The following is a 71,773-nucleotide window of genomic DNA, read 5'->3' as shown; positions in this document are numbered from 1 at the left end:
CACTTTCCACCTTTATTTTGTCTTGATTCAAGATTAGCGTTTGCGTCCGCTGATCATCTCGATGGTCAATACTTCTCGCGACATGGATCGACAAACAGGATGGGATTCACGGATCCTGAGCCATCAGATCTTCATTTGAAAACTGGAAGGATGTTGGCATGCTTGAGATGCTCAACTTGGTCATTACAAAACATGAAGCAAAGAAACCATTCTCGTGGCGGCTGATGATCCTATGATACGAAAACCTTCGCATGTTCATGTCCAAAATGGGATTCGTGGTGCAATCTTCTTGAGATGCTTGTCGAACAGTTTCACCCCAGCTCGATCCTTTCAGGAATGCGTGCGGAACTTGTAATGCCCATTGCAATATCCGTCGTCCTATATATAATATGATTTTGATGATCACTGAGAAAGGTGACATTAATGTAAGGAACTGCTAAGTATTTGTCGCTTTGTGTTGACTTTGATTTAAGATCGATATCTAACTTGCAGTAATACAGTCATTTTTTATGTACTTTATAAACAATTTCATTTTTATATGAATACACTATGCTGATCAAAAGCAATTCTTTCATTCCGTTTGTCCACTTAACTTATCTACTAACGGCTCCTAACATTATTGCACCTTGAAAGACCATCACCACATTAAAAAAAGAGGCAATAATATGGGGAGTACTTAAACTTCCATCATTTTTTATTTTTATTATATCAAATATCTCGACTTTTCAAACGTCGGTTGATAGGAGGCCTTTGTTAAATTTACGCATAAAAATGCCAACTTGAATACTAATGTCAATAAATAGTCATTAATTATTCACTTAAGACATTCGATTTTTTTAAGATGATACTACATCAGCAGAGACGATTCAACACGACACTTTTTCTTTTCTCATCATATATCACCTAAATAGACACCGTTTTTGCCAAGTAAGCAAGTTATGTAAAACAAAAGAAAGGGGTAAATTTTTCAAAGATAGATCTGAAATATTTAATGGTTGACTTGTAATTATGAAAATAAAATAAAATCAAGTAGCACCAAAATTATGCTTTGAAGAAGCAACTGGACGTAATGCACGCTATAGATCAGTCTGAAAAAATGAAGCAACTCCTATCAATTTGGGTTACTTGTAATTGCTGGATCATTGAAATCTAACCAATCTTGACAAGGAAGAATAGGCTTCAACATTTTATCAAATACATCACTAAGACTTGTCGAATTTACAGTCAGTTCCTCGCTAAAACTGAGGACAAGAAAATTACTGAACAAAAGACAATTTTTATGTGGTTGCCTCAAAGGCTCAAGGATGACTCATCAGATATCGTGTCACCATTTTTGTTTTGCTGCTGAAGATCTCACATCAAACACAAGCTTCCTGCAGAGAGGGCAGGTAAACTGCGACCTCTCCAGCCACCTCTCAATGCAGTCCATGTGGAAAACATGGCCGCATCTATGGAGCTTGCTCACCAAGTGCTCTCCCTCGTAATCCACCAAGCAGATGGAGCAAGTCTTTTCATGGTCACCATCTTCTTTCTCCTCTTCTCCACCAGATTTCTGCAAATCTTGAAACCTACCCACTGGGAGCTGGAAACTGCAGGACCTCTCCTGCGGTTGATACTTGCAAAAGACGAAGGCGAGGACTCTTGAGACGGCTATCCTCAGCTGCATAAGGGGAAGCCACATGCAGGTGTAGAAGATCAACATAGCTGTGGAGACACCAGATTGTGCATACACTAGGCAATACATTTTCTTGGGGTCTCTTTCTCTCTCTCTCTGAGGATTTCAAGAGGGTTTCTGGTTTCTTTATTTATCTTTCGTTTTCTGGGTGTTCGTGATTGATGAAGTAATCACCAAAGCAAAGGTTGATGTGAGCAAGGTAGGGAGGAATATAGTCCTATATAGCCAGATGGGCAGCATGTCAAGAATGCATTCCTTTGTATTTTAATGTATTTTAGGCTCTCGGGATAGATCATACAATATTCTTTGGTAGATAGGCTCTGACTTTGCAGAGATTATTTTATGCTCTAACATAATTTAATTGAGGGTTTGAAAATATGGGGGTGTGCTACATCACATGAAGTAAATTAATCGAGGGTGTTTAGTATTTTAAGGTGGTCATCGAACATCGAACGCGGCGGAGATGCAGGGACGGCGCCGACCCCACATTCTTCGATTCCTATGTTTAAAAAATTAAATCCTGACAAACAACATATGATCTAATTCGCTTGTAAAGCACCCTGGCCCAATAAGAAAAAAGAAGAAGAAGAAGAAAATGAAAGCATCATTGACAAAACAATGTTTAGGGTTTGCTTGATGCTTCGATATGCATTTTTTTTTTTTTAAATTTCCGCTTACTTCATTCCTAATATTTGCTTTATAAAGTACACCCGGTAAGTAATTATTACCAAACGAAATTGGGTCTTCAATCTTTTGGAAGGACCTTGAAGTTCTCACAGCATTTGAATGCTCTAGCTCTTTCATTAGTTGAGAAAAAACTCCTTTTATCGCCAAGCATCACCGATATCAGGATTCCAAGATTTAAGAGGTAACACAATCAACGGGGAAAAAGCTTATCGCCAAAGGAATCCACCTCAAGACACGTGGCATACGATCGGAGGATACTCGCCACCTAAGGAATTCGCGTTATGATACATGGCTTGTGATTCACCACTTAAAGGAATCCACTAAAAAGATACAGAGTTAACTTGAATATCCATTCCAAGAGCTCAATTGTAAAAACTTATCAAAACACTTGCTTACCTTCAAGAAAACCTTATAGGGTTTTATACAAGCCCCTAAAGTTTTAAATTGTTGTTCGCTCTTAAAATGTTCAACATATCTCTAAAGGTTATAAGCATTGATGTCTCTTTTCTTTATCATAACTACTCTATCCATCGATTGAGGAAATAAAATTTGCAATAACAGCAAAAGAAATAACTCGAAAAACTCCTTTTTCTTTCGCTACCAAGATGCGTGTCAAGTAAAGAGTTCTTCTCGCTGGAGATTCAAGATCGTTCTGCTGTCTTCAATATTAATTTCTGAAACAAAGTCAACCCCTTGAGAAAAATAAAGGTTGAGATCGAGACTTTATACTTGGAACTTGGAAGGGGCAAGCTCCATCAACGACCTGAACCTTGACTTCCACTCCATTTTTATTCTTTTCCGGAAATAATTTCTTCAAATGATTCTTAGTTCCATCAGTTCATCCGCCGCATGATCTATCAAATCTTCCATTCTGAGGATTTTAAAAAACAAGAAGGTCAACTCAATCTTAATCTATTCATCAATCAACCGTTAGAGGATTAAAGAAAACACAGGAAAAGAAAGGATGGAAGTCAAGTTCAAACGCCAACTCCTCTTCTGCGCATGACTGAGGCACGACCATTAGAAGCAACATGACATGCTTACCATATGAAAAATATTAATTGGTGTCCTTATGATAAAGATTATCAACGCTCATCAAACGATTTGATGTAGTTTAGGAGGTTTGTCTGCGCTCACGCAAGGGAGAGTGGCAACCAATGAAAATAAGGTGGAAACACCAGCAAGTACTTTGAAGAAAACCGCCACAACTTCTAAACCTTATGTGCAGAATGTGAGTTCAACCCTAAACGTTTCAATTGGTTCAATCAAATGGCACCGAACATTTAGCAAGTGCAATTGAGTCCTAACCGCTAAATTGGTTCAATTAAGTGCTCAACTTTTACTGGAAATGCTATTAAGCCCCAAAAGTATGTTGAAGAGTCCAAATGAAGTCACATAATCACTTTTGGAGTGTCATGTGGGTAATTTTTGTACTGTTTATAGAAAAGACTTGTTTACACTTTTCGAAAAAATCTATTGATAGGTTCAAGAGAGTATTCTATACATAAAGTTTAGAACCTTCATAGTAGTCTTCCGTCAAGTATACAATAGAAACAATATGAACAAAGATAAAGAGAGTGGTGATAAATAAATAAATTAATAAATTAAAAAGAAAAAAGAAAAAAAAGGCTGCTTGGTGATAGTGGTTCGACCTCTTGCCTACTCCGCTCCCGTCTAGCAATTTTCATTCCTGTCACTACGACCAAAAATTATTGCGGCGAAAAATAAAAATCCCAAAATTACCATCTACTTATTGATTGTTCCTGTAACTCATCTATCCAAAGGCTTTTACACTTCCCCACAAGTGTATCAATTAAAATATTATAACAAGGACTTTTACTGTTACCATAATAATAACAATAATAATACAAGTAACTAGAGGAATAGGGTAAGTCTAGCTGCCACAAGCAAGACTATCCTATAATTTAATACAATCTTTCTTTCCTTCATAATCTTTCTTGATTATGGGGAAAAAAAAATCTTGATTTCCCTTTTACCAATGCCCTATCCTTTAGGGCCAATTTAGGCCAAGATCTATAGCCCCACCCAACCTCACCTCAATGTAACAATCTCTCTCTCGCCAGGCAACAAAGCCGACCAAATCGCAGAAATCTTCTTGGGTGTTGGAAACCTGGTTCTTGGAGGGCGGGTCGTGGCCTCGGAGATAATTATATTAGTGAAGGTCGGAGATGTTTATGATTAGTTTAGTAGCGGGCGGTTGCTTTTTCTATGAAACAAAATGCACACGCCACGGTGACGGTGATGCGTCCTCCGAAACTTGAGCTCTCTCGCTTTTTCTCTCCTTTCTTCTGCGATTTAAACTATGGAAGGACCACGTGGAATCCACGACCGACGCAGCTAAAATGGAGAGCCCCGGTCCCATGAATTTGCTCCTGCCATGACCCCGGATGTGTTGGAGAGATGTGTCTTCGTTTATACTTCTGTTGTTGAACCACATGATTTTGAACCACATGATGCCACCAGCTGGTTTGACTTGGATCGCGTTCCATGTCGTCTTAGGAAGAACATGGAATTTCTATCTTCGTTGCCAGCCTATCCTCGGTTCCATACGAGGAGGGCAGAACATCCGATGAAGGCATGGACATGGACATGGCCATGCCATGGACATGAAGACACTTGTTTAGAAAGTTCACTCTTTGGCTGAGCGAGAAAGAAAGAATACAACATGAGCAAGAACAAACTCATGTTCGGCAAATGATACAGCAATCGGGCATAAACCAAATTTCACAACTCAAACGACACTTTACCATCGGCCTGCTTTTTAGTACCAAGATTACAATGTTGATAATGTGTAATGTGAGAAGGCACAATTGAAAGAAACCCATTTCCATAATAGGATTGAACAATTCAAAAACCTGCTATTCATGCATGGAACTGGCATAACATAGTCAAACGCCACTCTCGCGCCGGAAAATTACAAAGCTATCGTTTTGATTGTTCCTGAATTGGCAAGTGATGATTAAACTCCAGTTGATAAATAGGAAATGAGAGGCTTGTAAGGCCCTATTTTAAAATTCAGAAGATAAACACAATTAAAAGAAACCCATTTCTACTGGATAATTGAAGAATCCAGAAACCTTGTTAATACTGTTATCAACGACAATTAACCTCATAACCCATGAATTAAGTCACATGCCACTCTCGCACAGAGAGATTAGAAGTTCTTGCAGAGAACTGTTTCCGAACTGGCAAGGTCATGGTTAAACTCCCATTGAGAAGGAGAGAGAAACGGGTCGTCTTCTTAGTTTGTGACCCATATCTTGAACTCTATAAAATGACTATTTGTATTTGTCTTGTATTTGTCTTTTTATAATATATGGTAAACTTAGGATAAAATAATTACTCACATTCGAAATAGAATAGAAATTCAAAATCAGGAATAACTTTTCCTCAAATTTCCATATTCCATATGGCTGAACAAATATAATTTAAAATATTAATAATTATACACGAACGCATTTGCCTAGATCCTGTGAAATAACAAAGTAAAATATTATAACTTCAATAAATAACTAATGTCATATATATTGAACTCAATAATTTAATCATATTTGAATCTTAATTCATCATTATTAGGGGGTTAAAAGATGGAAATAATAGAGATACAAGACAGTTATGCTAATTATAGTTTAGGGCTTTGGCCTAATAAACTTTCCATGAGATCTATATAGAGTGGCTAGTGGGGAGTATACTTGTAAAGGGACCGACTTATCTTTGTCAGAGATTTTGAGGAGTGGAGAGAGAGAGAGAGTAAAGTATTTGAAATTCAAACTTTTTAGCCAACTCTTATTCAGAAAGACTTGTCTTATAGAGGAGGTTGGGGCCATTATAGACCTTTTACAAGCTAGTATGGCTTTCATTACTGGCCAACAAAATGTAAAAGGGAAAATAATGCAAACATTTCATGATTTTAGCTTAATATGCAATTTGGTCACTAAATTTGAAATTTATCAAATGTAGTTCATGAACTTTTAATTTGTTCAATATAGTTCTTGAACTTTTGATATATGTTTAATACAGTTCCTTAACTATATGAAGATGTACAATGTAGTCCATGGTCTTGAATTAATGGAAGGACTACATCGAATATTTTAATATAGTTTAGGGACTATATTGAACATATACTAAAAGTTCAAGAACCATATCAAATTAATACAAAGTTCAAGGACTACATTGCAAGTAGGCTTAAGTTTAAAGATCACATTGAACAAATTTAAAGTTCAAAGACTAAATTGTACATTAGCCAAAGTTCAGGGATTCTTTGTCATTATCCTGACGTACAAAACCTATTAGGGCTGGGTTTTTGTCACACCTCGAACCCTGAGCACGTGAACATCGCGCATTGGTCGATTAGCTTACGACGTCCTAGGACGCGGTGTCGACCAATTCTTTTTATCTTTCAATTAAACACAAACAGAAACATTTAACAAAAATAACACCTAGCCAAACAACAAACACCAGGGATAGTAAAATCACATCAAACAATTTCCAAAAGCATAACTTTTTTTCGCAAGAGTTCAATTATGTACCCTAAGTATAACATCAATAGAAAATTGGTTTATTATTGTTCGATGCAAGTATCGTAATTGTGCAAAACCATTGTGTACCGACTACGTACTTCTATCGAATTGACTTATATTCGTTCATTAATTAACTTATAACAGTGCATTATTGACCCTTATTGATCCTTATAGTCAAGTAGTCGATTCTTGATTAAATTCTCTGGTCTTTTGTGTTTTTAACCATTTCATATATTTCGAACATTACCAAATTTTGGGATATCACAACTCTTTCCCTTTTACAAAAACTTCTTTTTCAAAATTTGAACTATTACAACTCTTCAACAAAAAGGTAGGGTTGTTGCCCCTTAGTATCTCCAGCTTCCTCCGTTTTGTGGTGTTGCTTTGACCACCTTGACTAAGGGGATCATCTTGCTGCGCAACATTTGCTCCTTTCAATCCACTATCCAAACTAGTCTCTTCACATATCACATTCTGTCATCCACGTTTATTTCCTCGAAATTTAGCACCTGGGCTGGATTAGATTCATACTTCCTCAGCATTGATACGTACACTTGAGTAAGTCTTGATGGCAACGCTAGACGATAGGTTAGAGTCTCAATCCGCTTCAAAATCTCGAAAGGGCCAACGTTTCTCGAGCTCAACTTTCCCTTTTTGCCAAAATGCGAAGTGCCTTACGTCGCTAACATTTTGAGAAAAACGTTTTCATCCACTTGAAACTCCAAATACCTACGACATTTATTTATATAGCCATTATGACGGCTTGGGGTGGCGGGATGAGGGGTGAAAATGGTGGTGGCAAATGGTGTTGATGGTGAAAAATGAAAGAAAAAAGGAGAAGAATGAGAAGAACGAGAAGAAGAAGATGAATGAGCTTGAGGGAAAACGGAAGCAAGGGAGGAGGAGTAAGGATCGGCTAAGAGGGGTGAGGGGGGTGGTGAATGGCGTGAGAGAGAGAGAGAGGGGGAGGGAGAGGAGAAAGAAGGGGAGAGAGAGATATTTTCTTTAGATTTTCTCCAAAATCATTAAAAAAATCCAACAAATTCCCCAAAACCCTCCTGAATTTCCTCTCCACCCTTCTTTATTCCTTTTGTCTTCCGGTCCATAAATGTAAGGGCATTTTGGACATTTTCTACACTTTTGGCCTAATTTTTTAAATTTGCCCTTGGGCTCGTTTGTTTGGATTGGGTTTGGTGGGCTTGGCTTGGTCCACTTGGGCCTCCTTGGCTCATTCACATGGGCGTGAGGCCCAATGGCCCTCGCTTGGCCTGGCTTCTCTTTCCAATGTCCAATTCTTGATTGATTAATCCTTTTCCAAGAATTTTAAACTTGCCAGTAATTCGAAGGACAATGAGGCGACGTCCAAAGAGTTAGTTTTGAAACCCATGAAAATTCAATATCCGAAATTAAATTAAATTTTATGAAATGCAACTTTAGTATGACCTAAATTATTGGGTGGCTTTTTGGGATTTTCGTGCTGTTGACCCATGATCGATAAATTTCAATCCACGTTTGTACCTCTTCAAATCATGAATGACTCTCAATTATCATGTAATCACAAGAGTTTAATTACGTACCTTGAGTACGAGACCATCAGAAAATTGGTTTATCGTTGTTCGATTTGAGTATCGTAATTGTGCGAAACCATCCATGAACCAACTATGTACTTCAGTTCAATCGACTTATATCCGTTTGTTTTTTGGTCGAATATATATCCGTTCGCTAATTGACTTATAATAGTGCAGTATTAACTCATATCGATCCTTATGGTTCATGATTGATCTCTATTCTCTGATCTTTCGCATTTTTAACTTTTTACGACATTCTCCAATAGATTAGTTAACTCATGAAAGATCAGTTCAGAATAAATTAACTACTAGTGCATTGATGAGGTAATTATTTCATATATTTCGAATGGAGCCAAATTTCGGAGTATCACGGTTTCCTACCTTGATTGCTGCTGCTGGTGCCCAGGTTCTCGAAGGCTTACCATGTCCCATGGATTATTCTGAGATTCATCCATTGGCTCTAGTAGGCTTCGTTTGGGTTCGGCAAGTGCTTGTCGGATGGCAACCCTGATCGACCGATATGATTGAAAATATCCCATGGCATCTTTTCCTGGTATGGACTAGGCCATACGTTTTAGGCTCCGATGCAAAACGCCCCTTGAAATTTTTCTCTCTCTGTGGTAATTTGCTGGTAGTATTTTAGATAGAAACATGAAAATCACTCAGTTCAGATGTCCCTCGGAAGAAACAGTTCCTTTTGTTTGCTCTTGGACACCTTTCAAGTGTATCCGATTGCCTCTACGCTGAGAAAATAGGCAAACGAGTTCCACAAGTGACGATGGGAACCGACGTTGGAATAGGGGACTGATTGCAATAACTTAGGATTGGCTAAGATCGACTTAAGATCGATGCGCACAAGGTTGAAACACACGGAGTGGATCGATGATGATCATCACGTAAGACCCACAGCGATCGTCCTTCAATAGGTGGATACTGGTTAACGGTAGATAGCGCGTTAGGAATGACTGGTGATTGCAAATCACTGCACTTTAATACAAGACCAACCAATTGCAATTAGAGGCCTATTGCAATGGCCTAAGGGTGAGCTGCGACGACGATCCATGGCCAAACTCTATCGGGCTGTGCAGCAAGTACGCATCGAGGCGATCCAATACTCTTGAACACACTCTTAAGAAGCACGGCATTTTGAACTAGGGTCGCAGCCTTTGCATGGCCTGGGTCGAATGGTCTCTGCTAGGTAGGCGCCGCATGCCACAACCTAAAGTTGAGCTGCCGTGGGAGTGGCTGAGTTGCGGCGTCGGTGGCTGACTTGCAAAAGAGTGAGTTGAGCACAGCAATAGGATGAATGCAGCAACCTCAACTGTATCTTCATGCATTTTTTCCTTCTATTAAAATGACTTTTACCAATTTATATTCTATCGGTATAATCAAGTAGCAGAAATCTCTACGCTTATGGCATACTTGAAGGGCCAACCATAGAATGATCCCCAGTACTAATGTCTGTTTCCCAACTCTAGCCGATCTGCTGCCGCGGTTTATGAGTACTGCCTCTTTTCCTCGTCTGTTATGCCTTCTCAAATTTGTCTTGGTGACATTACTTTTTGATACAGTTTCATCCCCTCTGCATCATCTGCTCCAAGATTCACCGTTCCACTGATAATGCAAAATAAATTGCTGTGCGACACTTTCTACCGTTAAAGCTGCAACTCTATACCATCGGAGGTCTGGTTTTAGGAGAACATTCAACTCAATAAAGGTGCAATCGTAGACTGGATCTAGCTAAAGCAAAAACCTCGTCAATGCCAGCTTCTAGGGAAACGTTAAATTCGGGTTCGGTGCAGCGGCTGTGTGCCATTTCATGACTCGCAAGTAGAAGTAACAATCTTCTGCTTCTCTGTAATAACTGATTAATGAGCGTGCTCATTCGGGACAATGAGAGGCACCGTGATCCAGTCGTCAGATTGCCTGCATAGTCACCTACAACTTTAAAAGAAAAGTCTATACACGGCTCCAAGCTGGTGAGAAGGTGCTTCCTTGCAAAATTTGACACTCGGGAGATTAATCCTTGGCCTGAGATTGTGCCCGGAAAATATTTCGAAGGATCTGCATAGCAGATCAATGACTGGCCATAGTTTCAGAACAAGTTTAGTAGCTCCAGAGCATTTCCCATACAAGAAGCCGGGGTGCACCCCCTGAGTTGAAAGTTAAACTGGACCGTATAGTTCACCCATCATCATTGAATTTTAGGAGAAACGGAAACAAAATACCTTCAAAGACTTTAGGTAGCATAGAAACATCACCTGACACATAATGTTTGAGCTACATAATCAACTTTAAGAAACAAACAAGCTTTTTGCAGGAATCAAGACTGCCAATCTTAAACCTGAAACCATATGATTGCATCAATTCGGAGCATCCCTATTGATCATTCATCAAGTATTAAGCTCCCAGTCCATCCACACTAGACCATGATTCATTCATAACAAGAATTATAGATGCTAGGCACCCCAGACTTATAGACTTGGCAATCATATTCAGTTGGCTAGCCAGTGTTTCCGTGAACTTTCAAAGTGTGCTGATGCATTCAAATGAGAGTTCAATTCATCTCAGCTATGGAGAAAACAACACATCTCTTGATTCAATCTCCGTAAGAATTTTGCATTTCAGCTAAGCACACCAAGCAAACCACCAGCAAACAACATCATTAAGGCCATGCAACACATCTACAGATTAGATACCAAAATTCTGCACTGAATTTGCCAAAAGGATCATTTCACTCAACATGTGAATTGTTTGACTAGAACCATATACAGGATGACTTCACCTGGAGCATCAGAAATACAGATAACAGCTAAAGCTATTCTACAAAAATTTTGTAAGAATGAATGAAGGATGTAACTACTACCTCAGGTAAATCCTCCAATCAAATTGAACTTATGTAAGAACTTCTTTTGATCACAATCCAGCATCTCACTCAAGCTACAGCTGATGTTCCTTTGGCTCAATATTTTGTAACGTAGCTCTAGTCTCTTTTTCAGACTATGACGAAAGAATTCAGGATAATCAGCAGCTTCATTGAGTTGTCTCCCATTATATCGACCAAAACCTAATCCGAGGTTTTAAAGAGTTGTTAATGCTTTTAATCAGAACAGGAGGATAACCAGTCACCAAAGTTGCTATCTGCCCGTGGTTGAATCCACAGCTTTTCAGAAAAGTGACATTGTGTCTTAGAATCTTGTTCACGTCTCGACACAAGATTTCAGGGAAGGTTATCAACACCTTTTGAAGATCCACCTCTTCGAGACCTAAGGATTTTAAAAAGTCACAGGTGGGGCGCAGTCTCTTCTCAACACTATAGCCCATGATAAACGGGTTCTTCACCAGAACTTTGCCTATCATTCCTTCTCTCGTAAGGCCAATACTAGCAAGAAAGTTCACAGTTTCTGTTAGCTTAGACTCAATGCTGTAGCTAATAAGCCTCGGGTTAAGCAAAACGATTTTGCCAACTTGCTTTTCAGGGACCCCCATTGCCTGAAAAAAAGCCAGTAGCGGACAGAGCTTCCCCTCCACGCTATGGGAAAGTATTTGAGGGAACTTCACAATGGCAGAGGCGACTTCATTAGGTCTTGTTCCTAGTGTAGAGAGGCATTCTACCGTCGGAATAAGCTTCTCGTCAAGGCCAAGTGCGAGGATTTTCGGGCATTTAGAAACAACATGAGGAAGCTTTCTCTCCTCAATGCCAATGCTCCTCAAGTACTCCCAATTTTCTGAAGCCCTTTCCTTTTGCACCGATGCGAGGCGCTTGCACCTTTGAACATTTCACTTATACTCTTGTCGTTGAAACCCCGGTCACGGAAGAACCACATGATGCTGCCACCAGTTTGACTTGAATTGCCTTCCATGATGTCTGTGGGAACACGAAATTTCTCTAGTTATCATCCTATTCACAGTTGGGTACGAAGAGAGCAGAACGTGGCAATTGGTAAACGGCATGGACATGAAGACTGTTCATTTTTTAGCTAAGCGAAATAAATGAAAGAGCACGATGTGAACAAGAACAATTTCATCTAACACACAAGTTCGGCAAAAGATACAGCAATCAGCACTCGAAAGACCACTTAGCTATCAGCCCTCCACTTGCTTAGCACCAACCTTAACATTGCCAGAAACCACAGATAAAAGAAAACCCATTTCCGCTAGAGGATTGAGGAACCCAACAACCCCTATCGTTCAAGAAAATCGAGACTCACAAACATGAATTGAATCACAGGCCACTCTCAAGCCGGAAGAGCTTACGGGTCGGTTCTTTGAAGGCGGCTATCGTTCTGGTTGTCTCCGAATTGGCAGGCGATGTGTTTAAACTCCGGTTGAGAAAAAGGGAAGGGGGGAGAAAGGGTCGTCGTCGTCTTCTTCGACCCTCGTGCGGCCATATCCTGGACTTTCAGAAGACGAGCATTTGCATTTGTCTGAAACCTTATCTGGGATGCCCTGTAAATTTTCTCTGCTTCGAGGAGAGACGGAGATCGTATTCTCTGCGATGCGTACTGGGCCCTGGCTCGATCCGACGGCTATTTTGCTGTTTGGTGATAATGTGTGCTCTTTTTTATTTATTTTTTCTGTTCCTTTTTCTTTTCCTTTTCCAAGCTCTCGTTTTTGCTCTTCTAGCAATTTTCTAGAGTTAACTAGCCTATATAAAAGGAAGAATTAATATTATGAAAAACTCCAAATTAATACACTTGTAATTAATTTATTTTAAACTAATTTTTCACCACAAAAATCCTAAATTGAACAAATTTACTATCTATTAATTTATATTAAATTTTATTTTTAAATTTCTGAATTAAATATAACTCGTGTGAATTGACGGATTTTTCAGTTTGTGGTATTACCCTTCGTTTGTCATATATGTACTAATATATTATTTTATGTGGTATTTATTTAATTTAATGAAAATTAATAGACATAAATTTTATCACAAATGTATAGGTTTGTGATTTTTGTGGCTTAAAAATTAGTTTGAAATAAATTTGTCATAAATGTACAAATATGAGATTTTTCATAAAATTAACCCAAAAAAGAAAAAGAGGATTTTTATTGAAAATCTTAATTCATGTCCATTGTAATATTAATATCCAACATTCTTTTCCATGACATCAAAATTGCCAATTTCCACTCGTCTAACACATATCTCCAATACTGTCGTTAAAAATCTTCTATGGGCTTGACGTGGTAAAAATTTGCAAACTCATTTTTAAAAATCCTATTTTATGCTTTCCTTTTCTCTTTGATTTATTGCCTTTTCTTTTTTTACCTTCCTCTTTCATGTTCATCCTTCATTCACTGCAATTCAAGCCAACCTTTATCGATTCCTCCTAATTTGAATCAAGAATTTGACGCTTTCTTCTCCTTTGGTTTTATTTTCCTTTTCTCTTTTTGTTGGTCTTTTCATTTTTTTTTTTTTTTTCATATGTGACTCTCGCAGGGCATCACCTCAGTGTTAATTATTCTATAAAAAAAAATGAATGATGCCACATCAGATGTTTAACAAGTGATTTTTTAACTGTGATGGAAAATACATGCATCACACTGATTCAACTTTGTAGTATTGTGTCACGATGGACTTAATTTTTCATTTTTAGTTATATTTTCCTTATAAAAAAATCTCTGCGATCTTTTTCATGCCAAAAGATATCTCTAGCTAAATTCAAATCTAATTATTGTAGCTTGAATGGAGCTTGATTTAAAAAATGGATTTGGTTGGGTACTTATTGGCCTTTGTGATTAAAATTACCCAATATCTCAAATTGATATTTCCATTTATCCCAAATTGATACATCTATGACAAATTAGTTTGGAGTAATCTAGTAAGAATATACACATTTAAAATTTTTGTGATATGAAAATTAGTTTGAAGTAACTATAAGATTGAATCTTTTAGTTATATTAAGTCAAAATTTTGGGTTATTCATAATATTAGAAAAAAGTTTTAGATTTTGAGGTTTCGTCATTTCACAAAAATGTGAAATTTTCTAAAAATATTTTTGAGGAAACCATTTTCCAAGAAAATAACAATATTTCAGATGTTCTGCTGAAATTTGAAAACAAAATGGAAATATTTTCCTCCATGCACTCCTTTTAATAATTATTTTATCTTTTAAATATATATTTTTATTTTTTAAAAATTGATTCTTAATTTTTATTTTACTTTTTTAATCAATTCTTAATTATTCTTTATTCTTTTATTATTCTTTTATTTTTTTTTTTTCTTCTTCTTCCTTGGCCGGTCGCTAGCCATGACAACTGGTCATAAGCAAGGTCGAGCCTGGTTATAGGTCGACGAGGCTCCAACTCTCCACATATCACAGCCACTAGCTAGTGGCATGACATAGCTTGTTGGCCTAGAAAAGGTTTGCCAGATTGACGAGCTAGAGGCTTGCACTTGCCCCGCTTGCCCGTGGTTGATTGCTAGCCGTCGCCGTGTCTTGCAAAGGGTGAAAGAAGGATAAAAAAGAAAGAAAGAAAAAGAAAAAGAATTCGAAATTTGAAACTTTTAAAAAGAATAAAAGAGAAATAAAAGGGATTAGCAGAGGTGTGAGATAAGAGACAGTGACCGAGGAAAATGCTTTTCACTTTGTTTTCCCCAACTTGAAAAATAAAAAAACATTTTCTTCTAATTAAGAAGGCTTTTTCCATTGGTGGAAAATATTTCCCATGACTATATCATTTTTTGTGAAACGAATATCGGAAAATGCAGAATTTTTTTATGAAATAAACGGAACCTAATATTTTGGGTATTTGGAAATCTGACACGAATACTAGGCATAGTTTAGACGTTTCGGTGAAAATTCCCAAATCCAAGTCAGCTCTGTTTGCCTGTTGTCATTTAAATAAGCCAACACCTTGAATCTTTAATAGTAGTCTTGGATAAAACTATGATGGAGGGTATTTTTGGGTTATTCATACAAGTTTTGGAGTTTTGGTGAAGATAAAATAAAATAAAAAAGTTTGGGGTTATGGTTATCCAAGTAGGCACAGTTTCATTTTTTTTTCCTAACATTTTTTGCTTTTTATTTGATATTTGGTCAAATTGGAAATTATAAATAAAGTATTCCTCAAGTTTTCGTATTACATATGGCAAATGAAACATAAATTCAACTATTAATAATTATTTGTCACCAATCATATACAAACCTAATTCATGTCAAATAACAAATTAAAATATTACAAACCTAATTAATAACGTAAATAGCCAATTGAACTCAATAATTTAATCACGTGTGAAGCTAAATTCATCATTATTTTAGTCCATAAAAAAATCACTGTGGAACCAGTAGCAAATAAAATAGTGCAACAGACTTTTACTAACCATGTACACACTTCCTTCATGATCACACAAAAACATATCCTAGTTCACTATAATGCAAATTGCAAACAGAGAGCAATTCTTCAGAGTTAGAATTCATCTTCGTCCAAAGACCTTCCCAATCGTAATTACTTCACAAGGAATTGCCGCCCGGGTTCGAGTGCAAAACGATACAAGCTTTTCAAATTTGGCACAGGTAGAGATATTTTTGCTCTCTTGTGTTGCTTGAAGCCTAAATGAATAGATATATTTTGCTCACTTGACGAGTACTTACTTCACAAGAAATTCTAAGTCACAAATGAAATTGCATGCCGACGCATAGAGCGGGAGCACGTGTGCACCCGATGATATCAAGTTGAGAGGCGGGATATTTTGAATATCAAGTTTTCGAAAACAATTTCTATTCAGAAATGATTTTTTTTATTTATTTCATTCACTATACAAGTTTTTAATATTTGAAGGCGTTTGCTAATTGTCCAAAACTTTTATTTCTAGAATAGAATTGCTTTTGATATAACCATTAGATTCTTTTATGACTAAAAATTTCTTTTAATTTTTTAAAATAATTTTATTACATTTTTTTTTTTTTTTTTTCCTTTTGTTTTCTTCTTCTTCTTCCTTTACTTTCTTCCTTTAGCTAGTTACCAGCCTCAGGTAATTTGTCGAGTGACGCCGACCCTAGAGAGGCTTGGCCTCTTCGAGCCACCACAAGGTCGGCCTCGCCATGGCCGGGCATGAGGTTGAACTCACCCAGATTTCACAAGGGGCTCAACCTCGCCGGGGTCCCACGACGCTCAAGTGAGGTCATCGACCCTCATCTAGCCAGTCGTTGGCCATGATTGAGGTCAATGACTAGCAAGAGGGAGAAGAAGATAAAGGAAAAGAAGAATTCCAAATCTATTTTCAAGAACAAATTTGTTGTTGGGAACAAATAAATTACCAAGCAAATTTCTATGTATTTTTTTTTTTGTTCTAGGAAACAAAAAATAGAATTAGATACTCTTGGACCTGTTACCAAACATGCCCTTAAAAGGAACAAAGGTCTTAACAATCAATACCCAAGAGATGTTTGGATACAGTGTATATGATTGTTTGGCAACTAGCACCATCCTTACTCTTCATACAATCTGTCCATTTTAACACTAACAATGCCTCCTAGATAAGAGACAAATTGCAAAAATCTGCGTAAGGAAAGAAAGCATCACATCGGAGAGGACACAGAGACCAGACGAGTGAGTAATGGTGAACTCAGACGACAAGAGAGGCCTGATCCTCTACTTGCCAATACCCGCCCCCTGACCACTTCTACTTTGAATCATCGAAAAATCAGAGCATGGACAAAGGAGATAATTAATCTCACAGATGAGAGATAAGGTATTGCACAAGGAGGCCGATAGTATATTTGGGTAATCCATGAGGTAATTCAAGGCAATAAAGGAGCTTGCATATGTCATATGTCACAACAGATTTCGCCCCGTAACAAAGCTCCAAGTCGGCACCAGATTCACGTATGACAGAGCACATTTGACCAAGAATTGCCCAGCATCAATCATCTTTCAATCTCTTGAGGAGCTTTGAAACCCAGCCTCGGACCCGGCGCTTCAAAGTGTAGCCCAAAAAAACGCCAGCAACAAGGGAAATCGCGCACAGCTTCGAACAAGTCCACAAAGATACCACCCCTCTGCAGTAAGACATACAACGAGAAAAAATATGCGATCACAAACTTATTCCCATCATCCCATCTGGCAAAAAGACTAGACTTGGATGAATTACCAAAGAATCGGTTCATAGATGTTTGACAACTACTCCTAGAAAGAGTATCAACATAGCTCGACATTTAGCAGGTGCAGTTGACATCAGGAAAGACAAAGTCATATTTGAACAAAGGGTAAAGCCACTAAAGCCACGGGATATAAGCAAACGCTTGTTAATACCCCAGAACTTCAAAAGCCAAAGAATCACAACGACGTGCAATACCCCAAAAAGTTAAAAATTGCTTCTTTCGAAAAGACTGAATTAGCAAAAACAATGACTGAATCGGGCATTATGCAAACAAGTCATTAAAAAAAGCAAACTTTGACTGAAAAGCACAGTTCCCCAACTATCTCGCAATTGCTAGACCGGACTAGCCAGAACCAAAGCCTACATTGGCCACGATTGAGCAAGCAAGTCGAGCTGAATCACGAAATCGCACCCTCAAACAATAATCTCTCCCCCACCAACCGATCCTCTCTTCCCCCGCATTGCAACTCCTCACACCCTCAAATTCAATCACCCAGAACCCCAAAATCTCGATGCTCCCGCAGACGAACCGACACCAAGCCGAGCCCTTTGCGCCAAACATCGAACCCCCACTAGCCCTACTCCGTCGCCCCAAACCAAGCTTCCCCACTCCGAAATGCATCGAAACCGACAGACCGACCGCGAGGCGGAAAAAGGGGCATGAATTTTACCGAGGGTTCCTGGTGAACAGGATGGGAGGATGCTCCGCAGCCGACAGGGCGACCCCGACTCCGGGAGCCCTCCCTTCGCCGCCGAAATGCGTGCTCCCGGACGGCGGCGCCGGCGGACGCGAGGTGCTCAGCTTGACGTCCTTGACGAGGTCGCGCACGGCCTTCTGTATGCTCTCCATGTCGCTGGAGTCGCTCGATGAATTCGATCGAGCTCCCAAACGGTCGGGGGAATCTGCGAGCGACCAGGGGGGTTTAGGGTTTTGGGCTGTCGAATTTAGTAGGATGAAATGCCAAAAATGCCCTGGGTGTTCCGTGGATCATCATGCTGGCTGGGGGTAGATTCGTCCTTAAGTTCCCGATTGAAGTCGTCGTATGATTCTCTATCGAGATTCAATTTAGGGTTTACGTTCCCTCTATTTTGGGGCTTGAGCATGATTCCGAAATAGAATGGGGAACTTGAGAATTGATCGATTCCCATCGATCCAATTCCAAGTTATTCAGAGTAGGCGTTAGGTTCTAAAAATTTGGAGAATCTGTTCAAATGGATAAAATCTCGGTTTGGGATGGAATGGGGAATCTCGAAACCTCGAACTTATAACAATTTTTTCTATTTTTCTTGTTTTATGTTTTCATGCGATTTTGCAACATTTCATAATATCTAATGATGAGTGTGTAATTTGAAAATCACTAATCTGAGCTTTCATTTCGATTATATCCATAAATAAAACTTTTAATTTGTTGATATTTCATAATCTTCGTTGAGATTAGTGGATTGTGACAAATGATAGTTATTAGAGGTGATGGTTAACTGTAATCATTCAATTAAGTGTATAAGCGGAACTCGAGAAGATCGGGTTTCTAGATATCCAAGTTCTTAAGATTATGGAACTTATTTCGATGCATAGATTGTAGGTTCAAGATGGAACTTGGATGGAACCTATGATGGAGCCGCTCACCCCTACTAGTCGTGCCATAAATGGAAAGTTCGGGATGGAATCGCCCTTGCTCGAGAGTTTTGGAAATGAACATCTGGCCCTCGCGGGCTTGTCGGGCGGCCGCATTTTTATCGTTCATGATCGGGGGCTAAATTCGAACACACGGCAACTCATTTTTAGGGTAATCTAGAAAAGTCCTACTCCGAATAGTCTCTTGAAAAAAGAGGCGTCGCGTCGAATCGAGAAGTAATTTAGCTCTTGCCTATCATGTCGAAATTAGCCATTGTGTTATTTTTGTGTTTCTTTCCTTCATTCTTTCTACCATGAGGGACTTGTGACTACAGAGTAACTTTCTTTTCTTTCGTACCGTGAGCAACAAAGAAGGGACTTCGCAGTTTTATGCTACGTCCTGGATCGATGTCGTGTATAATTGCTTCCAAGCAATGAGTATAGCGACCGGTGTCGTCTATATCCTCAGCAACACCGTTTGCCAGAACCCGCAATACGGCACTGCGTCCGGACGACACGAGTAACAGGAAGATCGCCGCTCGCCTTTTGTATCGGAATCTTTGTACTGTTTTCACTCCATCGTGATTGTTTCCAGTGGATCAATAGGAATTCTGATGAGAGTAATAATCCGGCCGGCAAATTTCCGGCCGGCTTATTCAGTTCCCTGAGTTCATCAAATTGCTTTACTGAACCAAATGAATAATGTGATGCAGAGACACTTGCAAAGAATACAAATGTGCAGAGCTTCATGCAGTGCCACGGCTAACAAAACTATTTCTTCAAAGAATTGCTTAAAACTTCTCTTGCACATAAATCAGTAACCCCAACCAAGGTGGAGGAAAGACAGAGAAAGAGAGGCAGGACAGTTCTGCTGGTATACTTAGCTTGACTTCCCCTTCCCTTGAAGATCATAACTGTTCTTTCCAGCTCTTTCAATTCTTGACACATTCTGGGGTCGAACCGCCTTTTAGTATGCTCTATACGTTTGGGAGACTGATGAGAGAGGAACAAGAAAACGTGAAGACGAATTGCCTTCACAATCCATAGCACAAAAACAAAATTTCGCTATTTCTGCTAAAACAGATTATCTTTGGCCCCTAAGATTTCTCTAGCTGATCAAGATAGATTGTTGTACCGTGGCTTCCGTGTTTTTTAGAATGAAGGATTGATCATCTACTTCCTTGGCTCAAGGGAATTGGAAAGTGGACGCGCCAGCCTCGGCCGTACCTCCCTGCGGCGGGTCGATGGCGATCCACAGCAACGATATGGTGATCGCTATGAGGCCGGACCAGACGAACACGATCGTCGGCGTCTTACCTCTCCTGCCCATCAGGCCCTTGGCGAAAGGATACAAGTGAGCCAACACCCAGAAGCTGAAGAAAGCTCCTCCGATGAACTTGCTCCATTGAGGGACTGTGCTGTATATCGTCCTGGAGAACGCGAAGGCGATGGCTATGATGTTGACCATCGCGATGACGATTGGCGGGATCATCAGAGAAGACCACTTCACCAGATAAAGATCCGCGTAGATGTCTTCGTCCTCATCTGCTGCAGATTTGGATGTCAGAGTGAAGGAGATCTCAATCCCTGCTACGACTTTCAGCAGGCCTTGGACCACGGCGTACAAGTGGGCACTTGTGCCGGAGATAAGCCAGAACTGTTCATTCCTCCACCACTCTTCGAGCGCAACGCCGGACCATTTCACCTCTAGGATGGCAAGGCCCATCAGGCACAGCGTAATGATGAGCAAGTAGATCAGGAATGTCACGTTTAAAGTCTGCACGATGAAGCTCCCTGAGAAAAGGGATAGAGCGGGGAGGAAGCAGTAGACGATTAAGAATATAGACGTGAACGGATAGACGCCGACGTTGATATACGATAGGCGTTGCAGGAACTTGAGCTTTCGTGAGGCTAAAAGAGCATTGTTCTGCGAGAAGAAAATCTCCACCGAGCCCGTGGCCCACCTGAGCACCTGATGGAGTCGATCGGTTAGGTTGATTGGAGCCGATCCACGGAACGCATCACGCTTAGTGACGCAGTAGATTGAGCGCCATCCGCGATTGTGCATGCGATATCCCGTCACGACGTCCTCAGTGACTGACCCGTAAATCCAGCCGACCCGATCACCCCATTCCGTTTTGTCTTCATACCTGTTGTTCATAGCAAAACCATTTCAGTTACAAGTCCTAATACTACGCGAGCAGTAACATTACATTGAATTTGAGCTGAAATTTTCAGCTAAAACTTTTTGCTAAGGGTTTGAACTCATTTTGAGAACAATTGGGTACACGAGTATAAGCTGAGTACATACCAGCAAGATATGACCGACACGGCTTCAGCGACGGTGGCAGCATCGAGCGGATCACGTGGGATGCGGAGAGCTCCAGGAGGCCTTCCGAACGCCACCGAAGGATGATCGGCTAGTGGGCGTGCTTGGAACTCAGAAACTGGGATAGACTCTGCCAGTATCGTAGAATTTCCAAACCGCTTGGGCAGTAAATTTACATCCAGGTCGGGGTCGAAGTCGGTGGCGTTTAGGGCTTGGGTCTCGGAGTCGGTCCTAGTTTGCACTTTCTTTGCATGTGGAGGATCAAACCCATATAAAGCGAACCGCCGGAACATACAGCCCGTGCCGACATAGAATGGCCCCTGATATGACACAAACATTGTGACGAACTAAATGAGCTGCAGAAATCATCTTATTTCCTGGAACGAAATATTAAGGGGTGTGATGATATACCTGCACGCCATCCAGGGCACGCATGTTGCTGTCGAAAAACACGGTGTTACGATTCGCATATCTATCAGAAGGATCGATGCCTTCGAATCTCTGAGGGAACTGAATGTAGCAGATGTCTTCGCCGCCTTTATCCATCATGAAGCACATTCCTTCGCGAATAGCTTTGCAATTGTAGATGTAGTGATCGCAATCGAGATTGAGAATAAACGGGCCATTGGATAATACCGCCGATGCTCGTACCAGGGCATTCATGGCCCCCGCTTTCTTGTTGTGATCGTAGCCTGGACGTTTCTCTCGCGATACGTAAACGAACATGGGGAGTCGGGTGTCTACATCTGTGAAGTCGATGAGCTTATCCTCTGCATTCCCGATCAGTGGATCGGGGCTGGGTGGCTTCAACATCACCTGCAAAGAACACAAGTTTGTTGGCTCAATAATGGGAGAACGTAAATTACGGTATGGCATCCGATCGCTGAACACGAAAAAGAAGATGTGATCGACAATATACCTGAAGAATTCCTGCATGATCGCCTTTGGAATGTTCTGGTGCTGGGTTGGTCCATGTGCCGGGCCAGTGAGTTCCATCGGCCATCCATGTCGCTTTCTGGACCTTGATCGGCTCCAGCGGATCGCCCCCGCTCTCTCTCATGTGCTTCAGCATCCTCATCTCCTCCCTCGCGTGGAACGCGTCTGATCTCCTCCTGATAGATTCGGGAAGTGCATTGATCCTCACCTTAAATTCGTCGTACTCCCTCTTCATCTTCCTCCTGTCTTTGACGAAATCCGTTCGGCTCTTGTTCTTGGTGGGGTCGGACTTTATACTGAAGTAGCTCTCGGGATTCCGAGGCTCGATGTTGTGCTTCCGGCAGAAAGGGATCCACAAGTCGGCAAAGCTTGCAGCCTCAGCCATTGCCTCGAATGTAAGAAGGGCACCTCCGTCGTCGGAAATATAGCAGGCTATCTTTTCCACTGGGTAGTCAGCGGCTAGGATAGAGAGGACCGTGTTGGCAGTAACAAGCGGAGGCTCTTTTTCGGGGTCCGCTGTAGAGACAAAAAAGTCGACGCCGGGAAGATCAGAGCGGCCTGTGGGATTGGACGGCGAAGGCAGGTCAAACTTGTCATGGAGGGCCTGAAGGTCCGTGGAGCGGTTGATTGGGCAAAGCTTAGGAATCTGATCGAGGATCCAGGAAAACGCAAACCAGATCTCGCACACGATTGACATGAGCCACAACCAGACCGCATCCTCGTTTGGGTGCGTTACTCGCCAGTGCAGGAAGAAGCCGAGCACCACGAATCGGAGCAAGATCAGCAACCTGGTCATATAGGTCACAGTTATCTGATAATGAACTGTGATCATTGAACAACATGTGCAAACGGCGACTGTGACAATCGCGATGATTAGATCTCTAACCTGTAGGGGCTGATGATGCCATTAGGTACGGGCAATCTCCGGCTGAGGGGCTTCCACGGCTTGTCCATTGAGTCCAGCACACCTGAGTGCATCCGCTCCTCCCCGTCGTCCCCGTACATGTCGTCCTCAGGCCAGAACGCACTGCCGTAGCCGTAAGTGCCTTTAGTTTCGAACAGCCACCGGTTGTGGTCAAACTCGCCAGTTTGGTTCCTCTTCATCATGGTCATGTTGTTCGCGTCCCTCTTGTCCGGAGGCGGCAACTGCAGCGCCCCGCTTGAGAAATCCTGCACGTCGTCGTCATAATCTGCTGATTTGTATTGCTCCTTGCACCCGGGACACAAACCGGTGTCCTTCTGAGCATCCATATAGCAGTCTCTACAGATTTTGAACCTGAACATCAAAGCTCGAGTTTTTCAGCCCAAGCAAAAGAAGAAACCACACATATTCCATGATATAATCCAGAAACTGACTCATTTCATAGAATCGGACCTTCCAATGAGCCTTCCATTTCAAATTATCAAATTGATCTTCCTTAAATACAAGTTGGAATTCCAAAGATCAATCTTGCCACAATTTGCTCTAGTTCATAACATCCTATATTTTGTATAATTATTGACACTAAAGCCTCAAGCAAACATATGATTGAGAGATTCTAGGTCGAAAGGGATGACAGCACACCTGCATTCGCATGGTGTGACGTCGACGCCACGCTCATCCTTCATGATCTTGCCATCACAAGCCGGCATGGAGCAAGCGGAGCCCTTGGCCCCGGCCATCTGGGGATGGCTCACCTCAGATTCAATCACCTTGTCCATCAGGTGCGCGCGGGTCACGCTGTTGAAGCCCCCTGTGAACAGGGAGTTCGAGACGTACTGCTCCTCAGCCTTCACGGCCACAGACGAGTCCATCGGCTGGTTATCCGGGTCGGCGGGATGTGCACGGTGTAGTTCATGTAGTCCCCTGACAGCTCCCGGACATGTCGAGGTCCTCCCTGGACAAGCTGACGTACCTCCCGCTCGAGGTCCGCCTAGCAAACTTCACGGTCTGCCCGGTCGAACTCCGGCTGCCGCCCTGGGAATTGCCCGAACCGGGGGTCCTCATTGCCTTCTTGGACGGTTGGCTCGAAAGAGACGCCATTTCTCAACGCCCTCAAGCGAAACCACCAAATTCTTTTCTACTCTCCTGATCCTTCCCTAGGATTGTATTCTACGGTTCTCTACCACATAAATCTGCATCAGAAACTCACCTTCAGATCATTGAGCAACACACAGAGGACTCATCATCATGGCCGAGTTTCATGAATCGGGGACACGGGGAAGATCAAGGATACTCCGTGTATGAGGAACTTGCAAATGAAGAGCGGATTCCATGGCCATTTTCCTTTTGGGAACTTAAATGCGGAGGAAGGACTGGAACAATGATGATTGAACGTGAAAATGGGTCGCACGTAAACAAAACAGAGACAGAAAGAAGATAGAAAATTGACAAAGAAGAATGGCGATGGAGGGTGGTGGGTGGTGGGATTCGATGCAATATGGCCCGGAGACTGAGTCAGAGGATGTCTGTTTATGGGGTGTCTGTTCCAACGGTTTTGTAGGAGAGTGCTGCGGGGGATTACCTCTGCAGGAAGGCGATGTGCTTCTCACGACGAGAATCTATACATTTCTTTTTGAGCCATTTCGGTTGTTCGTGTCGATTTTCTTTTGTTGGACAGAGTTTGTTTTATGTTCTATTCATTATGTCCATTGTTTATTGAACAGTTACAATCTGGTTACTAAAAACACATGGGCTCTCGTGACCTTCTGACAAGAAAACTCGACCCGGCCCGAACGTTTGGTGCATAAGTTTTTCGGCGGGCAGGCTTGGACAAATGTTCCTAGGCCCGACCGGTCCGTCCGACGATCACCTCTGGAGTATAAGTTTAAGCCTTAAGCACCCAAGCACAGATGGAGTAGGAAATTTAGTGTTAGGCTCAGAGATGTCCGACAGAAATGGACTCTTCACTAATTGTTGCTGAAAATGGGCATGATAAAGAACATAGATATATGTAGTCAGGCTTTTGTAGAAGCGAAATTGGGTTCCGATTGTCGCGACCTTCCCGAATTTTTTGAAGGTGAATTAACTAAAGAAGGCTAATGGATTACTAAGTTCGAAGACTTGGCACGGACCCTCCCAAGTCTTACCAATCGCGACTTGATGTTAAGAAATTAATCTATTCAAACATGTAATTATACTCAATTTGGAGCTGCCACTAATCAATTAGGGCTGGTTAGAAACTCAAGTAAAGTATGGGAGAATATTTTACTATTGCGAACCAAAGATTCAAAAGGTCCGGGGACATGGTTACGCTAAATTAGTCTAACGCCCTTTCGGTACATTTTATTTTAATTTTAAAAATATTTTGCGGGCAATGTTGATTAATATTAACCTAAGCTACTAACATGCAAATGGTGGTCATGCGGGTACATAATCAATAAAATAACATTCAATAAAAATGCTAATAAAAATGCATGCCCTAAACATGATTTCTAAAATGACAAGACACCTAATTTTTCTTTTTCTCTTTTTTTTAAATGTTAATTATATGCAATTTTAATCTAAATTTAATATGCATGGATTTATTTTAATGACATGCGAGATGCAATTCATATGGTATAACTTAAACTTATCACTATATATATACAATCTAATTTATATAATCCTAAATATGCATGTGCTACGTGATATGGGATGAATGACATGATATTTCTACATGTATGCTATTTTATGATTTTTTTTATGATGATTCATTTTTTAATGCATATATGCAACCTATGCTAAAAAAATGATGATATGAGATTGATTATGAATTAACCTATTAACTAACCAAAAGAAAAAAAAGAAAAAAAAAAACTAACCAAGGAAATGATCTTTTTTTTAAAATTTTTTTTAATGACATAATGTTTTTTATTGAAAAGAAAGTAACTTAATAGTGCAATGATCATGTTTTAGCATTTTCTTTTTTATTAAAAAAATAATTAAACTATAACTCATATGGCATGCATAACATTTTTTGTTCCTCTTCTTGTTTTACTAAATGAAAATTGACTTAATCTAAAATATCTAGGTATGTTGCTTTAATATGAAATATGTATGGACCTAAGTACCTAAGTTCTAGATATGACAATATTTACTAATAAACAAATTCTAATTAAACCTATTATGCAAATTAATTAATATGTACCTAATATTTTTGGATTCTTTTTATTGAAATTCGGAATTAAAACTAATTAGACTAACTAAAGTGAATGATATTCTAATTTATTTTAGGAATCAATTTAACTTAAACTATATCTTATCTTAAAAACTATATAAAGAAATCAAGACATGCCAACATTATTTGAAATTAGTCCTAACAAAAATCACCCATCTAAAAGTGTAATCTAAAAATTATAATCCTATAAATGCAATTCTAATTTACTGGCCCTAAAAATATAGTCCTAATTTACTAAACCTAAAAGCTCTAATACAATATTTAGATTTTTATGTATTTTCTCATTTTTTATTTTTATTTTTAGTCTTTCCAAACAAGTAATTATTTTAAAAGAATGAAGATAAGAATTAAAATAATCGAAAAAATAATCATTTGTCTCACGAATTAAATTAACAATTATTTTAACTCTATAATAATTTAATGATTGAAATATTATCAAAATTCCTAAAATTAAAGTAATTAAAAAATGACCCGGCGTCTTACGGGTCAAATTAATGATTACCTTAATTTGAGATAAAACCCCTAATGTCTACAAGGTCTACAAATTATTGACATACAATACTACAATTCAAATAATTAAACTAAAAGAATGCTATCAAATAAAATAAACAGAAAAATAACATAAAAATAAAGACAGTAAAATAAACTAAACTACAAAAAGGTAAAAGTAAATATAAAAAAAAAAAAACTACCTAAGGAGGATAAGGGTGCGCATGAGAACATTTCTTGGGTCGGGAACAATTTCTTTTCGAAATAGTTCTTTTCTATTTCTATTATGGGAACAATTTCTATGTAAAAAAAACCGTTTGATAACTACACATCTAGAAATAGAAAAAGAATAGAAATGCGTTTGGTAAAAAACGAGTTTCTTTGTTATATTTATTTGTTTTTTTTTTATTTTTGCCGTGACCGCCGGGCCGCGCGGGGCCGCCGCCGCCGCCTGCACCCCCCCGGCCCGGCCGCCGGTGCAGCTGCCGCCGCCGATGCCGCCGCCACCTCCCGCGCTGCCGCCTCCGGCGGCCGGCGTCCAGCCCGGCGGCGACGGGCGATGGCGGGCCGTGGCGGCAGCTCGGCGGCGGTCGGCTGGCGACGGTCGGCAGCGGGGCGTGCGGCGGCGGCGGCGTCCCGCGGCAGCCGGCGACGACGGCGGCGCGTCCGGCGGCGTCAGCGACGACCGGCGGCGCGTCAGCGGGGCGTCAGCGGCGTCAGCGGCGACCGGCGGCGGCGTCAGGCGGCGACCGCGGCGTCCGCGGCGACAGCGGCGACGGCAGCGTCAGCAGCGACCCGGCGGCGACCGGCGACAGCGGCGCGACAGCGGCGGCGGCGTCAGGCGGCAACGGCGGCGCAGCGTCGGCGGCGGCGTCCGGGCGGCGGCGTCTCGGCGTCGAGCGGCAACCGGCGAGCGTCAGCGGCGACGACCGGCGGCGGCGGCGCGGCAGGCGTGGCGTCGGCGGCGACCGGCGGCGGCGGGGGCGGCGATCGTCAGCGGGCAGCGGCTCCGGCGGCGACCCGGCGGCGTCCGGTGGCGACCGGCGGAGGCGGCCGGCGGCGGCGGGGCAACGGTCGGCCTCCGGCGACCGGCGCGGGGTGGGGCAACGGCTCGGCCGGCGGTGGCGTCGGTCGGCCTCCGGCGGCGGGCGGCGGGCCCGATCGCGGCGGCGGTCGATCGGCCTCCGGCGGCGGGCGGTCGGGCGGCGGCGGGTGGCGGCGAGGCGGTCAACGCGGTCAATGGCGATCAACAAGAGAAGAATAAAAGAAAAAAAAATTAACTTATTTCTTAAACTTGTTCCGGGGAATAAGAAGCAACTTTTTTTACTTCTCATTTCTATTCCAAAACCATTCCGGCTAACATTTTGTTCAAGGAACAAAAAAATTAACTTGCCGTTATCATGCGGGTTTCTATTCTTTTTTGGTTCTGGGGAAGAGAAGAATAGAAATTCTTGGGCTGGGGAAGTTTGTCATGCAGACCCTAAGCCAACGTCAACGAGGAAGCATATCGCAGGCAGAGGCGGTGTGGAAGCACGGCGTCGGCGAGGAAGGTCCTGGTGGCCGGAGCAGGGGCTGTCTGTCGGAGGTCCGGCGAGATTCGGCCGTAATCACACCTACAAGAAAAAAGAAGGCAAAGCGGTGGCTGTTCGGGCTGCGGCGGCGAAGAAATGAGCGGCAAAGAACTCAGCAGCCAGGAGGTCACTCGGGCGTGCGAGCAGCGGGGCGAGACGCGCGGCAGCGGATGCAGAGGAGTCACGGCAAGCTTCGGGGAAGACCAACAAAACGACGGTGAAGGCGTGCGGTGCTTGGGCAGTTGCAAGTCGCCGGTGCGGGGCGTCGGGTGAAAGTTTGCTGCGGGCGGGAGCGGCGCGGCTTTAGCAAGCGTCGGCAAGGGGCTGGGTGGATCACGAACAGAGCAGTGGTCGTTAGGGAAACTCGGAGCCGGCACAATGCGGACGTTGGGCAAATCTGCTCGGGTCCCGGTCTCGGTAGAGGGAAGCAGCGGATCGGCAGCAAGAGCAAACGTCGGGTCGTCGCGGGTCGGTCGCGAGTGTCGCATGGTGCGGTGGTGGGCTGCTACGGCGTTGACGCTCGTGGGTCGGGCAGAAACGAAGCCGAGGCGTTGCTGGTGCTCGGGCGCAAGGCTGGCGGAGCACGGCGAGGACAGGGAAGCGCGGACGGATGCCAATGGAGCTGTGAGCGAGGCAGACGGCGGGCGTAGCGCTAGCTAGGGCGCGGTGGTGCAGTCGCGGCGGTGCAGGTGGCGCAGGTGCGGTGGGCAACAGCGAGCACCGGCCGCCGGAGAAGACGGACCGTAGCCCCCCTCCCCTTTTTTTTTTTTTCTTTTTTTTTTTCTCCTCTCTCCCGTCACTCTCACGTCTCCCGTCTTTGTCTCTCTCTCGCTTTGTTTCTTCTCTGCCGTCCCCGTTGCTTTGTTGTACTTAAAGTAAAAGCCCAAAAAAAGCTTTAGCTGACTTTTCCTTTTCGAAACCTCTCTTCCTTTCCTCTCTTTTCACTTTTTCTCCTTTTTTTTCTTCCCCACGAAAGATGAAGAGAAGCCCCTTATTTATAAAGTGAAAACTCGAATTCGTTTCGTAGGTGGAGATTTTCGCTCAACCTCTCAACAACAAAGTGGCTCCAAAATCCCATGGTTGAGTTTTTGAATTCAATTCTTTTTTTTAAAAAATTCCCTCTAATCAAAGATTATCTTATATTTCTAAAAATTAAATTTAAATAGGTGTCAACAGCTGCTCCTCTTTGAAGGGAAGCTCGTAGAGGTTTCCTTCAAAGATAAATGATACCTGAATTTTAACCATGCAAAATGGATATGCAATATGCAAATGTCAATGACTTTTTTTTTTAAAATATAAATGATGACTTGGTCAAGAACATATATTTCTATGTGTCCATGCTTAATGAAATGCAAATGCAAAGAAAACACGTACCGACATACTTATCTGGAGATTTAAAAAAGTATTATTAGGTGTGAAATGATTCCTATGAGACCTGACAAACATCTGGAAATCTCTTCAGATAATTGAAAGGCTCAAAGTCTTTAGAGATCTGGAACTCTCATTAGATTCCAAGCACTTGGAATAACCTATCTTCAAGAAGGATAGAGTAGTTCTAGGCAGTCGGTGTTACATGTCCAGGACTCGTACCATTCTACGGTTGCCTAAAATAGTAACATAACTTTACAAAGAGACTGCTTTCCCAGGACCCGTACCATTCTACGGTTGCCCAGTATGACAGTGTTTGGTTGTGTCTAGGACCCGTACCATTCTACGGTTGCCTAAACGGGGATTTACCTTCCAAGACCCGTACCATTCTACGGTCGCATGAATAGGGAAATATGTTTTGTCTAGGACCCGTACCATTCTACGGTTGCCTAAACAAGGAATAGGTGTTGTCGAGGACCCGTACCATTCTACGGTCGCTTGAACTGAGGTAATTGCTTGGCTAGGACCCGAACCATTCTTCGGTCGCCCAGCATTGCAATCTAGGGAAAAATCTTTGGGGACAACTCCATCGAGTGTCAGTGTACTCAAAAGGGAAAATACCTGTACAATGACAAGTATTTAAGGTATAGATAGAGATATACTTACCTGGTAACATCTTTGTTCCTAGAGGAAATGTCTTCTGCAAAACATGGTCATAGGAAAAACAATATGCATTTGTGATCACAAACATGCATTAATTTAAGGGAGGTTCATGCACCATGATTTATATCAAGTCTGCATCACCTAATTTCCATTGGGAAAGATTTCACAAAAATGTCCAATCTGAACACATGAGTGTCATGGATGTGCCAAATGGGGGACCTCTTGGTCTAAAAGGACTTTTAGTCATCCTCATTAAAATGAGCTGTTTTATCCCGACTTTTGATACAGGATTTTTGTCAATCACTCAATCTTTCCATCATCATGCCAAACAAGGGTTCGAGCAATCTCGCAAGTGGTACGAATTTTACCAATCCGAGAGATCTTTAATAGGGACTGCAATGCTGGCTTGGTCAATGGCTTAGCAAAGGAGACTCTTTGAGTCGAGGCTATTAAAAAATGAATTATATTTCACAATCATCTTGGGATTTACAAGCCAAGAAACATGAGAAATGAAGCAGAAATTATCTTACTCGCACTTCTTCAAGCGATGCTTCCAAACATATGAACTTTTACGTTAATTTAAGTGCCATAATCTGAAGAGACTTTGTAAGGGACGTAACGTAGGTTGGGTTCATGGGTTGAGAAATGAAATGATCATTTGGCTCAAAAAGTGTTTAGGGGGTCAAAGTTGGTGATCATTTTGACATTTCTAATAATTTTCCTCCCCATCGTCGAAGATTTTCTTCACATCATAACTCCACTGATTGCAACATCACAACATTTGAGTTTTTTTTAGTACCGCCTTGTTGGGGATACAACTCACTACAACAAGTGTTTGATTTTTCTCTTTTTGGGCATTGGCCTTGCTTTTACTAGGTACACTGCTTTTTCATACCCCTCATTCTCATTCATCTTTTTTCACTTCTTTTCATGGGCATTGGCCTTACTTTTACCAGGCACACCGCTTTTTTCATGCCCATTAGTTCTATTTCAATTTTTGCACACAGTACATGAGTTAAGGAATTACACTTTGGATGACACTCGAACATACAAGGGTCTTCATCTTTCTTTTGCCTTGCCCCAATGTGGGGGATGATCACTAACTGGGTTTAACGTGAAATGAAATTGCAGGCTCAAGTGGGCTATGCAAAGGATATAAGTGTTTAGGATAGAGAAAGAATTGCTCTTCGTCGTCTTAAGGCGCTTTAAATTATCATACAAGTTACATTGCGAAAGCAATACTCGAAAATTGATGTAAGTGTGAGTAAGAAAATTCCTGTCATTCATTTCAAATCTTGTCCCAGTATGGGACGATTCTTGACAGGGATAATTTAAAAAGCTTTTCATGTGTGTGGGCTCAAAGGGCTGAACAATGGATATACCTGTAGTGTTTCGGGTGGTAGAAAAAACTGCCTCTCATCACCTTGGTTGACGTATCCTTTGCGAGATCACCCTTTTCCTTGTAGGCATGGAATTTTCCCACACAACTCACTAGGGATTAGTGTATGAAACAATGTATGGAATAAGGCTTGCCTTTCGTCATTCCAAAGTATCCCATTTGACACATTCAATTTATCTCACATAATTTATCAAGGAAAACATGCAATATTTGCAACAAGTTTGAATTTGCAATTCAATGAGGCAATTTATTTATCATAAAATGTTTGCAATTCAAAACATGACATGTCAAATTTTATCATGGGTAATATTTCTTGACAGCATTTGAATTAACTGGAGTGGAAAACACACGACCATCCATTTCAGCCAAGATCAAAGCACCGCCATGAAGTACCTTCTTTACCATATATGGGCCACTGTAGTTTGGAGCAAACTTCCCCTTAGGATCTAGAAAAATTGGCAACTGCTTCCTTAAAACAAGATCATTTACCTCGAAATGTCTCGGCCGCACCTTTCGGTTGAAAGATTTGGCTATTCTCTGTTGATATGTTTGGCCATGGCAGAGAGCCTTCAATCTTTTTCTCATCGATCAAGTTTAACTGTTCAAGTCTTTGTTGCGACCATTCTGCCTAAGATAATTCCACTTGGGATAATACTCTCAGGGAAGGAATCTCCACTTCCACAGGCAAGACTGCCTCCATGCCGTATACCAAAGCAAAAGGAGTTGCCCCAGTAGAAGTACGAATCGATGTCCAATACGCCATAAGTGCGAAGGGTAATCTGTCATGCCAATCTCGATAATTCTCGGCTGTCTTAGCCAAGATCTTCTTAATATTCTTATTGGCCGCTTCAACATCCCCATTCATTTGAGGGCGATAAGGGGACGAATTCAAATGCTTGATCTTGAACTCGCTGAACAACTCATCAACAAGCTTGTTGTTCAAATTTGTCCCGTTGTCAGTGATAATCGTTTCAGGGACACCATAGCGAGCGATTATGTCACGTTTGATGAATTTCGCAATATTGTGAGCAGTGACACTTGCAAATGACATAGCTTCTATCCATTTGGAAAAAAATAATCTATCGCCACCAAAATAAAACGATGTCCATTTGAAGCCTTAGGATTTATCGGGCGATCACATCAATCCCCCACATTGAGAAAGGCCATGGCTCAGAAAATTGGTGCAGCTCTATTGGAGGAACATTTATCTTGTCACCATGAATTTGGCAACGATGGCAACTCCGAACATGCTGAATACAGTCATCTTCTTACGTGAGCCAATAATAGCCTAATCTCATTATCTTCTTAGCCATCATGTGTCCATTCATATGGGGGCCACATACTCCTTCGTGAACCTCCCGCATAATTTGAGTGGCTTCAGCTGCACCCACACACACCGCAACAAGACTAAATCATAAGATCTCTTGTACAAATTTTCACCATTGATAAAGAACTTTGAGGCCATCTTCATAATGTACTTCCTATCGGCTGGAGTGCTTCCCTCGGGGAATTCCTATTTTTGGATGTAGTTCATGATATCGTAATACCATAGTTTTCCGTCAGACTCTTCTGTCACTACCATACAATAAACCGGTCTTGGCAGAACCTCTATTTTCAATGGCTCAACTTCTAATCCGTTAGTGACTTGCAACATAGATGATAAAGTTGCGAGTGCATCTGCAAATTGATTGTGAAACCTCGATAAGTATTCGAATGAAACTTCATCGAATTCATTGATCAAATCTTCTAGGTACTTGTGATATAAGAGCAATTTAGCATCCTTAGTCTTCCATTCACCTACGGTCTGCAGTATGATCAACGCGGAATCCCCGAACACTTTTAATTTGGCTACACCCATCTCGATTGCAGCTTGAAACCCGAGGATGCAAGCTTCATACTCAGCTATATTATTAGTGCATGGGAATATCAATTTCTCAGCTACTGGGTGATGTTGTTCGTCTGGGGATATCAGAATTGCCCCAATGCCAGAACCGGACAAGTTGACAGCTCCATCAAAAAACATTGTCCATGAATCTTCATTTACACTCAAGATACGGTCATCCAGGGAACGATCATCATTATTTGAGACTTCTGGATTCTCAGCCAATAAATCAGCAATCACTCGACCCTTAACCGACTTCTATGGCATATATTGCACGTCAAATTTTGAGATCAAAATTGCCACTTAGCCAACTTACCCACCAAGGCTGGTCGATCAAGTAGGTACTTGATAGGATCATTCTCAGTTATGAGGAATGTCTGATAATGCAATGTGTACTGTCTCAATCTATGCAACACCCATACTAGTGCAGCACAAGTTTTTTCCACATTAGAATATTTCAGCTCTGACTTAGTAAATTTTTTACTCAGGTAATAAATGGCTCGTTCTTTTTTATCAACGAGACTTTCCTAAGCCAACATCGCACCCAATGACTCTCTATGAATGGTGAGGTAAAGAATCAAACTCTCTGAAGCTGAATGGGTTCAACAAAGATTTGAACAACTTAATATGATTGATGAAAAGAGGGTGAAAGCGTTATGCCATGGACAAAGCTATCAGAAGAGAGTAGCTAGGTCATTTAACCGCAAGGTTAGACCAAGGCATTTCGAGATCAACGATATTGTTTTGAGAAAAGTCTTACCTATCATCCCAGATCCTCGTGGGAAGTTTACCCCAAACTATGAAGGTCCATATATTGTAAAGAAAGTGCTACTGGGTGGGGGCATTAATTCTTGTACAAATGGATGATCAAGAATTGCCAAGACCTGTAAATGCTGATGCTGTTAAGAAGTATTATCCATAAATAAAGTGAAAGGCCTTTGAGCCATTTTTGGATTGAATCCGAGCCACTTTAGGATGTTTACATCATGCATTTTCATGCATACATATTGCATCTGCATGTTTGTTCATTTTGCAGGACCTCTGATGAAGATTTTACTTGTCCACAAGAGGTTCGTTTCAAGAGTGCAAAACTTTCAAAAAATTGCTCATCTTCTTTAGAATTTAGAAGTGACCATGTTCCTTAGAATGCCAAAAGAGTTAGTTTAAACTTTAGAGTCGGTTAGAACTCTAGAAGCAGGTTAGAATTCTAGAGATGAACCCATGTGCCAAGCAAAGCTGTTCCGTCCACAAATGTTGTCCAATCTTACTTCCAAAAAAAAGTCTCCCCAGTAGGGTCAAGGAAACATGTCATTTCAGACAAAATTTCATTATATTTTCATTTCCCCAGGGAGTTGAATTTAACCAAAATGTGCTTTGGAAAACCTGAAAATGATTGTTAAATATGTCAGGTGGTAGTGCCTAAAATGATGAGAGGCAACCCCTTTACCAAACACGTCCTTATACACTCCTTGAGAGAATTGAGTGAAAAGAACCATGTCTTAGGGCATAGGATTCATTCACAATGAATACATGATTTGAGATGATAAATGCATTTCATTTCTCAATCCCCAAACACTATTGATATCCCTTGCAAGCCACTTCGAGCCAAATAGGGAGCATTTCAAAATAACCCTATCAAGAACAACCCCATATTGGGGCAAAATAGGAGGTCTTGGTTGAAAATCATGGAGCAAAAGATTAAGAAAGATTTTATTGCTTTCACTTGCATTAATCTTCTTGTGCTGGCTTCAGGTGATTTCTTATCGAAACTCGAAGCATCCCGAAGTGACGAAGAGCATTCCGTTCACTACCATAAACACAATTATCCATTGCTTAGCCAATTTGAGTCTTATGCAATTCTTTCATAACCCCAGGTGATGATTATCTCCCCACACTGGGGCAAGGCACATGATTTACCAACAAAATTGAGAATATTGGTAATGTTTGTAAATGCCACTCGAGAGTCCTAGATGCTCAAAAGAGAATGAAAACTAGGGGCATGAAAAAGCAGTGTGCTGGTAAAAGCAAGGTCAATGCCCATGAAAAAAATGCAAAGAAAAGCAAGAATGTAAAAAAAGAGTGAAATCCATAATCATGCAAAAGAGCATTCATTGAAAAACAAAAGAAATATTTTGCAAGAGAAAACATGTATTGCAAGCAATATCATTAAAACAAAGAGCAAAGCTCTCATGTCTCAAGACAAATTACCCAAAGGACTCTCGAGATAGGTTAAATTTCAAGAGTCGAATTTTTGAGAAGTCGTGTGATGGTAATGATGCCAAGATAATCACTCACTTTTTAACCCTTTGATATCTGAAAGTTTTCAAGCCTTTCTAAGCCTCACTCAAACCAACACTACAACCCTTATCCGAAGTCTCTTCCGATTGGGATGGTTCGAGTTGAAATGAGAATATCACATAGGAGCTACCGCTAGAAGGAGTGGAAGCAATCTATCTTATCTTATCTTCAAGGTTCTTGACTTGTAAACCTGATGAAGATATTGATTGAATATTCATTTCTTGGCCTCAAAGTGCATACCTTTTGTGTAAGCCCATGACCAAGCCATCATTACGGTCTATTTAAAAGACCTTTTGATCAATGGATTGTATTCACTGTGAACGTTTCCAAAAACCTTAGACATAGGTTGAGTGAGATTTATCCAGTGAGATTTAAATAGTTTTCCCATATTAATGGTTGGGAACAAAAGCCCCTTTTGAGAGCTAGTGTGAAAGACCTATTCTGATTAGGATATTTCCACCTGGCATATTTGATTTAACCCTTAAATGGTTAATCAGATCCCATTTTGTTAAAATCTTCTTTGAAAGGATTTGACAATCAATGTTATTTTGCAAGATTGGTTCTCCAGCAATTTTGAAACTAATAACCGGTCGAAAAGACATTCCTTTCAGTTGAAACCCGTTTGTATACGGTGAGACTATCATACCCGGTCAAAACCCATTTGTATATGGTGAGACCTTCCTCTCAGTCGAAACCCGTTTGTATACGATGAGACTATCATACCCGGTTGAAACCCATTTGTATATGGTGAGACCTTCTTCTCAGTCGAAACCCGTTTGTATACGGTGAGACTATCATACCCGGTCAAAACCCGTTCGTATACGGTGAGACCTTCCTCTCAGTCGAAACCCGTTTGTATACGGTGAGACTATCATACCCGGTCGAAACCCATTTGTATATGGTGAGACCTTCCTCTCGCCGAAAACCCGTTTGTATATGGTGAGACTATCATACCCGGTCGAAACCCATTTGTATATGATGAGACATTCCTCTCGCCGAAACCCGTTTGTATACGGTGAGACTATCATACCCGATCGAAACCCGTTCGTATACGGTGAGACCTTCCTCTCGCCGTCGAAACCCATTTGTATATGATGAGACTATCACACCCGGTCGAAACCGTTCGTATACGGTGAGACCTTTTTCCTAGTCGAAACCCGTTTTTACACGGTGAGACCTTTCTCCCAGTCGAAACCCGTTTTTACACGGTGAGACTTTTCTCCCGGTCGAAGCCCGTTTTTACACGGTAAGACCTTTCTCCCAGTCTAAACCACTAGGTTCATGGGTCCATCCTTAAACCACTAGGTTCCAGGTCATCCTTAAACCTTATCTCTTAGGTTCCAGGTTATCTTTAAACCTTGTCTTCCAAATTTTACTTTATCCTTAAATCATTCCTTTTTCATTTAGTGATTTCATTGTTTTCATTCCATTCCACGAGAGAGAGAACAGAGATAGAGTGAATAAACCTCAACGAGAGTTTAGATACCCTCATGAGCAAAGGTAAGTATCGGGTATGTCCTAACCAACTATCTTTGATTTTATCTTTTCTATTTTCAAAGTTGAGTCGGCTAAAGATTTCGGGTATCAATTTTATCTTTAAGTGGAACCTCTTCAAACTTCCACTCAAGAGGGGCAAATGACACCCGAAATTTTATCTTTTTTTTTTTTTTTTAACGTCCATTGTTTGCAAAAATATATAAAAAAAAAAAAAAGAGCCAAAAAGAAAACAAAGAAAAGAAAACAAAAAGAAAACAAAAGAAAACAAAAGAAAACAAAAAGAAAAATGAAATGAAATGAAAAGAAATAAAAATAGAAATAAAAAGAAAACAAAAAGAAAAAAGAGAGAAAATAAAAAGAAAACAAAGAAAGAAGAAAAAAAAGAATATAAAAGGGGGTTTTCATTTTCCAATGGGGTTTCTCTGGAAAAAAATTCTCTCTCGACATCTCTCTCTCCGATTTTTCTCTCCGCACTCGGTCGAGCAAAGGGGAGAACGAAGCAATCCTTCGTCTGCGGAAGCCACGTTGATTCTTGAATCTTCTCTTTCGAAGACTTTTGTGGTGGATTTTCGCAAGGTGGGGGTTTCGCAAGTTTTTGCGGAAGGTTCCGCTCATTCTCTCTCATGGGTTTTATCTTGCTTCATGCGCATGAGCTTTGACGAAGTGGAGTGACTCCACTCATTCTCTCTCCAATTGAATGAGAAAGTAGATACGAAGAAGCGGTTCCTCATGATTTGATCAAAGGAAATTGTTCGTAATCGAGGTTTGAAGCCGAGCGAACACCGAAAGTCGTTGTTCCATCATCGGTCGAGATTTTCTCTTCAAAACAGCAAGTCGAATCTGAAGATCGGCGTTGGACAGCTCTCGTATTATAGTCGAACTTGATATTCTTCTCGTTCGACAATTCTGAAGTGAGATCGAAGAGCAGCTTCATTGTCGTTGAAGGGTGGACATCTCCAAGTTGATTCTTCGCTGGTTCAATCGAGCGAAAACGGTGGTGGTTACAAAGAAGGGGGATGACACCAGCGTTTCTCTCTTCGCCGGATCGGAGGCATTCTCTTGAAGATTTCTCGGTTTGAGGCAAGGATTGGTGACATCGGCGACGACGTCCGCGCTTAACCAATCTTCTCTCTGGATCGGGCTCACCGGATCGGTGAGCTCTCTTTCTATCCCTCTCGATCCGTTAGGGTTTCGGTTTTTGTTCTCTCTTCGATTCCGTTTGGGTCGTGGATTCTGATTTCTCCTTCTTGCTCGCTCTCTCTGGTGATCTTGCTCTTGGCTGAATCTGACGTTCTCGTCGTGGATCGCGTCCTTCCGGAGCTCGAGGTGTAGGGGTTCGGAACCGCACCGAGTTTGGAGGTCTCAACTCGGCTCCAAGGGCGTAACCGGAGTAGATTCGCTGGTGTTGAAAGAGCAATAACATAGAGTTAGCTTCAGTTTTCATTCAAGGTACGTTGAACATAAATTCATCTTCCATATCCGGATGTTCATTGGGTTGAAAAGTGACTGAGGATTCTGATTTCTGTTTATGAGAAACTTACCTACTATCGAAGTTCATTAGGTAATCCGAGCTCCTAATATTGTTGTTGTGATAGTTTGGTTGTGCTTTCCTATTTGGCTGTTGCATTTTGGACTCATGGCCGAGATGCATACTTTCTACTCGATGAAATGCTCAGCATGTTCTGATTTTGTCCACCGAAAGTGAATATGAATTACATGTTCTGTTATGTGAGGAATAGCACAAAATGATGTATGTGTACACATTGATAAGAACCTTAATTTGATGATCAATGATCACGAACTTGAGGTTGATTGAGTTTGATTTCTATTAATTTGCAATTTCGTGTGTTCGTGATAGACTTTCTGTTTTGGCTTGAATGAAGTGATAAATGAGGCTAGTGGCGACTCCTGTATATTTTTTTAGGTTGTTAAATACCTAGATCATAGAAATAAATCTGCTGTCACGCGGAGTATGAGCTTGGGAGAGCTCGCGATCTTGAGATCAAGTACCCCTAAACCCGACCTTTCCCCTCCTTGGACATTTCGAGGGGCGGCGAGATCGGGTCACGACAACCTTGTAATGAAAGGTTCCTCATGGGGTGATAAATGCGGTTTTCTCCTTATCTACCTCTTTCATCCTTATTTGATTGTATCCAGAAAAACCATCCACAAATGAGAATAGCTCAAATCCGGCAGTACTGTCAACAAGGACATCTATGTGAGGTAGCAGGAAGTCATCTTTTGGGCTAGCCTTATTCAAGTCCCGATAATCGACACAAACTCGAACTCGACCATCCTTCTTCATCACCGGCACGATGTTTGCTACCCATTCAGGGTATTGCGAGACTTCAATGAATCCGACTTTTAGAAGCTTCATTACCTCTTCCTCTATCTTCTTCGAGAGCTCAGGCTTAGTTCTTCGCAGCCTTTGCTTCTTAGGAGGCATCTCCGGGTTAGTAGGCAAACAATGCTCCACGATTAACGGGTCTAACCCAGGCATGTCGGCATAGGTCAATGCGAAGATGTCCTTATATTCCTTCAGTAACTAAACTAGGCGCTTAGCCTCGTCTTTAGGGAGATTCGCCCCTATTTTCACCTCCTTGGCTTCTTCAGTGTCACTTAAATTAATAGTGACGGTCTGCTCGGATGTGAGAGTCTTGGCTTTTTCATGTTGTTCTCAGCTTTGCTGCACCTCAATGGAATCTTCAATGGAATCCTCGATCGACTCTCCAGGATCATCATTATCAGCACTTGTTGCATTGGATTGGACCATTTCCACACTTTTGCATGTTATATGATCGTCCCTGAAACATGAAATAGAAGGATCGAAAGACAAACAAGGTCAATCATATTTTATTTTTGTGATGATTTTTTTTAAAACTCTTTTTGCAAAAACATGTTTCAAAACATTTTGACATGAGGAAGCATGATGAAGCCCAGGCCTCAGAGTTCTCATTAGATTTTGATTTTGTTTTATCGGCTGGATATCATCACCAGGCTGGTTTGGTGTACCTCATCATGCCCTAAAAAAAAACTTGTAATTTCATTGAAATTCATCAATCAATTACAATTTATTGAATGGAAAATGCAATTCAAGTCCTAAGAAGAAAGTGAAAAAGAAGAAATCGAAAACAATTCCTAGAAAGCAATAAAAATTCCCACGCAGGGGAATGTGCAAAAGTGATAAATGGGTTACTCTTGTGGGCGAGGGCCCGTTTCTTCCATAAGTTCTCCATCAATGGCTCCAATGGAGAGGTCATCGAACAAACTTGAAATTCCTTGCAGGGTGTCATCAGAGTTTTCCGTCTTTGAAGGTGTCGGATCATCCATGCCATCCCATCCACTTGGAACTATATTGCGGGTATCAAAGTAAAAGCCGGGAGGAGCCGAATACTTCACCATATAGTCGAACTTCCCACTTGGCTGTCTGAGAGTATCCATCACTTCAGCTTCATGTTGCATCATAATTGGAGGACCAGGGAACGTCTCATGAATGTTTGGAGGTGGTAAATTTTGCCTCCCTCGCCCTTGCTCAGGTGGCGAGTTATGCCTTCCCTGTCTTTGTCTTCCAGAACTTCCTCCACCTCTTCCATGGTACCCTAACCCAGCAGATCGGGACCTCTGAGGGGCTTCAATGGGGTTTCGAATGCCCTGACCATTTCTTCCAAGCCCATTTCCCGGGACAAAACCATTTCTAACCATTACTCTTCCTACCATGAGGGCAGCATCTGAAACCTCAGGAGTGGGCGGCGATGAACCTCGAGAAGCATGTATAGTAGATACTAACTCAAATGAGTGGTAACTTGATTCGAGCTCAGAATCCGGCTCTACATAGGGGATAACCGTCTCGTGATAAATCTGGTGGTCTTCTTCACCATACACAGTGACCAGCTTCCTTTCGATCACAAATTTTACAGCTTGATGTAGACTTGAAGGGACTGCACCAGCAGTATGTATCCAGGGACGACCTAGCAGAAAATTGACCGCGGTAGGGATATCCAGCACTTGGAAATGAATGTTGAAGACGACCGGCCCTATTTGCACGTCAAGATGGATTTCCCGATCACCTCATTTTTCGTTCCATCAAAAGCTCTCACAGAAGTCTTCGTAGCATGTATCTTGGACGAGTCTACCTTGAGGCGGTGAAGAGTGGCCAGTGGACATATGTTTAGGGCTGACCCATTATCAATGAGCACTCGAGACACATGAGAAACCTTGTGCTTGATAGATATATAGAGTGCTTTATTATGCCCCCTGCCCTCAAGAGGGAATTCCTCATCAGAAAAAGCAATCATGTCATTGAGAAGGACCGATCCCACAAAATCCTCCAGCTTATCTGCCTCAACTATTTCGGGTACACGAATTTCACTTAGCACCTTCATCAACAACTTTTGATGCACAGAGGAGGTTTGGAGGAGCTCAAGCAAAGAGATCTGAGCATGCATCTTTCGTAATTGATCGACGATATTATACTCACTTGCTTTAATCACAGCCAGAAATTCATTAGCCTCTTCGTCAGTGACGGGCTTTGCAGGTTGAGCATTATTTTGAGCATAAGTTCGACCAGACCTTGTAACGAGGTCAACATCTAGGTCATAAGACCAATGCACCGCTTTATTATTGACATACTCATACGGCTGAGGCATCTCAATCACAATCTCCTCATCTGATGCATCTTCAAGTGGGGGCATATCCATGAGCGATGGATCTTCTCCTCTTTTACCATCATCGAGAGCAGCCTGCTCTTCCTCCCAGTCGATAATGATATGAGAAATAGTGGAAACTATGCAGTTATGGTCAGCATATACAATGATGCCATTATCCACCATTCTGGCAACTCTTTCTTTCATCAGTGATAGGGGAACATCTTCTCGATCTGGATAATATCCAGCTCTCACCAGTCCATTGTAGGCATCTGCCACACGCACCTTCCAGTTCTTGATCCGTCTAACTTCAGGTTCTAGGATAGCATTAACTATACCCTCATGCTCCGATAGCGGATTCTTTTGGACGTTTGGCCGAGCAGTTTGAAATGAGAAGGCCTTCGTGTCCAAGAGATTTTGGATCTTGTGCTTGAAGGTGAAACATTCGTCAGTTGAATGCCCCAATTCACCGTTATGGTAGTCACATTTCTTTGTCGGGTCATAACCGCGAATGTTTTCGCGGTTGGGACGTTTTGGTTCACTAGTAAGCAAACCTTTCTTTCGAAGGATCGCCAGCACTTGGCATGGAGACCCAGGGAGAGGAGAAAATTGCCTTCTATTATTTGCTTGGGCAAATGATTGATGGCTAGTGATTTGTGGTTGTCTTGGATTCATTTGGATGGCCGGAACACGTTTGACATTTTCTTGGCTATAAGCCACATTCACATCCACTGCCGTTTCTTTCTCCTTCTTGGCAATGAATCTCCTACTAGATGGCTCAGTAAACCATCATTCCCTTATCCCCATCTCGATCTATTCTCCTACAGGAATAAGCTGATTGAAGCTCTCGACATACATACTGGCCATTCGGTTACGGAACTCAGATGGAAGGGTCTTTACGAACAACTTCATCAACTCCTTGTTGGTGGGCTCAGGAGTAATTTGGGCCGCCAAGTTTCTCCATCTCACAGCATACTCTTTAAATGACTCGCTCCTTTTCTTTTCCATCTGCTCCAAGTCTTCTCGGGAAGGCGCGATGTCCATGTTGAACTTGTACTGTTTGAGGAATGCGTCAGCCACTTCGTTCCTGGTGCCGAGCAGGTTCACATTTTTCATCACGTACCAGTTTAGTGCGGGTCCAGTCAAACTCGCATGGATTGATTGGATCATGAGGGGCTCATTTTTGACGTGTTGGGTCATGCGCACGTGGTACATCTGCAGATGAGATTTTAGGCAAGATGTGCCATCATACTTCTCAAACTCTGGCATTTTGAACTTGCTCGGCATTTTGACCTTCTCATAAACCGAGAGGTCGAACGGGAGGGAGCTTTGTGACTCCTGCAGCTATCTCACTTTCTCTTCCAGCTTCGCAACGCACTCATCCTGATCTATCTTGGGAACACCATCAAGCTTGGCCCTTCCAACAATGACTGGGTCATCTTCCAGCCCAGGCATGTTGTCATCAATCATTTGAACCTTGTTTGCTTGCTTCGGGATAATTACTTCAGGAAGAGCGGGTGCAGTTGTTGGATTTGCTTGGAGGAATTGGAGATGATCCATCACAAGCTGTATAGAGGCGAGTACTTGTTGGAGTTGAGTCTCCACAGCGGACATACGATCACGCATTTCATTTTGGTCAGCCATTTTAGCCCTTGATCGTGTAATAATAGGCGATCGCGGTGGATCCGTTATGACCTAAGGAGGAAAACGAAAAAAAATAAAATTGTAAGAACCAGTGACAAGATAGGAAAAATAGCCCATGACAATGGTCTAATCGCCTGATTTTATTCAAGATTTATTTTAAACATTGAACCAAACTTCCTAACATTGAACTAAGAAATGAAATTCAAGTCCCTAAACATCAAACTAAAAATTGAAAATACTGAATTGAAATAAAAGTCCCTAGACATTGAACTAAGAAAACAAAATATCTCATTTTATATGCTTTCGGGAACCCAACACCTTGCGAAGCTTATTATTTTCAGCTTCGAGCATTTTCACTTTCCGCTTAAGATGCTCAATTTCTGCTCGTTGGGTGGGCTTCTCGGTCACATCAAGGACTACTGGACGCAAGGCGGTAGGAATCCGGTGTTGTTGGATGTAGAACGCCGATGCATGGTGAATCTCCTCTTCGCCCTTCAGTCTCATGGGCACCAAAATCTTCTCTGGATGACATTCGCTCCACGTAGTAATGATCGTTTGGATCTCGTTGAAGTAGTCGTAATCATTTCGAATGAAACGAACTTGGAACAAATCTGTCTTGAGAGGTGGGGGAATTTCTTGAAGAGCTTTGTACTGATGGGCCACTCTATGTGGATAATAGGAAGTAGCACCGGAAATGCCCAGTAGCGGGATTGGTCCATCATGATTGTGAGAAAAACGAGCCTCCTCAATGTGGAGCCATTTAGTATGCCATAAGAATGCCTTAGGATTAGGGTTTTTCAAAAAATTAATCCAACGGGCATACTGTTTATGTGGGGAAAAATGTTCTAGAGCCGCAAATTTTTGTATGGGATGCCGAGAATCGTCTATCCTGAATTGTTTTATAAGATGCCCAAATCTTCTTATGTGGGAGAAAAACCATATTTGCAAAAGTTCAGGGAGGGCACGCATTGTCCTTTCCTCATTTTGTTTGAAACGGGTTAATGACAAAAATGTTTCAGCTAAAATCATATTCACATAATTTAGCCCGTCGCAAACACGATTAACCACCCATGAATTGCAGGATTAATGGCATTTTTTCGATATGGAAAAACGATTAGCCCAAAAAATGCTAACATGAAAATCCTGGCTTTTGAAATCATTGGTTGGTCTACAAAACATTTTTCTAAGAATGAAAATGGACATGCAAAACAGTTGGCTTTGACAACTTTCCTTACTCTCTCGGCTTCGATTTTTAAAAATTGAGATAATTTAGAGATAGAATCTATACCGATAGGCGGCCTAACAAGTTCCTTTTCCAGGGGCATTCTAATGGCAACACTATATTCTTCAAGTGTTGGAGTCAATTCGAACTCACCAAACACAAAGGTGGAAGTCTGTGGACACCAGAAGTGAGGCAACGCCTATATCACACCAGAATGGATGTTGATCTCTAACAACGGGAGAAGTCAGGCGATCCTGGCTTTCACATATCTCTGACCATCTTGATCTAATTGGTCCAACCACCCCTTGAGCTCTTTTTTGGGAGTGGAAATGAATTGTATGTCGGTTTTCCCCATTGCATATAAAATAAGACTGACGACGAAACCTAATGTCATGGACCAACGAAATTGCAAGTAAGTAAATTGCAGTAGTGAGAATTTAAACAACGTACTTTCACTGGTAATGGATGACAATCACATAGACACACGCATAAAAAGTGAGGCTCGATTTCTGTCTAAACAGCTTAACAATGTGGAGCTAAAAGGATGATCTGACCGTTGCAGTCTTGCATTAACGAGTCAGGTCCCCCTAACTCCGGCTTAGTCGAATGGAATACTCGATAATCATGCAGTCTTGTGGATATGGACAAACACATTCGACACCATGAAAGAACTTTCGGAGAAGGGAATGTCAACCTCTATATAACAATCTCGCTTTAGAGGAAGTATCATTCTCAACACCATCCTAAGAATCCTATCGCAGCCCAGGTCCGGCAGCAGGTCGTGTGTGCAATAGTGTAGTGCTAAAAACAATAAAACATGCATAACAGTTTAATTGCAAACAACATTTTTATAGTTTAAATTCAACAATTCATCCTTAACTCCAACCTGCAAAACAAGGGTTAGCAAAGACTACTCCCCTTATACCTCCCATCTGCAAAAACATTTAACATTTTATGTTAGGAGCGTACCTTGTTTCCATGCTGCCAAACAAAATATTTTAAAAAGAAACAGGCCTATGTCCACTATGAGTTTTAACTCAATCCCTAGTGGAGTCGCCAAGCTGTCGCGACCTTCCAAAATTTTTTGAAGGTGAATTAACTAAAGAAGGCTAATGGATTACTAAGTCTGAAGACTTGGCCCGAACTCTCCCAAGTCCTACCAATCGCGACTTGATGTTAAGAAATTAATCTATTCAAACATGCAATTATACTCAATTTGGAGCCGCCACTAATCAATTAGGGCTGGTTAGAAACCCAAGTAAAGTATTGGAGAATACTTTACTATTGTGAACCAAAGATTCAAAAGGTTCGGGAACATGGTTACGCTAGATTAGTTTAACGCCCTTTCGGTACCTTTTATTTTAATTTTAAAAATATTTTGCGAGCAATGTTGATTAATATTAACCTAAGCTACTAACATGCAAATGGTGGTCATGCGGGTGCACAATCAATAAAATAACATTCAATAAAAATGCTAATAAAAATGCATGCCCTAAACATGATTTCTAAAATGACAAGACACCTAATTTTTCTTTTTCTTTTTTTTAAATGTTAATTATATGCAATCTTAATCTAAATTTAATATGCATGGATTTATTTTAATGACATGCGAGATCCAATTCATATGGTATAACTTAAACTTATCACTATATATATGCAATCTAATTTATATAATCCTAAATATGCATGTGCTACGTGATATGGGATGAATGACATGGTATTTCTACATGCATGCTCTTTTATGATTTTTTTTTTTTTATGATGATTCATTTTTTAATGCATATATGCAACTTATGCTAAATAATGATGATATGAGATTGATTATGAATTAACCTATTAACTAACCAAGGAAATGATCTTTTTTATTTTTATTTTTATTTTTATTTTTTTAATGACATAATGTTTTTTATTGAAAAGAAAGTAACTTAATAGTGCAATGATCATGTTTTAGCATTTTCTTTTTTATTAAAAAAAATAATTAAACTATAACTCATATGGCATGCATAACATTTTTTGTTCCTCTTCTTGTTTTACTAAATGAAAATTGACTTAATATGAAATATGTATGTTGCTTTAATATGAAATATGTATGGACCTAAGTACCTAAGTTCTAGATATGACAATATGTACTAATAAACAAATTCTAATTAAACCTATTATGCAAATTAATTAATATGTACCTAATATTTTTGGATTCTTTTTATTGAAATTCGGAATTAAAACTAATTAGACTAACTAAAGTGAATGATATTCTAATTTATTTTAGGAATCAATTTAACTTACTATATCTTATCTTAAAAATTATATAAAGAAATCAAGACATGCCAACATTATTTGAAATTAGTCCTAACAAAAATCACCCATCTAAAAGTGTAATCTAAAAATTATAATCCTATAAATGCAATTCTAATTTACTGGCCCTAAAAATATAGTCCTAATTTACTAAACCTAAAAGCTCTAATACAATATTTAGATTTTTATGTATTTTCTGATTTTTTATTTTTATTTTTAGTCTTTCCAAACAAGTAATTATTTTAAAAGAATGAAGATAAGAATTAAAATAACCGAAAAAATAATCCGCTGTCTCATGGATTAAATTAACAATTATTTTAACTCTATACTAATTTAACGATTGAAATATTATCAAAATTCCTAAAAATTAAAGTAATTAAAAAAATGACCCGACGTCTTACGGGTCAAATTAATGATTACCTTAATTTGAGATAAAACCCCTAATGTCTACAAGGTTTACAAATTATTGACATACAATACTACAATTCAAATAATTAAACTAAATGAATGCTATCAAATAAAATAAACAGAAAAATAACATAAAAATAAAGACAGTAAAATAAACTAAACTACAAAAAGGTAAAAGTAAATATATAAAAAAAACTACCTAAGGAGGATAAGCCAACGTCAACGAGGAAGCGGATCGCAGGCAGAGGCGGTGCGGAAGCACGGCGTCAGCGAGGTCGGGGATGGCGAGGAAGGTCCTGGTGGCCGGAGCAGGGGCTGTCCGTCGGAGGTCCGGCGAGATTCGGCCGTAATCACACCTACAGCAAAACAAAGAAGGCAGTAGGTGGCTCTGTTCGGGCTGCAGCAGCGAGCAGAGCAGCAAACTCAGCAGCAGGGAGGTCACTCGGGCGTGCAGAGCAGCAAGGGCAGAGACGCGCAGCAGCAGATGCAGAGGAGTCGCGGCAAGCTTCGGGGAAGACCAACGAAACGGCGGTGAAGGCGTGCGGTGCTCGGGCAGTTGCAAGTCGCCGGTGCGGGGCATCGGGTGAAAGTCTGCTGCAGGCGGGAGCGGCGCGGCTTCAGCAAGTGTCGGTGAGGGGCTGGGCGGATCACGAACAGAGCAGCGGTCGTCAGGGAAACTCGGAGCCGGCACAATGCAGACGTTGGGCAAATCTGGCTCGGGTCCGGTCTCGGCAGAGCTTCGGCAGAGGGAAGCAGCGGACCGACAGCAGGAGCAAACATTGGGTCGTCGCGGGTCGGTAGCGGGTGTCGCACGGTGCGGCGGTGAGCTGCTACGGCGTTGACGCTCGTGGGTCGGGCAGAAACAAAGCCGAGGCGTTGCTGGTGATCGGGCGCAGGGCTGGCGGAGCGCGGCGAGGATAGGGAAGCGCGGACGGATGCCGATGGAGTTGTGAGCGAGGCAGACGGCGGGCGTAGCGCTGGCTGGGGCGCGGTGGTGCAGTCGCGGCGGCGCGGGTGGCGCAAGTGCGATGGGCAACAGCAGGCACCGGCTGCTTTGGAGAAGACAGACTGTAGCCCCTTTTTTTTTTTTTTTTTTTTTTTCTTGTTTTTTTTTTCTCCCTCTCTCCTGTCACTCTCACGTCTCCTGTCTTTGTCTCTCTCTGCTGTTTCTTCTCTGCCGCCCCCTGTTGCTGTTGTACTTCGGCAGAAAAGCCCAAAAAAAGCTTCAGCTGACTTTTCCTTTTCGAAACCTCTCTTCCCTTTCCTCTCTTTTCACTTTTTCTCCTTTTTTTCTTGCCCCGAAAGATGAAGAGAAGCCCCCTACTTACCATTTCACTTGAGATTTTGATGGGTCTGCTGGGCTGGGCTCACTTTTATGTAGAGGAAGCCTATTAAAATGCAACCCTAAAATTTTGAACTCATATGATAATCTATATGGATAAATTAAAAGATGCTATATTTGGCCTACATAAATGGGATATCTATCTATTTTTGTTGCAATAGCCAAGAATGATCAACGTGAGGCTATATATAGAGGTGTGTATGGTCCAGGTGGGCGGTTCCCACCCTAAAATCGTGAATCACCCACTAACGATTAGTTCCGAAAAATAGGAATCGAAACCGCTTATTGGTTGCATGGGTCCACTTGGGAACCGGATTGTTGGTCCGATCTGGTTCTCAAGTGGATCCATGGAACCGCTCTCACCAAATATCAACCAAATATTGCCAATCTTTTTACTATAAAGTCTACAACCAGAATGAGGGAAATCAAAATTGGCAAGATAATGAGAGAGAATTCTGTGGCTCGGAGCCTTGTAATAAAGAACCAAAATAAACTAGATCCCACAGGGTGCCGTAAGATCGTGCATTCTACCAAACAGACGTGATGGTTTTCATCTCGAAAGATCCCCAACAAAAGAACACTTACTGCAAACCTGGAAACACAAGTGATGAAGGGCGAATTACACACACAAGGCAATTAGTAATACAGAAACTAATTGTTTCGACGAGGGAAAATGCAAAACCAAGATAATCTAATTCTCATCACCTGTGGAACACTGGACCTCCTCCCTCTAGGGCATAAACTGCTGTCCACTTTCATGATACGTACTTGAGCTCGTCCACATCCAGCGGATTGCATCCACAACTACTTTTCCTCTTCCTCAGTAGTTTTCTCTAGTACTAATGGACGACATGAGCAGAGAAATCATCACCATTGGTAGAGAGAAAGGCTTTTAGAAATTTAGGGGTTTAGGGTTTTGGCTCGAACCGACCAAACAAACAAATAACTTATGGGATTTAGTGAGTAGATTGAAGATTAGAGGTTCGAACTTACAGTAAATGGAGGGGAGAGAGGGAGGCAATGAACCACAGTGTAGCTATCCGTCGATCAAAGGTGAGAGGCACGGCTGTGAGTCGAGAGATGGAGGCGATGAACTATGGCGTGGCCGTGAGTTGAGACACACATGCAGCTGTGAGTTGAGAGATGGAGAATAGGAGATGCGGATGGAAACAGAGACAGTGAGAGCTTGAGTGATTTCAAGAGAGACGAGATGGACTGGAGAACTATGAGAGAATAACATGACTGAGTTGAGCCTAAATTTTAGATTTATTGATTTTGAATTTTTTTAATATGAAAAATTAATATATAATTATGATACATATTATTATAGTACCGTTCCAGTCTAGTTTGGGTGGGCAGATTCGCCAATTGAACTGGGAACCGAATTGGTACCTATTAGTTTCCATAAATTGAAACCGAGAACCAGATCAATTCCCTTAAGAACCATCGGTTTCGGGCCGGTCCAGTCTGGTTTTTTAGGTCCAAGTGGGTCCCCGTTCCTTTGCACACCCTTAGCTCTAGAGAGAGAGAGAGAGAGAGAGAGAGAGAGAGAGAGAGAGAGAGAGAGAGAGAGAGAGTTAGGGAAAGATGATGTTGTCTGATTTTCATTAAGCTGACGATTGGATGTTGATTTGAGAATTTGAGAAAGATGGTGTTGTTTGGTTTTCATTAAACTGATGATCGAAGGTTGATTCATGGTTCAATTTGCTTGAGACACATTGTTCTCAAATTGATTTTCATTGGATCTCCCTTCATTAGGTGGGTAGAATTTAATCTGTGTTTTAGTGAGATTTATTTTTCATCTCTTATGAAATTCATGTATATTGCCAAATATGATGTTCTTGATGTTGTTGCTGCCATGTACCTCTAGTATTAATTAGAGAATAATTTTATATACCTAATTTTGTTAAGCGCAAATGGTCATCCCTCCTACTACCAGTAGCATATCTTCCATCGTTGTACTATTCTATCTAATTGTCCATCAGTTTAGGGAGGGAAAGTAGCTTTATGTTGGAGTTTAGTCCCTAATATAGTTTGAACAACTTCAAAAAATGAGTAGCGACCCTTGGATCTCGATTGGATGCAATAATTTTTAGAATACTGTCCAATTTAGTTTCCTCTTGAAGAATTTTAGGACGCGTTTGGTAACGATTATGTTCTAGGGAATAAATTTTGATCATAAATGATTCTTTTTTATTATATTCCTGGAAACTGATTCTAAACATTTTAAGCTGTTTGGTAACTGTTCAAAATTTCTGATTCTGAAATAGAATTATGTTTAGTACCGTGCTTATTAATTCTTATCCAAATCAATTTATTTTAATTTTTAAATATTTATTTTACTTTTTTTCCTTTTTCTCCTATTCTTCTTCTTCTTCTTCTTCTTCTTCTTCTTCTTCTTCTTCTTCTTCTTCTTCTTCTTCTTCTTCTTCTTCTTCTTCTTCTTGTGGTCGGTCGCCGGAACGACAACCTCACCGAGTGTCGCTTAGGCCCTCGGCGAGGCCGATTCTTCTTCTTCTTCTTCTTCTTCTTGTGGTCGGTCGCCGGACCGACAACCTCACCGAGTGTCGCCGGCCCTTGGCGGCCCGGTCTCTCCGCTGGGGCGGGCGATGTCCGCCCGCCACCGGCGGGCCGGGCGAGCCTTAGGTGGCCGGCAAGCCTCACCCGGTGGCCCGGGCGAACCTCACGGGGCCGGGTGAGGCCCGCTTGGCCACCGGCGGGCTGGCGAGCCTCGCCGGGGCTAGGTGGGCCTTGTCGAGGCCGGGCGAGCCTCACCGGGGCTAAGGGGGCCTCGCCGGGCTGGGCGAGGCTGCTGGCCACCCCGGTGAGGCTCACCTTGCGATTTGGGAGGCCGAGCCTTGTTGGTGGTTGGGCTTGCCTCCGGCGAGCTCGTCGAACCGGCGGCGGCGACGGCCAAAGCGGGCGATGGCGGCAAACAGCGGCAAGCGGATGGCGGCGGTGGCGGACGGCGGCGGCGGTCATGAGATGGTCAAGGAAGAAAAAGAATTTTTGGTTTTTATTCTCAATTTTGATTACGGAATAAGAATCAACTTTTTTTTTTTTATTCTTGATTCCACTCCCAATCTGTCTAGAACAAAAATTTTACTAAACACGATTCCGAGCCCAAACCGATTCAGGAACAAAAATCAGAATTTGGTCTTGTTTGGATGGTTACTAAATAGGGCCTTAGTGTTTCGTGTAAAAACAAACATAGATCTTTTTTGGCGCTATTAAATTTCAAAAGCATTTGTAAATATAAAAAAATCATTCATACAAGAAAACAACTAATAATTTTTTTTTTCCAAGTAACTGTTGGTAACTTACCAACACCTTTATGAAATCACCAACTTCTTATAATTTGCGAAGTAGCAATTTTTTACTAACTTATCACCACTTCTAATTTAATAATTTTTTAAAATAAAATTACCAACGTAATTAAAATGATTTACTAATTTTTATTAGATTAAATTAACTAATTTTGAGTCACCACCTCTTATTTTAGTTATTTGTCAACATAAATTACCAACATGTTTTGGGTCATAAGCTCTCATTTTATCAGACGTCATACTCAAATGTGATTCATATTGGCTCCACCGTGGCATTTATATATCATACTCTGGTGTTGTACTTGATGCCTTGATGGCAACATCAGCTGTAGTTAGTTAGATTTGGCTATGGAGGGATTTTGATTAGAAAATTTGTAAAAATGGAAAAAACTGATAAAACAAATAAAAAATATATAAATTTGATTATATATAAAGGGATGAAGGGTAGAACTTTTTATTAGATGTGATCCAAGCTCGCTCAACATCCAATCGTACAGCATTACAGATACAACACCAGAAGCTTCCGCTTCACGACTTAATCACTTCGAATCACATATCTTTCCAGTAATATGTAGATCTATACTACTTCGTATTATGATTTCGCCATTTTTCCGTCCGTCTCTGATTTTGAATAAAATATTTCCTCTAACCATCATTATGATCAGTTGGTGGATTACAAACATGAAATACCCCAAATTACATTTAGTTAATATAGTAGAGGTCCTAATATCCATAACTGGTAATTCACGAATTCTAGACAAAAATTAAAGAGGATTTGAAGGCCTGGGTCTAATAAGAGGATATAAATTTCTTACGTCGTGTCCCATGTACTTTGCTTTGCCTTTCTGGTCACCACGCCTTGCTTGGACTTGATCGCACGGAACAAGCGTGTGGCCAATGTTTAGGGATATCATCTTGGCACACCTTGAGCTCATGGAGCCGTTTTGATAACTCTATAAAATAAATTTATTTTACATATTTTAGGTAATAAATAATACAATATTTGTGAAAAAAATATATTTGGATTTACTTTTATTTACTCAAATTTTCCTTGTTTATGTAGCATAATGTTACATGGAGAAAATAAGGAAAAATTGCAAATAGAAGGAAAAGAAGAATTTTGTAACTCGGGATGTGTTAGCAATTGGATGCAAATTAGGAATTTTGTGATTTATTCCCTAATTTCGTGTGAAAGTATTGGAAGGTGGATACCAAATTAGAATTCAATGATTTATTCCTAATTTTATGCAAAAAAATAAAAATAAAAATAAGCAATTGCTTTGTGATAGAAGTCTTGGATGTACCTACAAATAGGATAACTTTGAGAGCTTGGAAAGACGGTTAGGTTTTTATATTTAAAATCATTTTTCATTGTTCTGGGAAAATTTTAAGTATTTTGAGAGAAGACAAAAGTGGCTATAGAATTCTTGTTTTTCATCCAAGATGTTCGACTTAATTTATATTTCCATTTGTTAATCTATTATATTCTAATTTTCTTTTGTTAGAGTTACGATGTAGTCGATTATGATGATATGAATTTCATGCTTTTTATGTTTTATAAGTGATTTCTTTCATGCAAGTTATATATTATTATGATTAAAGCTTTTAAATGATTGTCCACCATTTGAATGATCTAGGGTGCGTTTGTTTGTGTTTTTGTTCAAAAATTGTTTCGGAGAACAGAAATAAATAAATAAAAAATTTATGTTTCGAGAAATAATTTTTGACCAGAAAGACGCGTTTGGTAAACTTGTTTCGGAAATAAAAAATAAATAGAAACACGTTTGGTAAATTTATATTTTTTATTTCTTTTAATTTTTAAATATTTTTATTTTATTTTTCCTTTTTTTCTTTCTTTTTTTTTCTTTTTTTCTTCTTTTCGCGGCGACCTCACCCCGGCCGGGCGAGCTCGGCCTCGTCGGGCTCGCCCGGCCAAGGAGAGGCGAGACCTCACCACGGCGCGAGCGAGGCTCGGCCTCGCCTTACCGGGCAAGCTTGGCCTCGCCCGGATCCGGCGAGGCCAAGCGTCGCCGGCCCCCGGCGAGGCTCGGCCTCGCTGGATCTGGCGAGCTTGAGCTCGCCTAGCCAAGGCAAGGCCGAGCCTCGCTAGAGGTCGGCGACCTCGCCCACCACGACTCGGCTCGGCCCGCGGATCTGGGCAAGCCCGAGCTCGCCCAACCAAGGCGAGACCGAGGCATCGCTGGCGCGGCGAGGTCGAGCATCGCCGGCCCTCGACGGCGTGGCTGGCCCTCGACGGCCGGTTGTCGGCCATGGTCGAGGGCCGGCAAATGAGACCAAAGAAAAAGAAGAAGAAAAAAAGAGAAGAAAAGAAAGAAGAAAGAAAATTTGTTCTTCAAAAGTGTTTTAACTGGAACAAAAATAATTTTTTTGTTTCTTATTTCCGTTCCAATTTTGTTCGGGAACAAAAAATAGAGTTTGAACAAAAATGCAAACAAATGCGTTTCTGTTCTTTTTTTGTTCCCGGGAACCAAAAAACAAAATTTTTGTTCATAAACAGAACAAAAGAACACAACCTTGCATGCCCCTAATGTGCATGTTTAAGATTGAGAAATGATGATACGTAATTGCTCCTTATAATATATAATCATGAATTAAATGTGGATAGAAATATATCACATTATTTGTGTGGCTTTCGGTGATAAGGTGGTCTAAAAGATTCATTATAAATTAAAAATGTTCACAAATTCTAATGCACTTTATTTATTTAAATTCATATAGAGATATAGTGAATTGATAAACTGAATAAGTTTGCTATATCCAAAGATAAGATAGTAAATAGATTAGAAAATTCTACTATCATATATTTGACATCGTTCTTATACTCATAATAATCTAAATACATATTTAGTGGCTATGGTAAAATTGGATGCTTTAACGTATTTATTTGATTGATTAACTACTTTTAGTTATAGAATTTTGCTTCTAAGATTGTCAATTTTAATTTATTCTCAATTTTATTTTGATTTATTAGATCATTTTATAATCACTACATTTTTTATATTCAATTGGCTTATTAAGGGTTAAATGCAATATAAGTCTTAAAACTTGTCACAAAAGTACAATTGAGTCCCAAAATTTTAAAAAGTGTAATTAAATCCTAAAATTTATCACAAAAACGCAATTGAGTCTAAAACTTTCAAAAATGCAATTAGGTCATAAAAATTGTTAAGAAAGTACGATTGAGTCATAAAACTTTCAAAAAGTGCTATTAACGAAAGGACTTGATTTGATCAATTTGATAAATTTTAGGATTTGATTATACTTTTTGAAAGTTTTAAAACGTAATTGCACTTTCATGACAAGTTTTAAGACTTAATTTCATTTTTTGAAAATTTTAAGACTTATTTACACTTTGTTGACAAATTTTAGGACTTCTAATGCACTTGTCCTGTTTAATAATCATTAATCTCTATAGGATGATATCTTTTCTCATCATTATGTTACTTGTTCGATGCGTTCATTTGGCATTTAGAATTTTATGAACATGTTCTTGATTAGGTTGAAATCCGATTAGAATGTGTAACCAACCTTAAAGAGATTCGATATTTCTTAAGTTAGTGTTAAATGGATACGAAGAGATCGAACCTTCCCTTTGCTTTCTCATTGCACATATCCACAATTTCTCATTCATAAATTAGATATTTGATTGAGCAAATCAAGGGATGGAGAAAAAATAGCTATGTCATCGTGGTGGAAATAAGTTATCAAACTCTATTTCTTTTGAGGTAAATGAATATCATAAATCCTTTAATGAACATAATGCCAAGTCGGATTGGTATCTCCATAAGTGAAAAATGCTTAACTATGTGGTTTATACTAGATTTGTTAAAATGGATTATAGACCCATTTTTTTAAATAACTATAAATTGATTCAAACCCAACTCTATGGGTCATAAATAAGTTTAATATGGGTGCTAAATGGATTCACAAATCACTTAAACCCAACTCACCTCTAAAGCTTTTTCTTCACTCCCGTCCTCACTTGATCTCATGTTCATTTTGTGACATCCTAAATTTTTGACTCTGCTTTCAATTCAATAAATTGGGCATTTCATCGACGCGCTTATAGTGCTGTTCTCAAAGTTGATCACTTGTGAGATAACTAGACTATCTAAGAAAGCCATTAAGGATTTTAAGGCAAATAGACTTGAGGATTCGACTAGGAATTGGCTGCTCGATCGTGTTCATCCGTCAAGATCCATTATGGCACAAACGTAAACCGATTAGAGATTAGAGATAGGTCGGTTCAACCGATATGTGTGGTTATATGTGGGTGATCCCACTAAATTGCAAAATTCTTATCGATCGACACTAGTTTGATTTTTCTATTATTTTAGTATCTTGTGTCCGTATTTGAAATTTTGAGATTTTCACGACAACTGAGAGTCGCCAATGTGTCGAAGGGGTTCATTGTGGCTCGAAGAAAATCGATTATAGGTCATTTGCACTGAAAATTTTTTAAAGCTACCTAATAGCTTAGGTCACGCTAAAAACGTGTCGAATTGAAAGTAACCTCGAATTTGAATCTGATTTCAGAAATTGAACGTTATGTCATGTCAAAATAAATTCTAGGAACGTCGACTCGGTCTCAGAAAATTTTTCTATAACCCGAGACTTTTGGAAAAAAAGTCGTCCTAGGGCCGTTTTTGTCCAAAAATTGTAGGGGGTCGTTTTTTATTGCGAAATTGGGAAGCAAGTAGGATCAATTGGTGAGGAAAAATATCGATTTGATCATTGAGGTGCTAATTGAAATTATGAGGGTCAAATTGGATTGAATTGAAAAGTAATTAGTGTCTATTTGATGCCAAAACCCATGAAATTCGTATGTCCCCCACCCCCACAACTTTTGGACCATTTCAAGCTTCTAGATGGGGAGCATGGGGGGCTAGATTGTGGCCAAGGAAGCCAGATATGGTTGAGGATGGTCAATGGGACAAATGAGAGGAAAATGTGAACCAAGTGGCCCCCCTCTTGCAGCAGCTTTTTTCTTCCTCAATCCATTTGCTTTCTTCATTGTTGAGAGTGCTTAGAAGCTTGAGAAAACCATAGAAGCAAGCCCCCTTGCCGTTCGACCAAGCCGCATGCCCACTGGACTGTTTTCCTCATATGTTTTCCTTTATTCTAGTTTCTGCTTCAGCTAACCTTTCGCCAAGATCTGAGTTGAAAGTACCCTTCCCGGACGAATTAGCCAACGATCCACCCATCATCGTGACCAGCACATCCAGACCATTCCAAAGAGCCCGACCTCGCCCCGAACGGAGCCGCCGGCCATCCTGTACGGCTGCCGCAAGCAACCTATCGCCAGTCCGTCAATCCACCTATTTCACGTGTTTCTTCATTTTTCTTCCATTCCAACCATTCCTTTGCCCATTCCAACCTCCAACAAGACCCCATAGACCCTCGGGAGCCACTGGTTGCCGATCACCCACTCGCCGAAGCTCCAATCAGCTCGTTTCCTCATTGTTCAGCCGTTGGTTCTCCTCTGTCCAGCAAGCATAAGCAGAAGCCGAACCAGCTTTGTTTCTCTCTTTTGCATCCCAAAATAGAGAGCAAAACCAATGGGTTTCCAACACTGTGTTGGCCCGTTTTGGAAGTGTTCCAGGTCCCGAAAGCTAGACCCGCTTTGGAGATAGTCGTTCCTTGTTGCGTCCCCGTCAATTTGAGCCAATCGGATCACGAAACAAATGAGTTTAATTCACTAATCCTCGCTTAATATGTTAATTTTGCTTAGGGGTTGATTAGTTTAGGTTAAGATGGATTAGATGGTTAGATTAAATTAGTTTAGTGAATTTAATTATTTGCCTTCGCATGTTAGGTGGTTAGTTAATATAATTAACAAGTAAATAGACTTTAGTATTTATTCAACGAGTCTCGAAAATGTTCCGGGCCCGTTTCGGCATATAATTAGGCATTACGTACCTAAGTATGCATTTATTTAATATTTTTCGTAATTAATTATTTATTTATTTATTTTCTGGAAATTCAACTGGGATGGTCGGTGACCGAAATTTTATGTTGAGTTCAAAGTGGTGTTTTTGTTTATTTAATTGAAAACTAGTTTGTGACAATTGAGTGAAATTGGTGATTATAAGGATTTATCCTAAAAAGTGATTAATGTGGGTATAAATCTAAAACTTGCCAAGTGGGGCCGTGATGCCACTAAATATTGAAAATTGCCAAGTAGTACCGTGATGCCACTAAATCTAAGAATTGTTAAGTGGGGTCGTGATGCCACTACATATTGAAAATTGCCAAGTGGGGCCATGATGCCATTAAACCTAGAAAATTGTTAGGTGGGACCGTGATGACCACAAAATATAGAAAAGTTGCCAATGGGGCCGTGATTACCACTTAATCTACGTTGTGCCTGTTAGGTCGTGGCTAAGAGTTGAGAATAAATAATCAAGGTGACTGTGTGATGGTCTCAATGACATGTAAACAACTGAGTCGATTGATCGATGGTTCAATCTGATTGAATTGAGTGGATGATGTGATGGTTAGTATTTATAAATTGAACTGACTTGCAGAAAGGAACTGAGGCTAAAGTAAATCCTCTGATGCCTGATTGTGCTTAGGCAACCCTTAGGGCGTAATTTTCTTCCTAATCGGGTCTTAAAGGGTTTAATTTGCTTCTCACCCCATTGTAGAATAACATTTTCAGGTCCCTAGGTGACGGCCGTGGAGAGCTAGAAGTCTCGAAGTTTGGGAATGTGGAAGAAGCATAATCTGCAAACTTGTATGACTAGTTAGTCATAGGACAGTTCCCTTTTGATAAGCCGATAATTTTTGTAACCAGCCTGGTTTTGTGTATAAACCCGTTGTTTATAAAAGACTTGTCGTGGTTTGAAAAATATGGCTCTACTTTCCTATCCCATTGTTTTATTGTTTGGGGATTTATATATTGCTTCCGCATGCGTATATTAAAATGAAAGGGTCAGCGATATGTCCTGGGACATCGCTATTATATCGACCAAGCAGGGTTGAGCACGTGCTCGGAGAATCGGGGCGTGACACGCTTGCTCCTTACTTTCACCTAAGTTTAGGTATGGGTTTTCCTAGATTTAGTTGAATATAGAAGTGATTTAACAATATCAATTAGATTAAATACGTGTTGGGTATGGGTCATTAGATTTATTGCACGGAAGTGAGTCAAAATGTGTTAATGGATCAATTTAGATCGAACTATTTTCGACCGACCTAACTCCTTCCATTTGACTAGTCTAGTTTACACCCTCATTGATCCTTGAAGAGAGAAGAAGAAAAAAAATTAAAGACTTGCTCAGGATCAACAATATATAGATGGAGTTGATTAGCAGTGGAGATCATCATCTACATTGGACGACCGAATGTCCGCCGCCATGTGGTGAGCATTTTCGGATGATGATCTACGAGACCCGCAATATCATATCGATCGATTGTGTCGGGGGTCGCATACTACTCGCATATCAAAAGCTTTGTTGTCGGTTTCACATTCTCTTTCTCGTTTGGATGGGATTCATGCCAATCTCATTTGTTCAGTGTGAAAGCAAATAGAAATGGTATATCAAAGCAGTTCACCTCTGATGAATGTGGTCACGGGATGGCCGGAGTTGGTAAGGGAAGTAGCCATTAGTCAATTGGGTTTTGGTTTAACCTTTTCCTTTTGTCTTCTTTCCTTTACGAAATGCTTTCAAAGCATCACGCAATGGTATTTTTATATCAGTCGTCCGACCCGTTATCCCTTCCGGATTCGTTACTGCCTTATTGTCTTGATTATCAACTCTCGCGAAGTCAACTCCTCTCGATGTGAGAGCATTCCCATAACATCCCACGGGGATATACGACCGGTCAATGTCGATGGCTTCTAACTTCGAATTTCATTTTGTTGGGATAATTTACGTTAATGCGAAATCACTAGAGAAGTAAACGAGAAAAATAATTACACTAGAAATTTACGTGATTCGGTCCGAGTATCGGTGCCTACATCAACGAGAAGAGCCAATAGTAAATAATCCACTATAATCGAATAATCGAGTTTACAATCACTCAAATGCTCAAATGTTTCTCACACCTAAATTTAACCTAAAACCAAAGTGTTTATAAATCAACAACTCACTTAGACATTGACTCATGGCACAAAATTACTGTGCGTTCAAGCTCAAAATACAATGCTCTATGTATGCCTGGTTTGCGTACGTACAAATTTTGTGTTCTTCTTTCTTGATTGCGCTTCAGCTTGACGACGTGCGGCTCCTCCGTTTTCTTTTGAAGGGTTTTCAGCCGCGCACACCTCCTGGGCAAGTTGCTATATATATATATATATATATATATATATTTATATGTGTGCCCAGAAACCTCGCGGACGTGCAGAGAGAAAAAACCACTTTCTTTCCTTTCGTAGCCTTTTTTATGTTGGGTGTGCGTGTCTTGACTTTTGGGCCCCACAAAGATAACGTCTTCGGCTTCTCCAGGCCTCCGAAGATAACATCTTTCGAATTCCTTCGAATTTTGGGCCCCACGACATCTTCGGTTTATGCAGGCTTCCAAAGATAAGGAAGAATTTTTTTTTCTATATTTATTTCCTCTTTTGTGCAACTTCAAAAGTCCAGCGAATCGCATTTTGCAAACGCTCAAATTCGAGATATAATTTAACATATTTTTTTGATGCGATTCTTGAACTTCTGTTTTGCGCTATCAAGTCCTTAAACTCTATAGAGTTCTATTGGTGCCAAATTGGCCGTCTACCGTGGCATTAACGAGCATGCCAGCTATAATGTGCCAGAACCGAAGACCAAGGGACTTGATCGGCCGAATTCTACTTAGATCAGGGACATGAGCACCCAAATTAAATGTCCAGGCAGTAGCCAAATACGACCAAAGAGAAAGAATCGCGTGACCCTCATACGATTATTGATCCCATCCGGTTGCAAAGCGTTCGAGTGGTTCATTTTCGAACTCGCCCGTGAAGTTCAAGCTGTCGACGTGGACTCAGAAACGAGTTCTTGACGCCGGATAAAACGACATAGATTGATGGGCACCATGACGAAAGAAACCAAATTCAAGTTGCATACTCTTCGATTGATCAAACAAAAAAAGAAAAGTTGCATACTCTTCGTGAAACACGCCCACCTACTTGCGACCTTCCCCGGAAGAAACCGGATCCAAAAGAGTGAATAGTTATTAAACTCACTGAGAGAGAGAGAGAGAGGGCATAGGCGGGGCGGGAGCTTGTCCCATGTGATGCTCTATCATGTAGGAGATGTTCGAAGGCGTGTTGGTCACTCGTGCTTAACTTGATTGGGTGTTGTTGCATTAAATCAAGGTAAATGGTCCACTAATGACACGGGATGCCCGATTTAGAGGAAATGTGGTGCGTTCGGGAATATGAGAAATTTGACGATACAAGTCGTGGGAAGAATATAAAAAAGGAGGACTGGCCTTGTGAATCTGCTCTCAGGTACCACTCGCTCCTAGGATTGAGGCCAATAAGCCTTAGCTTTGACAAATGGTATCGAATCAGGATTGTCGAATTGTATGTTTGGATGTCATGTTTCAAGCGCGAGCTGTCAAAGAGACGGAAGACGTATTCTAGTTGGCTAGCTTAGGCCATAAAGAAAAAAGCCCACGGAGAGGCACGGGAGCAATAGTGAATGACACATTTTACTGGGCAAGCATTGACCATTCATATAATACCTTTACTACGGAGGCGGCTAGGGGAATTCAAGGAAGTGGTAAAATATACCACATGAAGGGCACTGCAGAAATCAAGTGGGGGAAAATGTTATTACTAGGGGTGTGCAAAGGAACCGCGACTCGTTTGAACTGCCTAAAACCGTACTAGACTTGCTTGGAACCGTGGTTCTTAAGGGAACCGATCTGGTTCCCGATTCCAATTTATGAGAACTAGTGGGTATCGGTCTGGTTCTTGATTTCATGAGAGGATCCTCTCACCCGCCCATCCGGACTGGACCCGTTATATTATAATAATATATTAATTTTTAATATTAAAAAAAATTGAAATTAGTAAATCTAAAATATTTTACTGAGCTCGAGCATAATAGCTTCTTCAATTTAGATTCTAACAAACAGCGATCATCCCATTGGTTCTCTAAGTTAGGCAGAAACATTTTTTTCCACTGAACTCGACTCGATGTGGATTTTTTCAAACTCACTCTCGATTCAACCCACCCATGCAAGCTACAGTCAAGGTGGTGGTGGAAAAATTCAAAAGCCTACGCTGAATCCGAAATTTTTCATGGGGGAAACATGAGATTTCAAGGGGTTGTTGTACTTAGAGGAGGAAAGTGGTCTGAAAGGAGCGACATGTAGATACTAGAACGTTTTTTTTCCTCCTTATCATTGTTCAAGTTAGACTAAATGTTGGCTGCTAGCTTCAGGTTGCACAAGTCTAGATTGGTAATATTTCATTGCTCTTTGGTGAGACTAGTTCCATGGATCCACCTGGGAATCAGACCAGACCAGCAGTCGGGTTTCCAGGTGGATCCATGCAGCTAATGGACGGTTCTCGGTTCCAATTTTTCAGAACCGGTCTTTAGTGGGCGGTTCCCTATTGTAGGGTGGGAACTGCTAGGAGTGTACATGGTCCGGGCGGGCGGTTCCCGACCTAGAACTGGGAACCGCCCGCTAAGGACCGGTTCAAAAAAAATTGGAACCGGGATCCACAGAAACCGGACCGCCGGTCCGGGTCCCGGTTCCCAGTGGGATCCATGGAACCGATCTTGGCCTTGAAACAATTTTGATTTTCAACATAAAATGACTATGTGACATCAAAGCAAACCAAAAAAAGAAAAACCAAATTTAAGTACGTGGAACAAAAATTCATTTGTTGCAACTATAAATGCAACCAATGAAGGAATGGATGTACATAAGTTGATATAGACGCAGAGAGAGTAGTAAGTGTTTAGGAAAAATGGGTCTCTCTTAAAACTATGAACTGGACATATCCCTCATTAGGTTCGGCAAAATATCACAAGTCGCACAAACAAATCAAAGGAGGTGAAATGATGCACCATCCAAACACAGGAAAACAAAGGAAGTGTAACTAAACAAGATTTTATTGAATATATCACCTTCATCATTATATTAATAAATAAACTAAACAACGAAAAAGCATAAGAATTCCCCAATATTTAGCTTTGTATTCATCTTGCAGCAAAAACAATTGCCATAAAACAATTGCTTTGTATTCAATTTTAGTATTTTTTTTTTAATATTAAAAGGGAACCGGTCTGGTCCGGGTGGGCGGATCCGCCCATGGAACCGGGAACCGGACCGGTTCCCTCAAGAACCGCCGGTTCCGGGCGGTTCCGGTCCGGTTCTGGGCGGTCCGGGCAGTTCCCGGGTATTTTGCACACCCCTAGGAACCACCCACTGGGACCATGCACATCTCTAGTTATGACCCAACATTTCTCCATTCCATGAAGGCATGGAAGTGATCTCCCTAATACCGAGGTAAGCATGAGGGACGTGAGAAGGACGATAGATTAGTGGGAGTAGCGTGAGAAAATTTGTGTAAGAAATCTGCTAATGAAAGGAATATCATGTGAAAGATGTCCAAATGAGGAGTTGGTCACCCCTGTGCAAATTGGTTTAGATTTCAGGTCCCATGGCCACACCCAATCTTATTTAGATCTGAGGCTGTCGGGCCTCCTCGATTTGAACTAGATTGAGGCTGTGGCCGAGGCCGACCTTAGATTTGAGGTCAGGTACGGTTGTGATCACAGTGCGTATGGAGGGAACGTCGCCGTGCCATGTCACTCTCGTTAACCACTTAAGCTGCCATGCAGGATCATTTAGATGGAAAAAAATAATGGCAGCCATTTTTGTCCTTCGAGTAATAGCACGTCCTTTTTTTTAGGACATTGGAGAAGCGACGCCCTTTTTATCCTTGGTATAAGTACATGATTGTTTTTCTTCTCGGTTTTGAAACGGCAAAATATCATGATAGTAGGAAAAGCAAGATGTAGTTGCACCAAAAGCTAGGGAATGATTATTGTAAATTAATGAGATAATGACATGAATGGTCTCTGAATTTTAGCCAAATGCGCAATATGATTTTTGAACTTTTAATTTATATAATATGGTCTATGAACTAAAACCCAATGTGTAGTGTAGTTCTTGAACTTTTAATTTGTTTAATGTGGTCTCCAAATTTTTGGTATATGTTCAACTTAGTCTCTAAACTATATGAATAAATTAAAAGTTTAAAAATCACATTTCACATTAGGCTAAAGTTCATGGATCATTTATATCATTATCTCAACTTTGACTCAATCTACCAGTATTAACAAAGAAGACTTATTCACCACCGCCTGCGGTGGCTCAGTTGGATAAGCGCTTCCATAATGTCTACTCAGGACAGAGGAGTTCGAATCCCGCGGGTCGCACGGGATCTTAAGCGCGACGTCGGGGTGATGGATCCTCCGTTGGCGTCGCAAAGAAGACTCATTCCTAATTCATTATCATCCATCATTAACAGATCAATGTGCTGTAGGTTGATGCGTCTAAGAAATGCAATCTATAATATCAAGAAAAGAATTTGTATTGAACTTCCATCTCAACAAGTGTGCGCAACATGCAGAGCCCTCAACATTGACTCGAATTCGCAAAGGGCCGAAATTTTTTTTAACAGAATACCTCTCTTTCAACTACAATGGCGAACTGTGGCCAATTTCTTTCCTTTGCCTTTCATTTTTGTTCATTCCTCGTTTTCGTGGCAATGCGAGAGCCCTTTATGAAGCGGAGAGGGCAAGTTCAACCATGGTTCAGGAAGAGACCTTGGAGGCAGCCTTGTTGGACCTGTTGTACTTCATGTGGCTCTTGACGAGCTGGCCGGCCGCGAGCTGACATCAGAGAGCTCTCCTGCGAGGACCGAGCCAGCCACAACGGTGGCCAAGAGCCTCGAGTTCGACCCCGGCGCTTCTCTGTTGGCCCCCTTCACTCCGAGCAGATTTAAGCACGCCGATTGCGAGGCAAGCTGAGTCCCACCTCCAACTGTTCCCACCTGAAACGAAAAGAAGGCAATTTTTTTCGTCAGACAAATTCTACGTCCATCAACTAAGAATTCCCAGATTGCGAATTCTTGAACTAATCATTTTGTACTGTCAGAATCTATGAACAGCGAATTTACCTCAATCGACGGCATTGTGACGGAGACATGGAGGTCCTTGCCGTCGTTGACAGCTTCCATCATGGTAATGCAATGAGAGCTTTCCACGTTCTGGGCTGGGTCTTGGCCCGTGGCAATGTAGATCGCCGTGACGATGTTGCTGGCATGGGCATTGAACCCTCCAAGGGCTCCAGCCATTGCGGAGCCAGTCAGGTTCTTGAGCATGTTGAGCTCGACCAGCGCCTCCACACTGGTCTTGAGTACCTTCCTCACCACATCGCCCTTGATCACGGCTTCACACACGACCGATTTTCCCCTCCCCTCAATCCAGTTCACGGCTGCGGGCTTCTTGTCCGAGCAAAAGTTGCTGGAAATCCCCATCACGTCCATGTCGGGGAAGTCCTTCTGCAGGAAATCCATGATGTTCTGGACTCCCTTCGAGACCATGTTCATCCCCATCGCGTCACCGGTGCTGCACGAGAACCTTAGGTAGAGGTTTTTGCCAGCGATTGCGCCCTTGATGCTCTGAAGCCGGGCGAATCGGCTAGAACTGCAACAAACAAATCGAATTGAACATCCCAATTGTACATAGCAGAAACACCAAGCCAACTGTAGATTGTAAAGAGCAAATTTTGCAATTCCAGGATTGAATTACTAATCAGGACTAATCAAGACCGAGACCAACCTGTTGAATACAGAGGACAGGGCTTCGAAATTTGCAGGGCTCTCCAGGTAAAATTTCAGCTCTGCAGCCCTCTTCGCCAACCCGAAGCGCACAACGGGCGCCCTCGTCATTCCATCCCTCAGGAGGATGCTGTTTGCGCCACCAGACATCGCGATGGCCTTACAGCCCCGGTTGGTGCTTGCGACCAGGCACCCTTCAGTCGTGGCCATCGGCACCGAGTACTCCCGCCCGTCAAGCTCCAGTGGCCCTGCGATCCCCACAGGAATCTGCACGTACCCAACCGGCATCTCGCAGCACTGCCCGAGGATCGACTCATAGTCGAACCCTTCCAGTGGCAATCCAGCAAGCGACTTCCCAGTCATCCTCTGCAGTGCCTCACGGCGGACTGCGGCAGCCCTCCTGCAGTCCCCAAGCTTTGACTCCAGCGAGTACGACGGAGTTGTCCCCGCCACCACCGAGGCGATCACCTCCTCGTCCTCTTCACTCAGATCGATTTGCTCATCCCATTTCTCGGTCTCAACCGGCTTTGCCTTGGGAGCAGCGGGCTTAACAGGGTCGAAATCCAACTTAGGGGTCTCGCCATCAAGGGCCTGGCCGCAGGGGGCCTTCTGCAAAAACCCCTCGGCAACGACCGAGACCACCTTCTCGTCCTCGCAGTCGTCGGCCCAGAGGTCGGAGGAGGGCCGAAGGAGGAGGGATCGGAAGAACTCGACCCCGAAGAAGATGAGGAGGTAGACGAAGGAGGCGGCGAAGGCGACGAAGGCAGCAAGCTCGAGGGTAGAGAGGACATGGAAGGGGGAGGAGGAGCGCATCTTATCGTGCCAGCGGGAGAGGAGGTAGCAGAGGAGGGTGAAGAAGGCGCAGATGACGGAGGCGTTGAGAAGGTAGAGGGAGAGCGGGACTTTGAGCGACGTGTCTTCGTCGACGGAGTGCTTGAGCGGCGAAGGTGAGCGTTTGGCTTTGGGTTTGGGGAGTCCACGGCCGCAACGGGCTTGGATGGTCGCCGGCGAACGTCCATTGCGTGGAGAGAGAGAGAGAGATTGGCTTGACGTCTGAGGTTTTCTTAGTGGTGGAGGAGGACGTTTGGGTTCAGAAGGGTATTTATAAGGAGGGAGGGAGGGTGGGAAGGAGGAATCAAAAGAAATGACAGGAAACGCGCGGCTCTTTGTCGTTTATCTTTCGAAGCTTCGATGATGTTTCTGTTCTGGTCTGATTTCTGACCACTTTTTTATTCATCTTTTGTAAATTTCTCTTGCTTCAGTTCAGTGTCTTGCAGCGGCAGCCTGTTGCTGCGATCCTCGGTTTCGGATTCCGACCGCGACGGTGACATTGGAGGATCCACGGAGACGGCGACCACTCAGTTAAAATTTCAAAACTATATAAAAAAGGGAGAGTTTCGCTTGACTGGATAGCATTGCCAAATTTGCCATGCTTGGCATTGCTGTAGCTAACTGAAGAAGAGAACATGATAAGATGGACACGGATTTTCTACCATTTTGATGCTAACCTTATCCCAGGATCGTCTCTATTTGGTAAGTGTCCCAAAGAGGACATATAAATGTGCTTGAAAATTCACTCATCATCTGTTCATTTACTTTTTTACCTTTTCCGAGAATAATGACATGTGGGTCTAATGAATTTTTTTCGCTTTGTGGCCCTTTGATTTTCCTTTTCATATAGTTGGATCTTTGAATTTTTCCGTTTTTGCAATTGTCCCTACCAAAATTCTGAGTGTACTACCTAGGCTTTGGCCAATGAATTGTTAAACCGAGACTTAATTCGGGCTCTCCCAAACCCATATCAATTCACGACTTAGGTTCAGGATTGTAACATGCAAATGGTTTTTCAATTAGGAGTTGTCACTAATTTATTTTTGGTGGGTCGATTAGAAACTTAAGTAAAGTAACGGGAGATTTACTTTACTTCTATGAACTAGAGATTTATGAATTTTCTCTAACACCTTTCAGTACCTTCCTCTTTTATTTTGAAAAAAAATGCTTTGCAAGCAACATTTGTTTTCCTAACATGTAAGTTGACTATGTGGGTGCATACTCCACCAATTTAACATCCAAATAAAACAATAAATAAATTGTAGAACTTATGGCAATGAAAGCATATGTAATATTATATTAGAATTCACATCAATAATTCTAGATATAATTTCTAATTAACACACAATCGCTCAATCTTTTCAAGATTTTCTTTATTACACTTGGAATCTTTATGTCACGCGACATTTATTAAATAACATAATCGACGGGCAATTTCTAACTAAATGGATCTAGCAACAATTTCATCAAATGACATGCATTTCATGAACCTAATTATATATGACGTGCAAAGAATACCCCGATTCTAATTTTTCTTTTTCTTTTATGAAATTCGAAATTTAAAAAAAAAAAAAACCAACATGCTAGGTTAATTTTTTTTTTGGGGCTTTTGTTTTTTTAAAATATGAAATAAAATTCATATTCTAAATATGCAAGATAATCCTAAAAAACAATAAAAGAACCTAATCTAACTCAGATTTTTTTGGATTTTTTTACGAAAACAAAGTTAATTCAAATAACACGACAGCACACATCCAACAAAATAACACCATATCCATAAATTGATGAATCATATCCTGCGCATGGAATTGGATTAGTCAATTTTAAATAAACCATGAATCGAATCTCGATCGGATTGGTGATTTTCGAGGCGATTGCGAGTCGGATTTCAAGTGCGAAAATCGGAGAGGCTACTTCATGTCGGAAATTTCAATCATACATTGGTGACTATTTCAAACAAAGGATCAAAACAAAAAAATAAAATAAAGTAAAATAAATATAAAAAAACTACTAATTTGATTTTTTTCTTTTCTTTTCTTCCAAACAAGGCTTGGCGACTCAAGGATAGATGGCCGTGATGATGCGTAGCCAAGGGTGGTGGAGCTGCCGGCGTTCAGAGCTCCGGCGAAGGGCGGCAGCAGGCAGACCAGCAGCAGGCAAGCTACACCGGATTCGCAAGGGCTGTAGCGGGGAGAAGGGCTGCTCACGGACAGAACAGGGGCGGCAGTGGTGTCGCGGGCGGATCAGCAGTGACAAGCGAGAGCTGCTGGGCGCCGGAGCAGAGGACATGCGGACTTGGGCAATGGGGGCCGCAGGGTGACGGCACTGACGGCATTGCCAAGCCATGAACAAGGATCACACGAGTGCCAAGCCACAGCTCACCCGTGGCTTGGCAATGCCACGGCACCGCTACTAATTATCCACAAGTGCACATACTAGACCTAACAAAGGGTTTAACAGTGATGCTCAGGTTGCCGTCATGTTCGCTCCATCTTCATCTTTGTCTTTCTCCCTGCGCGCTAAATTTCGCCCACAGTCGAACAAGGGTTACCCATATCTAGGCAGGGTGGCTTGCGAATGTGTGTATTCGCATGTGAGATAAAGAGAGGTCAACAAGGGAGTTGCAGCCAATTGTCGGCCTGGCCAGTGTTTTGCAAGGACCTCAGTCCCTCGCCAGTCACCTCCAATGGCTAACCCTTTGGCGAGGATCCCTCGCTAGATTTGCAATTGTAGATTTGCTGTGAATCTGTGATGGCCACAACCCTCGCCTAGATTTGGTGCATTGTAACTAGACCGCGCGAAGGAAGGCGGCTCAGTGGGCTTAAGTCGAGGAGTTGAAGACTGACCATTAGGAACCACAATGTTAGGCTGAGAACTTGATCCAACCATTTGATCAAAGTGGGAGCTTCGAAGGAGAGGGAAAAGGGATTTGGTTTTGCTAACCGAGGTTGGTTTATCCTTTTTTTTTTTTTTTCTTTTTCAGATCGTGCTATTTTCATCCTTTATATGACTAAATTCACTCAATTTTTACCAAAAAAAACAAAATCACCCTCAATCATTTAATTTTCATCTAAAGTAGTAATCATAAATTAATTTACTTTCCTTATATTTTAGTTTTTCTTTTTCTATGTAGGATGTAATTTTCATATGTTTTTTTTTTTTTTTTTGGTTTTGTTTATTTTTGGAGGTTACATTCTCTTTTTAATGTTCAGAGTTTACTTCAGTAGGAATTATTTTTGTTGAAAAGAAGAATTTACAAAGAATCTAATTTTTTTGTCTACGTTGTCCAGCAAATTAATGGATCAACTATTTAGAAAATTTTTGACATATATTTTTTATGACACAATTACTTGTTTATAAACTTTCACTTGTTGTGCATATTACCATAGACACTTTTTTATTAGTTGTCTTTTATACACATATACATATAATGGAATGATAGGATGCAACAAAAAAAAAAATCTTTGTTACATTTTCCAATGTAAAACTTCAAAAGACAAATATTTAATTAAATCAAAACATTACTTATAATAATTTTTTTTTTTTTTTAAATTCCAATGAAAACTCATCATATTAGATTGACAAATATCGATATATTTCATAAAATGTTTACGTAAAAATAGCAAAATATTTCATTATGCATTACTTTTTAATGTTGATTATTTTAGTATATTCATTGATACTCCTATAACATTCTACATGCTTTGTGTAAAAATATTTTGGCAATAGTAACGAACAAAGATAAAGTCTTTGATGTCATAAATTAAGAGAGTTCTTGGAAATTTCTCTTTTTGACAAAAATTATTTTTATGGCAGTAAAATCTAAAAATAAAAAAAGAAAACATAGTGCCTTTTTTTTTTTTAGGTATGAGAAACATAGTGCCTTTAACATACATGGGATACCTACAATATGCACAAATAAAACATGTGAAATACTTAATTATAGCAACTAAATCTTAAATAGAAATAAAAATAAACAAATATAAGAAGAAACAGGGCCATCACTACAAATTGCAATAAAATGATCAAGGGCAATTATGTCTTTTTAGTGAAAATGGAGCAGATTTAGTCGTATATGGAGTCAAAATAGTGTCACCCTTTTGTTTTTTTGGGTTGAGAAAGTAAGTTGAACATCATGAATAGTGATAAAGGAAGAGAGAGAATCCAAACCTTCAGTGGTGAGAAATGAATGATATAGATTAGGGCATATGAAAATTGACGCTTCGAGATTTGCTAGAAGTTGGCCCTGATTGATGAACAAACTAAAGGTCACAATCGCTTTTAGTTATGTTGCGATTGACGGGAGATTGCGCTAGCTAATCCAATAGCCTGGAGTAATTGGCGATGTAACTTCCTTTGCATGCTTAGCACATATCTTGTAGTAAAACATAAGTTGATGCGATGGGTGTCAGTTACCTCAATATTTGTCAATTGAGATGTTGGTTGTTAATTCGATGGTCCAAATTGGTGATATTGTGTTGTTCTATGT

The 71,773-nt window shown here is 41.1% G+C and overlaps 6 protein-coding genes across 6 annotated transcripts; all 6 read right to left on the bottom strand.

The window, feature by feature from the left end:
* Positions 1-1,324: 1,324 nt before the first annotated feature.
* On the bottom strand, positions 1,325-1,744 carry LOC104417886 (RING-H2 finger protein ATL18). Its single transcript, XM_010029086.2, has one exon. The coding sequence runs from the start codon at positions 1,742-1,744 to the stop codon at positions 1,325-1,327; it is 420 nt and encodes a 139-aa protein (XP_010027388.2).
* A 9,423-nt stretch (positions 1,745-11,167) lies between these two features.
* LOC120295502 (transcription termination factor MTERF6, chloroplastic/mitochondrial-like) lies at positions 11,168-12,961 on the bottom strand. The gene is given in 4 exon segments (XM_039316713.1): positions 11,168-11,531; positions 11,533-12,247; positions 12,250-12,339; positions 12,729-12,961. Coding segments are annotated over 3 exon segments (993 nt in total). The 5' UTR covers positions 12,335-12,339; positions 12,729-12,961; the 3' UTR covers positions 11,168-11,338.
* Positions 12,962-17,129: 4,168 nt separating this feature from the next.
* Positions 17,130-18,492, bottom strand: LOC120295537. The gene is made up of 2 exons (XM_039316757.1): positions 18,249-18,492; positions 17,130-17,476 (listed from the first exon to the last, which is right to left on the bottom strand). Exons 1-2 carry the CDS (start codon positions 18,425-18,427, stop codon positions 17,341-17,343), a joined length of 315 nt encoding a protein of 104 aa, XP_039172691.1. The 5' UTR covers positions 18,428-18,492; the 3' UTR covers positions 17,130-17,340.
* A 1,414-nt stretch (positions 18,493-19,906) lies between these two features.
* LOC104415930 (cellulose synthase-like protein D4) lies at positions 19,907-24,683 on the bottom strand. The gene is given in 8 exon segments (XM_010027357.3): positions 19,907-21,342; positions 21,504-21,841; positions 21,933-22,337; positions 22,441-23,245; positions 23,344-23,733; positions 24,022-24,268; positions 24,271-24,319; positions 24,322-24,683. Coding segments are annotated over 8 exon segments (3,357 nt in total). The 5' UTR covers positions 24,481-24,683; the 3' UTR covers positions 19,907-20,378.
* Positions 24,684-33,410: 8,727 nt separating this feature from the next.
* Positions 33,411-40,263, bottom strand: LOC120296134. The gene is made up of 3 exons (XM_039317801.1): positions 40,144-40,263; positions 33,693-34,226; positions 33,411-33,467 (listed from the first exon to the last, which is right to left on the bottom strand). Exons 1-3 carry the CDS (start codon positions 40,261-40,263, stop codon positions 33,411-33,413), a joined length of 711 nt encoding a protein of 236 aa, XP_039173735.1.
* A 24,923-nt stretch (positions 40,264-65,186) lies between these two features.
* On the bottom strand, positions 65,187-67,374 carry LOC104415929 (3-hydroxy-3-methylglutaryl-coenzyme A reductase 1). The gene is made up of 3 exons (XM_010027356.3): positions 66,455-67,374; positions 65,791-66,319; positions 65,187-65,664 (listed from the first exon to the last, which is right to left on the bottom strand). Exons 1-3 carry the CDS (start codon positions 67,264-67,266, stop codon positions 65,470-65,472), a joined length of 1,536 nt encoding a protein of 511 aa, XP_010025658.2. The 5' UTR covers positions 67,267-67,374; the 3' UTR covers positions 65,187-65,469.
* Between the last annotated feature and the right edge of the window lie 4,399 nt (positions 67,375-71,773).

This window comes from Eucalyptus grandis, chromosome 7 (assembly GCF_016545825.1).
Source record: "Eucalyptus grandis isolate ANBG69807.140 chromosome 7, ASM1654582v1, whole genome shotgun sequence".
NCBI lineage: Eukaryota > Viridiplantae > Streptophyta > Magnoliopsida > Myrtales > Myrtaceae > Eucalyptus > Eucalyptus grandis.
Note: the sequence above shows the minus strand (reverse complement) of the source record. Positions and strands in the feature narration are given on the sequence as shown.

Coding starts and splice junctions, on each gene's coding strand:
- LOC104417886 (XM_010029086.2), bottom strand. CDS start 1,744: ATGTATTGCCTAGTGTATGCACAATCTGGTGTCTCCACAGCTATGTTG.
- LOC120295537 (XM_039316757.1), bottom strand. CDS start 18,427: ATGGAGAGCATACAGAAGGCCGTGCGCGACCTCGTCAAGGACGTCAAG. Junction 17,477..18,248: donor CTGTTCACCAGGAACCCTCG/GTAAAATTCATG, acceptor GTCTTACTGCAG/AGGGGTGGTATCTTTGTGGA.
- LOC120296134 (XM_039317801.1), bottom strand. CDS start 40,263: ATGCCTGGGTTAGACCCGTTAATCGTGGAGCATTGTTTGCCTACTAAC. Junction 34,227..40,143: donor CGAAGAAGATAGAGGAAGAG/GTAATGAAGCTT, acceptor TATATGCCATAG/AAGTCGGTTAAGGGTCGAGT. Junction 33,468..33,692: donor TTGAGCCATTGAAAATAGAG/GTTCTGCCAAGA, acceptor GTGTGGGTGCAG/CTGAAGCCACTCAAATTATG.
- LOC104415929 (XM_010027356.3), bottom strand. CDS start 67,266: ATGCGCTCCTCCTCCCCCTTCCATGTCCTCTCTACCCTCGAGCTTGCT. Junction 66,320..66,454: donor CTGTCCTCTGTATTCAACAG/GTTGGTCTCGGT, acceptor TGTTTGTTGCAG/TTCTAGCCGATTCGCCCGGC. Junction 65,665..65,790: donor TCACAATGCCGTCGATTGAG/GTAAATTCGCTG, acceptor TTTTCGTTTCAG/GTGGGAACAGTTGGAGGTGG.